General features: G+C 37.8%; 1 protein-coding gene and 1 non-coding gene across 2 annotated transcripts; one reads left to right on the forward strand and one right to left on the reverse strand.

Annotated features, from left to right (window-relative positions):
• The first annotated feature begins 610 nt into the window (after nt 1–610).
• trnai-aau (transfer RNA isoleucine (anticodon AAU)) lies at nt 611–684 on the forward strand. The gene has a single exon. It is a non-coding gene; the product is annotated as a tRNA-Ile (tRNA).
• A 2345-nt stretch (nt 685–3029) lies between these two features.
• LOC134326327 (uncharacterized) lies at nt 3030–28690 on the reverse strand. Its single transcript, XM_063008471.1, has 19 exons — nt 27653–28690; nt 25771–27416; nt 16512–16549; nt 16157–16330; nt 15460–15712; nt 15178–15339; nt 14660–14794; nt 14407–14564; nt 14180–14288; nt 13716–13959; nt 13469–13616; nt 12765–12793; nt 9812–10403; nt 9599–9694; nt 8541–8774; nt 7428–7578; nt 6106–6165; nt 4168–4227; nt 3030–3664 (listed from the first exon to the last, which is right to left on the reverse strand). Exons 1-19 carry the CDS (start codon nt 28267–28269, stop codon nt 3138–3140), a joined length of 5433 nt encoding a protein of 1810 aa, XP_062864541.1. The 5' UTR covers nt 28270–28690; the 3' UTR covers nt 3030–3137.
• Between the last annotated feature and the right edge of the window lie 43399 nt (nt 28691–72089).

Raw genomic sequence — 72089 nt, forward strand, 5'->3', positions numbered from 1 at the left:
ACACTTTTACATTTAGTTCTTATTGTTATATTCTGAATTGTGTTTGTTTGTAAACTGTGAATTAGTTCTTAATCTGGTCGTGATGTTAGTGAATTAAACCTACATCTCTCTGATGCTCTGATCGATGAGCTGTCTGTTCTGACCTGCTGCTTAAACCCGGCTAGCTCAGTCGGTAGAGCATGAGACTCTTAATCTCAGGAGTTCTTCCACCTTGGACAGCCGGTCTCCGGTGATTTATCAGGTGGATATCTGTGCTTGTAGGACTGTTGTTTAATGGATGTTTTCAGTTACTTATTTCCACTATTCTGTGGAGCTACACATCGTTGTTGTGTCTCATATCCGTTTCATCAACAGGCAGGTTGTGCAATAAAAGACACTCGTCCCTGGGTGGACTCGAACCACCAACCTTTTGGTTAACAGCCCACACGGACACGGGGAGAACATGCAAACTCCATAATGATACCACGTCCAAAAATGCATGTCAACAAGTAGCGAGCGATCAAAGTTTGTGAGCTGATGTGCAGAGTAAAATCAAAGAGGAAAAATAAATGAATCTGAGTGGATTTGACTTGGATTGTTCTATAGCGAGTTGGAAGTTAATAGATGAACTGGCCGGTTAGCTCAGTTGGTTAAAGCATGGTGCTAATAACGCCAAAGTTGCGGGTTCGATCCCCGTACTGGCCACACCCACTTTAATGATTAAATGGCTGAGAGTGTCAGGTGAGCATGTGCTGTGTATCAGGTATCAGGCTTTTCTAACCTGAGTAATTTAATCACTGAAAGTAAGAATATCACCCTGTTCTTCTGCCATCTTTAATTCTGGCTTCATTTCACCTAATAAACGTGGCATGACCTTTATAAATGCTTACAATCAATTTTGTTAATGGAAAAAACTAAGTAAATAAATAAATAAAAAGAGAACTGCTGTGTAATTTAGTGAATTCTTGCACTGCACATGGCAGAAGACTGAAAGATATTTAGACCGTGTAGAACAAAAGTATTAGGAAAGTATGAGGTTAAAAGCATCAGCTTTTATTTATTCTTAAAAGAAAAATACATGAACCTCAGTCATCTCACACGAAGATCTGTTCTGCTCAACAACAGTAAAGCTCTCCATCGTTTCTGTGTGGCAGGTCCATAACTGAAGGGCTGTCAGTGTAGGATCGGGTATGTGGGTATATGCCCTGTCCTTTGTGCACAGCACGGTTAGTTGGATTGTTCTATAGTGAGTTGGAAGTTAATAGCTGAACTGGCCGGTTAGTTCAGTTGGTTAGAGCGTGGTGCTAATAATGCCAAAGTCGCGGGTTCGATCCTCGTACGGGCCACACCCACTTTTGGACTTAAACAAACAAACAAGTGATCCTTCTCTAACTAGCAGGTCCTATTGACCTGGGCTTCAAACGTCTCTGACAAGTGTGAGATCTGTGTACTTTGGTCAGTGGAAGTAGTTTTATAGCTTTATAAAAACATTGTACTTACTTACTATTTCCATTCTTGCAGGAGTGTGGGTTTACCTTCCACTTCAATAGTGAGGCGTGTCCAGCCCTGCTACACAAACTGTCATTTTTGTCCCTGTTAAAAACTTTAGCTTAGATAAAGCAAATACAGACACATTTAAAATGTTCATCTTTTATTACAAGTGTAAAGTTGCATACAACAAATGTTTGCACAAATAATATAAAACCAAAGTACAAAATAAACATTTCACTTATTTTAATTATCTCACAAATCACTTCTCAGTTTTAAAGGTCAAAGGCAGCAGCATCTTTTAGATCAGAACAGCTATTAACATTAAATATCACTAAAGAGGAAATCCTGAAGACAGCAATGTAAACCTTTCATTTAAATACAAGCTTTAGTAAACTTACATAGTTGACCCATGGTAAAAAAAGAACCTCACAGCTGGGTTGTTGTAAGAACTCAGCACAATGATTAAACTGCACAACCCAACAAGTAAAAATAACCCATCATGTGTTCTGTCCAATATTTACACAGTACTGGGTTGCCAAATAACACATTCACATTTGCCATTGCAGGTCGCCATTGCAGGTCTACAACACCTTACAAAAACACTTGGGACAGAAGAGTCATAAACACTCTCTAATCTTTATATATTATAAAAATAAAATAATTGTAATAATAATAAAGTCCCAAATTTGTACCAAAGCAACAAGCTGTAATTTATTTCTAGCACCACTAGATGGGAACGATGTCTGTACAACATTTTGAACTTCACTAAAAGTCAGTTCAGTGTGTTTTACTGTAGTAAGCATGAAAGTATCAGCTGATCTTTAACTAAAACCAAACCATCAGGAATTTGTTGTTAGGAGCTGGAAAAGGGGGAGCAGTCTATGTCATCTAAGGCATTTATTTAATAATTTCTTTTGGATTTATTACAACATCACATCAGCAAGAAAAGGTGTTTTGTAAGGGGTTGCAGGCAGCAATGACGACTTTTCTGGACAAATAAATAAATATTACATAATATTTTAACAAAAATCATTAAATAACTCAAAGCTAAAGTAAAGGTCTCCTTGTACTGCATTTTTTATTAGCTAAACTGAAAAAGTCAAATTAAAATCTTTACTGTTTAGCTGGCTTTTAAGGTGGAGTTTATAATCATGTGGAGTTCATCATCCCATCTAGTGGTGCTAGAATACATTACATCTTGTTGAATAGATACAGATTTATGACTTTATTCTTCTTCTTATTATTATTATTATTAATGTATTTTTTATTCTTTTTAATACTATTTGCATTATTTTATTTGCATTTTTCATACTGTCCCAACTTTTTCTGATTTGGGGTTATAATAGACTTGAGAAGAAAGAGGTTTGAGGTGAAAATGATCACATTTATCATTTTGTAATGTACACAAATTTTCTCTTTTATGTTTTTAAATATTCAGTTTGTCTTTTATTTATTTTAGTTTTAATATCTGAATCCATTTAGATGATGAATATTTAAGAACAGAAGAAATCAGGAAAGGGGGTAAATACTTTTTCACAGCACTGAATAAATGGTGGTTAATAAATTGAAAAAGAAAATCTTCATAAATGTATCACTGCCTCACAGATTCTAAAATCACTCCAACAGTTTAATGTTACACTTTCATGTAAATTTTACATTTAATTTGTTCAATCTGACAGTTTCACTTTTGATCCTAAACAAACATAAAACCCCGGGTAGAGGAGCTGAGTGAACGTGGTCTGAACTCTGTGGAGGAGCTTCATTGTATCAGAGACGCTGTAGAAGGACAGAGTTCCTGCTTCATAATCCACATACACTCCTATTCTAGAGGAACTCGGCATTATGGGAATTTTAGTCTTTCTGTTTTTGTGCCTGAATAGAAATCTGGATTGAGAACAGAACAAACTCCAGGACTGATTATTACATCCAAACAAACACTCATCACCATCTCCCTTCCTGCTGATGCTTTTATATGACACTGCAATACAAACCCCATCATCCCCACTCCACTCAACCTCCCAGTAACAGCGTCCACTCACACTCTCTCTACACACAACCTGGAGGTAATAATCAAATCTATCTGGATGATCAGGATACGACTGTAATGTTCTACTGCAGGTCACTACTTTGTTCTCCTCAGACAGACGGAGGAATTTATTTACTGTGTTTGGATCCAGTGTGAACCGACAAACATCTGGAGAGGAAACACAAAATAAACCAATTAACATAGAAGAGAGAGAGAGTGTCCTTATTGTATTTATTGTGCACTGCTAGCCTCTGTATAACCAAAGTCAAATTCCTTGTACTGTATGTGTGAGCATACTTGGCCAATAAAGTCTGATTCTGATTCTGAAATACACAGAAACACCGCACAACCAAAGATACAGTGCAACACTATCCAGCACCAAACACACACAAAAAGACAAACACTACATACACACACACACACACACACACAAATACACACAAACACTGCACAACCAAAGATACAGAGCAACACTATTCAACACCAAACACACAAACACTACACAAACGCACAAACACTACACAAACACACACAAATGCTACAAAAACACTACACATACACACAAATGCTACAAAAACACTACACATACACACACACACACGTGTGTACTGGGGGGGTGCAAATACTTTTTCACTGCACTGTGTATGTTTGTGTGCTTGTGAGAAACTTACATTGTAGAAAATCTTCTCTGATTTCAGGTTCAGGAGGTGAAGTAATCCAGACTTTCTTCACTGCAGAAAGAGTAACAGTACAATCACTAATCACTGTAAATACATTTATACACAAGTATTATTATTATTCTGTTTAGCCCACTAGTTAAGAGACAGGTGCCACCCCTTGTCTTTTTTTGTGTGTGTTAGTTTAGGCCTGGTTTGGCAGTTTAGCTGTTTTGCTTATTTCTTTTATTTGGCTCCGTGTACAGTTCACTTTGTGAGTGGGAGTTTTGTTGGATTTGAAGTTGTAATTTCTACATTTGTGTTGTGTAATTAAAACACTTTGTTTATAAAAACCTGTAATATTTAAAGACCTGCTGAGTAAAGTTGATTTAGCTGAGTATAAATCTGGTTTTCTGCCTCCTGATTTTCACACTTCACTAAGTTATGTAGCACACTGGCAACTTACTAATGTACCAGCAATTACGCTATTCTTTTATTAAGGCTAACTATGTATGCGTAACAGTGTGTGTGTGTGTGTGTGTGTAATTAAATGTAAGTCTAAGTGTGTGCGTGTAAGAGTGTGACACTACACAGTGATAGGGCCAGTGATAGCTCAGTGGTTAAGGTACTGGACTAGTAAAGGTTGCCGGTTCAAGCCCCGCCACCACCAAGTTGCCACTGTTGGGTCCCTGAGCAAGGCCCTTAACCCTCAATTGCTCATTGTGTTCAGCTCATTGTGTAAGTCGCTTTGGATAAAAGCATCCGCTAAATGCTGAAAATGTAAATGTAAATACACAAACATACACAAACAACACACAAATACTACTCAAACACACACAAATACTATACAAACACACATGAACACCGCAAACACACACATACATTACACAAACATTGCACATATACACACAGACACTACACATACACACAAATACTACACAAACACACATGAACACCACACAAACACATACACTGCACATACACACAGTCACTGAACAGGCATACAGACACACTGCACAATCACACAAACACACGCAAACACTACACACAAATACTACTCAAGCACACAGATGCTAAACAAAGACAAACAAATGCTACACAAACACATACAAACACTACACATACACACAGGAACTGAACAGGCATGCACACAAAAACGCTACACAGACACTACACATACACAAATACTACACAAACATACAAATGTTACACAATCACACAAACACTACACACAAAAATACTCAAGCACACATGAATACTACACAAATGCTACACAAACACATACAAACCCTACACACACAAATACTACTCAAACACACAAATGTTACACAATCACACAAACACTACACAAACAAACACACACAAATACTACTCAAGCACACATAAATACTACACAAACACACATACATTACACAGACACTAAACATACACACAAACACTACACAAATATACACATACACACAAATACAACTCAAACACACACAAATGCTACACAAATGCATGAACACTATACAGACATACATAAACAGTACACAAACACACACTAGCAACACACAATCCAACAACAAACACACAGTCATGCTAATAAAGCTCTTTAAATTGTGTGTGTGTATTTCAGTGTGTGCATTTGTACACATGAATAAGAGAGTATGTATAAGAGAATGTGTGTAGGAGTGTGTAGGAGTGTGTAGGCATGTGTGTCATAGGGTTTGTCTGCGTAAATGTGTGTTGGTGTGTGTGTGTGTATTTCAGTGGTTTCTGTGACTGAATGATTTAGACTTATAAAATCTCCTGGATCAAAAATATACAGACAGCAGTTTAAATGATTGTTTTACTTTTTTTTTTACTTCATGACCTCTGAAGTGTGACAAATATGTAAAAATACAGATAACTGGGGGGTGCAAATACTTTTTCACTGCACTGTGTATGTTTGTGTGCTTGTGAGCAACTTACATTGTAGAAAATCTTCTTTGATTTCAGGTTCAGGAGGTGAAGTAATCCAGACTTTCTTCACTGCAGAAAGAGTAACCGTACAATCACTAATCACAGTAAATACATATTTGACATGTTCTCCCAGTGTTTGTCTAAAGTAGAGATGCATGAGTACCGATACTAGTATCGGGTATTAGCCCGATACCACGTTCATTAACTCGTACTCGCAAACGAGGCTCCGATACTAAACATCCGATACCGTGTGCCTAGTGCACGTTGCTGCGTTAACGCAGGGGTTTTCAACCTGTGTGCCTGACATTGCGAGATTTTTTTACTTTTAAAACTAAAGCAATTCATTTTTCACCCACGGGAGACAGATTGAATTATTCTCACTGACCACGCTCACACGCACGTTTAATGTTATTTAGTTCCGTTTGAAAAAAAAAACATTCAAAATACAGCTAACAGCGAAAAAGCAAAAGCAGCGACCGCCGTTATAGGACGTGTGTGTGTCTTTAATACTCTGTTCACAGTGTCGATACAAGTGATTCAGGAGTCGACTCATTTTAAGCGCAGCGTAAGTTTCTTTTCTCAGTCATCTCTCCGTGTTTACTGTTATAATGAATGATGCGGTTGTAAATAAACACCAAATACTACAGAACATTTTGTGTGACTCGCTTACCTTATAAAGCTCAGGCTTAATTATACTGGTTATTACCACAGAGCGGGAGCCGACTTCGTCGTTTACGATTTACCGAGGTGAACCACGAATGTATGTGCTGATAGAATCGGCTCAGATGGGATCGGACTGTATTATCTTTTTAAAGTAAATATTTCATTCAGCAGAATCGCATCGCATGTATGATGTGCACAACGTTAATGACGTGCGTTTATTAATGAACGTTAACGTTAGCTTGTCAGAAGCTTTCTCAATGATGTCTGTGCGGTGTTTTTTTTTTACAATTAGTGATGGCAACCCAAGCAACTGTTCCACTGCACTATTTTACACTAAAAACTACACTATTCCATAATGCTCCAGATTGCATCATTCTAAATAGGTATCGGTATCGGCGAGTACAAAAATACATGTACTTGTACTCGTACTCGGTTGGGAAAAAATGGTATCGATGCATCCCTCGTCTAAAGTGACCTTAAGTCTGAATAACTGTGTGTGAGTGTATTTCATTCAACCCTGGACTCACTGTGACCATGACCAGTACTGGGTTAATGAGTAAATGAATGATGTTGTTAGATGTAAAATGTTCATGTTGGTGGATTTGATTGTTTTGTTTGATGTTTGAGTACATTTTGGAGACAATGGAACACTAAGGGCTTAAACTCACCTCCATCTGGTATCTTCTCCCACTGCTCTTTCCAGAATTCTTCTACTTTCTCTCTCAGCTGAGATACAGACTTTGTAACATCATCAAATGAGAGGAAAGGACTGATTGTGATGGCGGCAGATCCAGCAGGAGCAGAGAGAGACTGAAAATTCTACATCCAGACAAATAATGTTCACAGAGAAACAACAAGATGATGATGAATCATAAATGATTCAACTAATAAACTAATAAACTTGTGCCTGTAAAACTGTTGAAAATAGTTGGTACAAGGACAATTTAACACTACTGTGTTGATTGTAAAATGTCCCACAATCATCTTAAACAGATAATCCAGCTGTGTTTGGGTATAAAAGAAGCATTCAGGTACAGACCAGTTTTTATGAGCAACGACTCTAAAATGCATTATTAAATAATCCTACAGTTTAAACAGAACATTCTTCATCAAGCAACAGCAGCCCTGTTATTTCACTACCTGTCCACTAGAGGCACCATTACCTAAATATTGGACTTTAATTGTATGCATCACATGTTTTGTGTTTGTCCTCATTTTTAAAACCAGACTCCTGTTAGCCTGAATATTGTGGACTATGTATGTATTGTGTTAAACAAGGTCAAGCTTGTTCCTTTAAATAAGACTTTTAAAAAATTGCTGCTATTTCGACTTATTTTCGATTGAGAAAAGTAATCATTAGAACAAATGCACAGCAGCACCTACAATTTGTTTCCTCATCGACGGCCAAGTCAAAGCACTTCACCAGATTATTAGGACTCGACTGTACACAGATTTAATAGAACTGCATTCACTTCCTTCTCAGGGCTGAACAGGTTCATTTATTCAACCACTGGATTGATACAATCCCAAATACAAGCTGCCCCTTTTCCCTTTCGCTGGCAACCAATCAGATTTCCCCCCAAAAAAAACTCAGCCCTGTTATTTCCCTATCTGTCCACTAGAGACCGCCATCAATGTTTAATTTAATCTCTTATTATCTGATTTCAGGTGAGTTCATACTAATTTTTATCTCTTTAACACTACGGTCATGAAGTTTGTTCACATTCTGAACATATTTTATTACTGGTGCAGCAATAATTTATTCTTTTTAGTTCTGTTACCTGGAGGAAATGGACGGGATCCTCTGTGTGTGAAAGCTGTTCCAGTTCAGCATCTTTCCTCTTCAGCTCTACAATCTGCTGCTCCAACTGTTTCAGGATTTTTTCAGCTTGACTTACTTCAGCTGTCTCTCGATCTCTGATCAGATCTTTTAGCTCAGAGCAGCTTCTGTTAATTGAGTTGATTAGTTCAGTACAGATAATCTCAATGTTCTTCACTGCTGTCTGTGCAGAACACTGTGAGAAGAGGAAACATTTCTCACTTAGATATTTGTCCATCCTTCACATTCATATGTAGCTACTGGCCAGAGTAAGACTTTCATCACTCATAGCTTGGTGATGGTGTTAAATGGCTTGATTTTTCATACCCTAGTAAATGTTACCATCATCATCATGTCCACATGATGCAGTATTTGATACTCTACTTACCAAATATAAGAAAGAGTTCCAGTCTTCTACCTTCCACCTTAAACTCCAGCACTTCTTCAATGTTCATCATCATTTTACTGCATTTATCAGCATGTTATATTTCCTCACAGCTCTTTGATACAACACACCTGCTCCTGTATGTCCTTAATTTAAAATTATATGTGTGGATTAAATCTAATAAAACCTAAAAACACCATATATACCGTAAAATGTGCTGGTGGTAGCATACTGTTACATAAATTCTTTTGAGTATCAGGAAACAGCAGGCTGGCCAGGACTGGGAAATTCAATGTAGTGATCTTCTCAAATCTTTACCAGAAATCTTATACAGTCATTTATGTTTAAGCATCTTGATGCAAAGCAACAATTAATATTTTTTTTTGGGTGGCCCAGTCAAAGCCCTAATCTGATCTTATCACCCTTATAATTATTAGCACAACCTAAGAATTGCTGTACAGCATCAATCACAAACTAACCAGGCAGAATTTGAAGAATTTTTTAAAATTCATAAACAAAAATGCTCCATCACTTGCAAAGTTACCTGAGATATAAAATATCAAATTTTTAATGGAGATTGGTTTAATGGAGGAGAGTCGGACTGATCCTAAGAGCTTTTTGTTTATAAAACTTACCTTGTGAGACTCCACAGCATTTATCAGCTCACAAAGTTCCTTCTCTCTGTTCTGGATTTTCTCCTGGAATTTTCTCTGGATCTCCAGCAGCTGCTTCTACACAGAATAACAATTCAGAATTTACTTGTATTGTGTACGAGCACCACATAAACAATGTCAGTGTAAATGATAATGAGTTGTTACTTGTTAAAGAGAGCTGTATAATATTTTTACCTGTTTCTCAGTTCTTTCTGCTGCAGCCGATATTATATCATGTCCTTCATGATTCTCTAGCATACACAATGTGCAGATACACTGCTGATCAGTACGACAGTAAACCTCCAGCAGTTTATCATGCTGAGAGCAGATCTGATCCTGGAGTCGTCTGGAGGCTTTAACCAGCTTGTGAGTCTTATAAACAGGAATTTGATAATGAGGCTGAAGGTGAGTTTCACAGAAAGAGACCAAACACACCAGACAGGATTTTACTGCTTTGGATTTTCTCTCTGTACAGTAATCACACTCCACATCTTCAGGTCCAGCAGAACAGTGACCAGAATGTGGAGCTTGAAGTTCTGTTTTCTTCAGTTTCTCCACAACTCCAGCCAGAATTGTGTTTCTCTTCACAACAGGTCTTGGAGTAAAGGTTTGTCTACACTGTGGACAATTGTGTGTTCCCTTATCATCCTCCTGATCCCAACAGTTATTAATACACACCATACAGAAATTGTGTCCACATGATGTAGTTACAGGATCCTTCAGCGTTTCCAGACAGACTGAACAGCTGAACTCGTCCTGAGTTACTGAAATTTTGGACTCCATTTTTCTACACGTAAACAGAAACGTTCATTTTTAAAATTTTTGATTATCTACTGTACTCATGCTGTGGGAATTTGTATTGTGGTTGTAGTAAGTAGTACAAGTCAGTAGTTAACTACTACAACCTTCGTCTTATCAAAATTTGCGTTTCTTAATTTTTGTTAATTTTCTATATTTTATTATTACTATACCTTTACTGTACCTTTACATTTTATGATTTGTTACTGTACCCATGCACTTTTATAATGTGGTTGTAGTAACTAGTACAAGTTGTTGGTTACTATGAAATATGGTTATATTAAATTATGTTTTTTTTTTTTTACTTTTTTACAATTCTTTATTACTGTACCCATACTGTAGGGTTTGTTTCTGTAATTTAAGTGTAGTGGGTGGTACATGTCACTAGGTAACTATTGCATCGTTTATTATATTAAAATGGTTGTTTTTAGAATTGTTGACACTATATATTTTTACTGTACCCATACTGTAGGACTTTATACAGTTGTATTGAATGGTACATGCCACTGGGTAATAAATACACCTCGGCTTCATGCACTTTGTAGACGCTCCCTTAACACTTCCTTAGCATTTCAACGCGGATGAAGCTCACATTTACAAAATAACAGAAAATAAACATTTACAGAAAAAACTTTAAAACATATTTGATTGTAGTTTGTTCCTTGTTTACTGCAGAATCAGTTAATGCAGTTTCACTCATTTTTGGATGTTTATTAGCCGAGAACGAGCCGAAAGAAACTCAAATGTCAGGCGAATGTCCAAGACTTCCTGGTTTAGTTCGTGAGTGTTCTGTTCAAAACAAGTGCGTTTAAATCAAATCAACAATCTGAACTACATAAAGTAACAATACACAGTAATGTACAGAAGTGTGGAAATGTATAAACTCACCTGCGTTCATCAACTTCAATTATCAACAAAACTACAAACACAGACACGGAACAGATCAGTTTCACTTCTGCTGAACTAAAGGGGAGAGAGAGAGAGAGAGAGAGAGAGAGAGAGAGAGAGAGACGGAACCACAACGTACAGTTTTTTCTTTTCATCACCTGGTCAGGGTCACGGTGGGTCCGTCTTTAATTGGTAACACTAAATATAATTCAGAAATGTATCATTCAGTTTGTTTTTAAATAAAATACAAACACATATTATTGTCATGCCTTATCCTGCAATTGTTTTCAATGCTTTTTAATTCAAATCAATATTTTTTCATAGTGGAGATGAAATTTCAAGACTTTTAAGCCAAATTCTGGACTTTTATATAGTTTTGAAAGTTGATTAGCCTAGTACATTATATCTTTTTTCTTAAGTTATGAATGTAAATGTTACAGTAAAAGTCTAATATAGCCACATTTAGTAGTTTGCTAATGGTTTATAGTAGACGTACATAAAATTCACTTCATACACAGAATATTAAAAACAAAATGATGAAAAATACAGATTACTGCAATAATTATTATTAAAGAAATTGTAAGTTGTAGCAAACAGCTATTGTGAAAATAAACATCCATGCACCTTCATATATTCAGTGAGTTTATTTATGTTTTATTTAATGTTATGAGATTTTGAGGCTTGTTGATCCTGATTATCAGGGCGGCAACCACAATTAATGCCAACTTCAGTGGTTGTACAGTTTGAAAAAGTTTTATGGGATGGTCTGTACTAAAATAACACATTACACATCTCTAAATGTTTTAAATGTTATATCAACATGTTTTTTCTGTTTTAATTAAAAACAACTATTGTGAGATTTATATCCACTTGTCCTGTTTGTATTACACAGGAGAGACCCCCCCCCCCCCCCCGTTAAAAAAGTAACTAAGTAACGTTTACTCATTTTAAATGAGTTACTTTTTACTTGAGTAGATTTTTAGACTAGTAATTTTATTCGTACTTAAGTAAAAATTAATTAAAGTAATAGTACTTTTACTTGAGTACAATATTTTAGTACTCTTTCCACCTCTGATTAATGCAAAGGAACCGACTAAAAACTAAAACAAAAGGGGATGTAACAATATGTGTTAATGTATCGAATGTGTGATGGTTTTATATTTCAGTACGGAATGGTTAGAGCGACGCACACACAGATGTCTGCGGGATTTTGATAGTTAATGTTCGTTACTGTTGTGGATTTAATAAATACAAAGTAAGCAAGTACAATGCTGTAATCGTCAAGTTTGCTTGGAGTGAGATATTTTTTTGGGGGGAGCAGGGGGTTGGAGTTTTCACAGGTTGTTTCGGGGGGGTTGGTGCATTGACAAAATATGACATAGAACGACAAAGACTTGTAATTCTACCAAACACAATGGTATAAATCTTTAACAAAACCAACACAGGAACTCTAATCAATTACTTGAAATATACATGACTGATAATACACATCTACAAATGAACACAGAAAGGACAGAAGACAAAGAACATGAATAAATAACCTGAACAAAAGTAGGTACCTATCTTGCCATGAGAGTGACCAATGGGTAAACATGGCGTTAAACAACAAACAAACAAACAAACAAATGAACAGCAGCTGTGTGTGTTTGTGTTTATGAGTGATGTGTGTTGTAAGTGTTTGTGGCAGATTTTGATGCCTTGATGATTAGTTCTGCCTCACTCAAATGCAGATGCAGAGAGGGTTTTTTCCATGGTGGGGCTTAATAAAACAAAAACCAGGAACGCGTTGGCTCTGGATGGAACTCTGTCATCCATCATGACTGTGAAAATGGCTGACATTGAACCACATTGCTTTAAATGGGAGCCCCCAATATCGGTATCATTTAAAGCAATGTGGTTCAATGTCAGCCATTTTCACAGTCATGATGGATGACAGTGTTCCATCCAGAGCCAACGCGTTCCTGGTTTTTGTTTTATTAAGCCCCACCATGGAAAAAACCCTCTCTGCATCTGCATTTGAGTGAGGCAGAACTAATACCAATTTGGCTATTGTAGACAGCCTTGGAAATATGCTCATACCAGTCACCTTATTACACTAGCCTAATTACACTCCTACATATTTTTGCAGTTATTATGTTGCTCATGTCAGCGCTGCATATTTCTTACCCTATTCTTCAGTGCGGTTATATTCCCCCAGATGTCAAACATGGCTGGGTCTTGGGGCATAGGGATGTCCATTAACTGGTAGTCCAGGAACTCCTCACTCAGCTGATCATGCTCTTGGGGTCCATGGTATGGAAGCAGTTCAGGAAACCTAAAGAACCCAATGTGTACTGAACTAGGAGAAACAAAGGGGTTTGTTTTTTCAAATGTGATCAAACTTCACAATCTATTCAAAATGTTAAACCCTTACCTTTCCACAAAGTATGCAGCATCATTCACTTCACACTCAGTCCTCTGCTGGACATCAACAAACCTGGCATGTTTCAGCAGGGTCTCTTTCAGGGGTAGTTTCGCAATAGCATACTCAACTGCTCCTATTAGAAATGCCAGCGCTGCCTGATGGAACCTCTCCACTTGCTGTGGCGTGATATCTCCTGCATCAAGGAGCCTGTTGAGCGTTGCTCGGGTTGTAAACCCAATATTCTGCTTTTGTCCTACCAGAGACATAAATCAAAGACTTAAACCTCAGGAAGGTACGTTCACAATAATAGTCATGGACAACTCCCACATTTTCCATTTTTCATACTCCTCTTAAAGTATATACAATATCCCTTCACATCAGTGACATCCTCAATGTCATAACTGAATGAGCCATTTGTGGTCAGTGGGTGGAGAGTTTATGTATTTGCTTATGGAAAACTTGGGGAACATTACCTGGCAGTTGGTTGGATGGATCCTTGTAGTGGATCTCATTCACCGCTCGGCTCTGCAGTGCTTCAACTTTCAAAAACCTTCCGCACAACTTGCGAATGAACTTGGTCATCTACAAAGTTGCATTTCAGTAAAGATTTTGAATTAAATTTGCACAAAATAGTTTCAGCAAATGAAAAATGACCAGTGGCTATTACTGGCAGAAACACAGCTTAACCCTCCTGTTTTACCTCTTCATAGAGAAGGCAGCTTGAGGATTTCTCTCTCTGAAGGAGGAGATTTAGTGAGGAGAAGGCTGGCAATGTTGCATGATAGAAAATCAGGTAGACCTCTGTCAGTGGGTTACAGAATGCATCCACCAGCCTTCTGAACCTTGGTTGTTTCTCACCTAAAAATTAAAAAGCACACATTGTACATAGTATACATTTACATAGCAATCTCCTGAAGAACCTTGCATTCATGTCAGTGAAATATGCAACCTACTTGACGACTTGAAATAGCTGGTGAGTGGCTCGTATTGCTGTAGAATGCGTGTCAAACACCGCTCCAGGCTCAGCCAACGAATGGAAATATGCTGAAGTATCTCCATATAGTCGTATTCGTGCAACTCACAGAATTCTGTGATGAGAATGTAACATTAAGTTTCAGTCTACTGAAAATCTTCTGCATGCCATTCACACTATACTGCTGCTGATTAAATCACAAACCTGTTAAGTAACCTTTACGGTTCGTACTGCCTCTAAACCAGTGCCCAACAGTCAAATCCAGTCACCTACAATACATTATGTTTCATAATCACAGCATTTTGATCACAGATTCATTACATTCACAACTTATTTCCAAAAATCTCTGCCCAGCATGTTTCGCAGTATTATGAAGAATATGGCATGGACACCCATGGATGTACACATGGGGATTCTCTGTGAGTATCCCTGAGGAAATGGAGTTTCTTGCCCCTGTATTGACAGGGGCATTGTCGATAGAGAGAGAAACACAATTACCCCACGGTATCGAGTGTTTCTGGAGGATGTCGTTAATTTCCTGGAAAATGACTTCGGCCGTGCCGCAGCGTTGCCCACTTGTTGTGCACATGTCCAGAAATCTGTGAACAACAGCCTTGCCGTCAAACACTCTGACCGAGAAGGGGTTCATTTTCTCTCGTCCTGTGATGACAAGGTGCAAGCATTACATTACAAGCATTACATACACCCCACACTGAAATGTTGTGTAAAGAAATAAATACTGGAAAATGAGAAAGTGTCAACTGGCTGTCAAAATAACACCTGTATCATTTGATCCATCTATTATTAGAGTGAAGGGATTGGTCTTCATCTTGGTGACCAGCTCCTCCCTAAAATGTTGTGCCACAGCTTTATCTATTATGCACATTGTTTTTGTGCTGGCACATTTGTAATGCTGTGCTGTGACAAAGTCCTTGAAGCAATCCCTGAACAATGGACTGAAATGTTCCACGATGGCAAATGGCACATTGTGCTGCACCATAGCCACAGCCACTTTAACTTCAGCTCTTCTTGTCTGTAACAGAAAACGATGATAACCATGTTATCAGCAGAGGGGACATTTAAGTCAAATTTATTTGTATAGCTAATTTCATATGGTAAACACAGACTCAATGTACTTTAAAAGTGTGATATCAGCTACCCTGTCATTGTTCATAATCATTGTGACTGAATTACAAAAACTAATTTTTATAAATGGAGGGCAGAAATAATGAAAAACAAGATTTCATGTGTTAGCTGCATGTGCTCCTATACCTTGTGTGCTCCTAATATGTCGCTGCACATCTGCTACACCTTGATGGGCTCATGAGTTTTCCTGTCTGCAGATTGAGCACCAATAGTAGGAGCTGGTGGTGCCTACACTAATGAATGGCCATTTTGCTGTCCACTCACTTCTAAAAGTGCTCCTATAGGTGGCAGCTCCAGTTAAGGCTGTTTTATTCACTGTTATTTCTCTGACCTCCACACTCACTTCTTCGGTCATCTCCACTGTCACTATCTCCCCTAATGTCTCCCTTGCTGTCTCAATCACTGCCTCTTCCACTGGTAGGCCTACCTCATCTGACCTGGAAACCTTTTTTGATGGCTGAGCCACCCAAAATGAAATAATACTCTTTTGTTTCTTCCCTGACATCTTGAAATCTGAATAAACGACACAAACGGTAAAAAACAGGCAAACGTTCCTCTCTTCATCCTCTTTAAGCCTACCATTCAAACGAACACTTTAACTGGCAGGTATAGGCCTTATACAAAGAGTTGAAAAACTATAGTAACTATAGTAACTAATGAAAGATTAAAATAAATGAAGATATTACCTGATGATCCTGACGGTTCTCTTCCACCTCCAGCTCGTCTACAATTATGTGCACGCATTTAGAGCATAGGTTACGTCACTATTTCAGACCTCCCGCAGCAACAAGAAATTCTATTTTCTGATTGGCTGAGAAATTCTATTTTCTGATTGGCCGATAGGTCGCTAATTCAAGACAGCGGTATGAGTGCAGAGTAGTCTGCCTTTGACTCGTGTGTCGGATAGGTTATAGTCATTTCTGTGCGGCGAAGTTCATCATTTCTCAGCGTGAGAAATACCATGTGTGGTGTGTGAGCTCGTTGAAATGCGTGTGTCTCATGCTCAATGCGTGAGACTTGAGAGCTCTGGTGTTATGTAGATAATATTTAGGTAATTTGATGTATTTTTATGTTGTTGAGCTTTGAATGTTATTTTTGCTTCACTGTGTGTATGGTCCCAGCTAACAATTTTTGGTTCCCAGAACGTTCTGGGAACGTTAGTTTTTGGTTCATTTTGGTTGCCCTTTGGTTCCCCAGGAAAGTTTTCTTTATGGAAATAGAACGTTCCAGTTTGGTTGTGCATTATAGTTCTGGAAACGTTCCCCTAACGTTCCAGTAACCTTAAAATTATTGAAACCTTTAAGGGAACCTTGTACTAACCTTTCAATTATTGAAAACTTTAGACAACAAAACCTCACTTTCTAGTTGTGCTAATGGAGAGTTCTGCTTGCTCTATACGTGCACTGCAAAAATGTGGAGTAAGATTTACTTAAAAAAACTTTTTGAATGTTTTTCCACGTACAAACTGCTAGTAAATTTAACAGACCATATATTCAGGTAAAAGTTACTTACAATTCTATCTGGATTTTACTAGAAATTCTTCAGTCAAAGTTACTTTGCTACACACTTCAAGTATATTTTAATAGCTGTATGTTAGTAGATTTTACTTAAACATTGCAGCACTAAAAGCATTAAAATATGGCTTATAAAATGCTATATTATATATTATGAAAAATGCTATATATTATTAAAATGCTATATTATAAAATGCAAAATAATTTTACATTATTCAATTCAACATCAATGATTACCATATATAAAAACCACTATAACAGACAGACAACATTTTTTGTCAAACTTTTTTATTTGTTTTGCTCAATTAATGGAAATGTATTTTTTACTTCCAGTTCAGTGGACAAAATGTCTTTCAAACAGCGTGTTTTCTAAAGTCTCACTCGCTACACAAAAGTAAAAACTGTAAATGGAAAACAAACTATAAAAGTGTCACAGTGTAAGGACAAAATAAATGATATTAATCTTTCAAACATTTTTCTGAAAACTTGCAGTAAAAAATAAAAATAGATGCAAGTAAAAGTGCAAGAGAAACTCTCGCTCCAGGTGGACTGACTGTAGTTCTCCTCCTGAACTCATCTTTCACCTAAGACAAAGATAAAAAAAATAACATAAATAAGTAATTATAAAGTTTATGTAGACCTCAGAATGTTATGTTACATATTATAATTCAATTTTACTTTCTCAAGGTTTGCTCACAGGTTGGCTAATAATGCACATTTGTATTTGAAAGACCCGGGACTATACAGCCTCAGACAGATTTATTTTTAAGTAGCAAAACAGGCTTTCATAATCATGAGACAAAAGAACTATTTTAGAACCAACGTTCATTAAACGAAACAAGTTATCCCGATTAATATAACTACATAACATTCATTCTGCCATGCTAACAGATGCTAATTTGGAGTCAATAGTGTAGAAAGTTAAACACATTTTAAAAATGTATAATATTAACTGGCACGGTAATATAATTTCTTAAAAAATGACAACTTACCATAAAACAGTCCTCTTTGGCCAAAGTATGTCCTCAACAACCGAAAAACTTGGTGGTGAGAAGACTTGAGAAGATTCAAAAGTCTCAGCAGCTCGTTTTGCACTACTAGAAGTTTTTAGTTTTGCTTTGCTTCAATCCAAGAAATAAAAAACATAGTTAATTTTACTTGGTATTTAGAAAAAAATTTACTAATGTATTTGATAACAAATAGTTACAAAGAAACACCAAGTAACACACTGAATTATATGTGACATTCTTAAGTAGCAAGACTGTACTAGAATAATCTTGTATAAAGTACTTTAAAAAACTTCACTCTATTTACTAAGCCAAAAAATCATTTTTTGCAGTGTAGAGCTAATTTCTCTCACTGGATCATGAGAAAACCTTCCGGGAACGTTACTGGAACGTTACTTTAAACACATAAGAAATAAAACCTTATACAAGCTTTAACTAACGTTCTCTGTTAGTTCTCATAAAACCATGAGAGAACGTTAGGTTTCATAGTTTTATAATTGGTACTTGTAAGTAAAGGTTGATCTACATGGACCGTCTCAAGCAAAAGGCTGTTTTTTTGGAAAGTTCCTACCAAAAAACTTTAAAGATCATAAGAAAACCTTCCGGGAACGTTACTGGAACGTTACTTTAAACACATAAGAAAGAAAACCTTAAGGGAACTTTTAGATAATGTTCTCTGTTAGTTTTGATAAAAACATGAGAGAACGTTCGGTTTCATAGTTCCCGGAACGTTCCGGGAACAGCGCTGATTTTTTTTACGAAAGTAGAACGTTATCATAACGTTATGGGATGGTTCCATAAAAAAAACCATAGGGAAACCAAAATCTAACGTTACGGGAACGTTCTGTGTTAGCTGGGCACTTACCCGTCCAGCTTATACTACAGGAAAATATAATGTAAATATCACGAAAATACATAATAATAATAACTTTGTTTAACTGCCTTGGACACCAGCTTTGATGAAGAAAAAGGGTCAGTGTGTAACAGGAGGTTTGGAGTGAAGGTGGGTGTGTGTGGATAAAAGCTTCCAGCACCTGGTATTCCCAGGCGGAATCCCATCCAATTACTAGCCAGGCCCGACTCTGCTTAGCTTCCCAGATCAGGTGTTCTCAGGGTGGTATGGCCGTAAGCAAGAGATGCCATAAACAAGCTGCTTCTTATAGACGTCCGTCGTTCAGCCTTTCACTCCGTTGTGTGTCGTCTTTTACTTTCTCTGTTCTACATGCAACTTTTCAAATAAAAGATCCTGAAACAGTGACAAAACACACAGAGAACCAAACACACCGCTCAGCTGCTGCTGATCCTCTTTCACCTGCATTTAGTACAAAAACACCACAACAAATCATCTGGATTCAACCTTTTCTTAACCAAGTACCAGAAAAGTCACTCACTGCTGCCTACAAAACCACACAAAACACTTTATACAGAAGAAGCTTTAACTCTTGTCATTTTAGACTGTTTTCTGAGGTGTTTATAATGATTGCAGTCCCACACTACATACTGCATTCTTAAATATTTGCTACTGTTCAGTTGTATTCAGTTGTGCATTGAAGTTTCAGCACCTGAAATTGTACTTCAGCTGTTATTTCTGTACTTTGTTATTTTTTACTATGCAAAATTATTTCTGTTCAAGAATAAAAGGCAAAACTGATTGGACAGTTGATTAATTAGGGTTACAAAGCTTTAGTTCTTAATTCCTGAATATTTTTTTTAAATACAAAAAATACTAAATTGTTAAATAAAAATAATACAATATAGATAGATAGATAAAACTTTATTAATCCCGATGGAAATTGTTTTGTTACAGCAGTAAAACACAGAACTCTACTCTACACATGTTGCACAACCATAGAATATAGAACAGAATCAGTAAGGGAGGAATATACAGGGGCACCGCTATATACAAATATGGAGTAAAAAATAGTATACTGTATCAATAAAGTATCAATATACACATTTATTATTACCATTATAATTACCACTACCATTATCACCACTGTTATCAACATTATTACCATTACTATCACTAGATTATTAATAACAATTATAATAATGACAATAACAAAATGTAAAAGCAAATTTGGGGTCTAGAAAATAAAGTGACTTCAGTAAAAAAAGTGGTTTACATTAAAGGAAAAACAGCCCTAATTAGTCCAGCAACATTAGATCTGGCTCGTTGTAGAGTCTGATGGCAGAAGGTAAAAAAGATCATCAAAGATTTGATGGATTTTACTGTTTTTACTTCAAAAGAAAGGAACCAGATCCTGAACCAACCCCTATTTCTGAACCCAGTCATAAGATTAAAATATAAAGGAGCAAAAATCAACAGCTAAAAGACATTTTTTATGAATTTACACAGAGATTTTTACCCACACAGGCATGCACTGACTTAATGAAAAAAAAGAAGTAAAAAAAATAAAATAAAATGGAAATTAAAAAACAATATCAAACAATAAAACAACAATACATTTAAAAATAAATTAAGGAGAATAAAACAGAGGAAGAAAATGATGAACCTGAAATAAAAGTACAAATAAAAATGAAAACAATAGAATTATTACTCAAATATTATTGTAACTCAATTCATAATGTAATAATACAGACCCTGTAGCGGTGGTCTTGCTAAAAGAATCAAGAAACAGTCATTGGATGAAAGTCTGGGTTGTTGTCAAACATACCACATTTGTAAGGTATAAAGTAAAAAATATCTTCTGGAGACAATAAACATTACATTGTAATAAAATGTAATTTTAAAAATTAAATCTCTCTCTCTATACAGGCTCATCGTGGAGGCAAAATGGTGGATAAGTGGGCAGGTCTAAACTGCTGTAGGCTGAATGAACAGAGATAAACTGATATAGGCTGAATGAACGTACCACAATACAAATAACTATTTCTGTGAAAGAATCAAATCCCCTCTGAAACCATCCACACGTATCTAAGTTCTGCTGTATTATTCCTCATCATGTGCTGGTTTCACTTTTAAACTTGTGTTTTACAGCTCAGGAGAAATCAGGTGAGAATCAGCTTCTCCAGGAGAGTCTAAAACACCTCATGTGGCTTAATGTACTAAACAACCTAGAAACACCAAACGTCTCTCAGTTATTACTGCTCATAAGCGCTCGCTACTGCTGAAATGACCAACCTGTGGTTCAAAAGGAAAATGATTATTTTTATAATAAGATTTTGCTTATAATAGACAAAATAGAAGTCTTCATAAATGTATCACTGCCTCACGGATTCTAAAACAGTTTAATGTTACACTTTCATGTAAATTTTACATTTAATTTGTTAAATCTGACAGTTTCACTTTTGATCCTGAACGAAGATAAAACCCCGGGTAGAGGAGCTGAGTGAATGTGGTTTGAACTCTGTGGAGGAGCTTCATTGTATCAGAGACGCTGTAGAAGGATAGAGTTCCTGCTTCATAATCCACATACACTCCTATTCTAGAGGAACTCGGCATTATGGGAATTTTAATCTCTTTCTTATTGTGCCAGAATGAAAATCTGGATGGAGAACATAACAAACTCCAGGACTGATCATTACAGCCAAACCAACACTCATCACCGAATCCCTTCCTGCTGATGCTTTTATATGACACTGCTATATCAACCTCATCATCCCCACTCCACTCAATCTCCCAGTAACAGCGTCCACTCACACTCTCTCTACACACAACCTGGAGGTAAATATCAAATCTATCTGGATGATCAGGATACGACTGTAATGTTCTACTGCAGGTCACCACTTTGTTCTCCTCAGACAGACGGAGGTTTTTATTTACTGTGTTTGGATCCAGTGTGAACCACCAAAAATCTGGAGAGGAAACACAAAATAAACCAATTAACATAGAAGAGAGAGAGAGAGAGTGTGTACAGTGTGTGTGTACAGAGTGTGTGTGTGTGTGTACAGTGTGTATGTACAGTGTGTGTGTGTACAGTGTGTGTGTGTATAGTGTAAGTAAGTAAATTTGATTTATAAAGCACTCTTAAAACAACTTACATTGACCAAAGTGTTGTACATCGAACAAGCATACATAACACAACATTATGTTAAAAAAGTAAGAACCAAATAAAAATACAGAGTAAGAGAGAAAATAAAAAACAGATAAAAATAGACTAAACAATTATAATTACCACGGCTCCTCACTGTTCAAATGCCAGCTTATAAAGGTATGTTTTTAGGAGTGATTTAAAAACAGCGGCCGAAGGTGCTTGTCAAATATTAGGAGGTAGAGTGTTCCATAGCCGCTGAGCATAAACTGCAAATGCATGATCAAATGTGTGTGTGTGTGTGTGTGTGTGTGTGCAGTGTGTGTGTGCAGTGTGTGTGTATAGTGTGTGTGTGTACAGTGTGTGTGTGTGTAAGTGTGACAAAAGACAAACGCACACAAAAACACAAACACTGCACATACACACAGACCTTGCAGAGACAAACAAAGACACTACACAAACACACAAGAACACTATACATGTGGACAACTACTGCACAAACACTACACAAACACACAAGAACACATACATTACACAAACACTACACAAATACACATAGACACTACACACACACAGACGTGTGTACTGGGGCAAATACATTTTCACTGCACTGTGTATGTTTGTGTGCTTGTGAGAAACTTACATTGTAGAAAATCTTCTCTGATTTCAGGTTCAGGAGGTATCTGGACATTCTTCATTGAAGAAAGAGTAACAGTACAATCAACAGTTAAAATTAAAAGTAAATAAATATTTGACATGTTCTCCCAGTGTTTGTGTAAAAATACCTTAATTCTGAGTAATGGATTAAGTGTGAGTGTATTTCATTCAATCGTGGACTCACTGTGACCATGACCAGTACTGGGTTAATGAGTAAATGAATGATGTTTGTTAGATGTTGGTGGATTTGATTGTTTTGTTTGATGTTTGAGTACCGAAGCATTTTGGAGACAATGGAACACTGAGGGCTTGAACTCACCTTCATCTGGTATCTTCTCACACTTCTCAGGACTGATTGTGATGGCGACTGATTCTGCAGATCCAGCAGGAGCTGAGAGAGACTGAAAATTCTACATCCAGACAGATAATGTTCACAGAGAAACAACAAGATGATGAAGCACAGTGATGTTTCACCAAATAACATTACCAGTATTTCATGATCTCTAATACGAATCAAACATCCAGAAAAGTTGGGACAGTAAGTAAAATGTAAGAGAAAAACAGAGCAGTGATTTGTAAAATTCTCTTTGACCTGAATTCAACAAAAATAACTAAATATTTATCAGGTTAACTTATTAACTTTATTAATTTATGTAAATATTCACTCATTCTGAAACTCATGACTACAAGGGATTTGAAAACAGTTGGTACAAGAGCAAATTTACACTGTAAACATTGTAAAATGTTCCAGAAACATGTTAAATGGATAAATGTTGAGTTTTAAGGTATTTTTTCTCATGTTTAGGAAACTTGTTAATTGATCCCGTGGAACTGCATATACTGTATTTTAGTGTAATGTAAATTAATGGGGTTGTTTTTGTCACTTATACACTAAAAATACCACAAATATAATATAGAAACAGTGAAATACAATTAAAAACAGTTAAAAGTCAATAAAAAATACAATAAAAGCTGCATCTTACCTTTTCTTCTTTATTGTTTTCTTATAGCTTTTAATCATGGAGATGCTTGATCGTGGAATACCGTATTCTGTTCAGTACTGGCGCATTCACATGAGAAGTGACGAAACTGCTTTTGTGCTGCTGTGTCATTATTTCCTATGGATTGGGGTGCCGGTGCACAAAACTTAACATGACTTATTGTACTAAAACAGACTCTCGAAAAAGCTGATTCTGATTCTTACAATTTCTCAGAACCCCGAGTGTTACGACTTTATGGGTCATAATGTGTTTTATGTAGGGGGGGTTTTCTCTATGTTACAGATTTGTGGAAGATGCACAAAGATGCACAAAGCTACCACCAGGGGAAAACATCTATAAAAAGGAGACCTCTGGGAAGACAGGAGAGGATGATTTGCTTGTGATGTGGTTTGTGTTGCGTATCTGGCTCTCCCCAACATGTTTGAATAAAAGCTAACAATAATCAAGTTTAAGAGAACAAATTTCTCAACAAAAGGTGTCAGAATTCAAAGATTTTGAATTTAGGGGATGTCAAGTTACAAGGTTACAAACTGCTGTAATTTATTACTTGGACTGGTGCAACAATAATATAATTATAAAAGGTAAATATACCTAATAAATTGTACAATTAGAGAATAGAAAAGCATTTTAATAATCTAATTCTGCTCCAGTTAAATGTTTGTCATTTATACACAGCATAACTATAAATTATCTGTTACTTGTTGAAGAGAGCTGTATAACATAAAATATATGTATAAAATATAAAGATATGTATAAAATATAAACACAACTAATGAGTTGTTACTTGTTAAAGAGAGCTGTATAATATTTTTACCTGTTTCTCAGTTCTTTCTGCTGCAGCTGATATTGTCCCTAGTGAAAAAAATACTAAGATTCATCTAAGTATAAAAGTATCAAAAAGTATAATTTTAATAAATACATTAACCTGAAGTATACGTTTAGTTACAATCAAGTTTCATTTAATTGAATATAGTTATATACTTGTCTTCAAATACATGTTTAATATATTTTTGCAAAGTATGTTAAACAACTGCTGTAGTAACTCACTTAAAGCACATTATACAGGTTTACTTAAGTGTATTTTTTTCATGAAGTTACTTCCATAGTAAAAAGAAGTATACTTAAGCATACTAATCTTCAGTAGGCTACAGTGCACTAAAGTGTATTATTGTCACCCTAATGATCAATACACTTAAAATGTGCTAATTATACTGTAATTGTACAAAAATAATACAAAAGCTCGACTTTAATTGGATTAAATGCACTAAACTATACTAAATTGAAACTCTTTTAGGTAGTTAATTTACCTTAATTATACTACTGCATGTGTATTTAACTCCATGTTTTACATACACGTAAATTACCCCTTGGCTGACCAGCCTATTTTTGTGTGTTTTCCGTCTGAAGGGCATACACACATTTTAATGCTGTTTATTCACATAGTACACATGATATTAGGAAATGAACAATTGAATTATTAGCAAAACAAATTTTATGAAAAAATATCAAAATTATCATAGAAAAAATACAATCAACTCAAAACTACTGTATTTACAATGTCTATTTACATTTTTTGGTACAAATATTTACAGGTTTTTGTGGTGCCCCATATTGTGCCATTTGTAAAAACAGTTTCTTTTGGCCACATCGCACTTTGTGCAGTACACTGGCGTCTTCACAATTTCACCAGACCTTTTGCACATGGCACATTTTCACCTGCCAGCTGTACTGTCATCGCTGTAATATGCTGGCAGGCATTGTTTTGTTTCACCTGAGGGTCCTGCAGCAGACTCATCCTGGGTGGTGTCCCCTGAAAAGGCCACAAGCTCCGACATCAGTTTCTCTCTAAAGAGTTTCTGAGTTAGAGCCTCTTGTGCATTTGTTTTTGATATTTGCTGATGTAAAATAAAACTATTTACAATCCCAATGTCAATGAAATGGTAAAATAATGTCTCGTACCACTTGACTGTCTTGTGTAAGGCATTGTGATATGAAATCAAGGTGTCCGACAAATCGACTCCACCCATGTGCCTGTTGTAATCCTTGACCGCTGCAGGAACTGGAACATTCACTTTATTCCAAACCCCCTCCTGATTTTTTACTCTCCTCATCACTGTGTCACCATCATATGCCTTGTGCATTGTGGAGCACACCACCACCTCCCTTGTGTCCATCCACTTTACAAAAAGAAGTTGTCCACGTCTGTGCCAGCGGATGGTTCCTCTCTTTGCCTGCCTGGTGAGATCATTGATTTTTGTTCTTGGATACCCCTTCCGGTTGGTACGGATGGTACCACAAGCAAGAGTCTCCTTCTTCAGGAGATCCAAATAGAGCATGGGGCTTGTGTAAAAACTGTCAGTGTAGAGGTGGTACCCCTTGCCAAGAAGGGCAAAATCCATGAGGGACATAACTGAGTCATAGCTCAGTCCCTGGCCTGAGCAAACGGATTGCTTGCCTTCATAAATAAAAAAATTCCAAGTGTAACCTGTGGTTGAATCAGCCAGAACAAACATTTTGTAGCTCCATTTTGTTGGCTTTGCCTTCATGTATTGTTTCAGGCCAATTTTTGCTTTAGAGGCTACCATCCGCTCATCAATCGAAATGTCCTTGTCCGGCTGAAAATATGTCCGGCATGCTGTCAGCAACTCTGTATACAGTGGCTTCAATTTGAAAAGTTTGTCATATGTTGAGGTTCCCTTTCTCCTTGTGTTATCTTCGTCCTCTTTTGGGTCACACAGATGCAGGTTACTAGAGATTGCCAGAAATCTTTTGCCTGTCATCACTTTTGCGGTGTAATGAAGGCGGTAATATTCCTTTCCAGACCAGTAGTCTGCAACAGATTTTAGTTTCACAATCCCCATGTATATTACCAATGCAATAAATTTGTAGAATTCTCTAACACTGAGAGGAATCCATTTGTAAGATGGATTTGCAGCTGCTCTGATCTCAGCATACTTATTGGTGTTATCTACAATAGTCTTCACCACAGACATACTGAAAAACAGCTGAAACAACTGCAGTGGGGAATATACAGTGTTCGATAGAAGCTGTAGCCCTGGAGGTCGCTTTGGCAAAAATTTTTGAATGCTGGGTGCCTCATCAACATCAGTGATGTCATGCCAAACATCATCTTCATCTTCGGTTGTAGAAACACTGCCTGGCCTTTTTGTTTGTGCAGGAACTCGGTGAGAACGTCCTCTTGATTGCCTCTTCGCACGTGTTGCTGATGACCTGGTCTTCTGTATTGTTGGGAGGGAAGTGCATGAAGTACTTGGCACCACTTCGACAGACGTCACAGTACTTTCTGGATCTGCGTGAATGGTCCTTGATGTGGATTCAGGGTGGGGTGGGGATGAATGCCTCTTTCTCTTAGTCTGAGCAGCTGGCACCCAGTCATCACCTGAATCCTCAGAATTGCTATTATAAAACACAAAAAGAAAAATACAACATAAGTTTTTGTAATAAATGCACAGCTGTAACAACATTCTTAGAGTCCTTATTATATTATATAATAAACTATAAGAATTATATAATAAACTATAAGAAACAACAGTATAGTCTTTTGAAAGTTATAAAAGTTAAAAAACAATAATTTCATCTTAATGCAACAACACAAATGTGAATTTGGTATAAAAAAATAAAAATGTACTTACTAGTCAAGAATAGCATCTTCTCCATGAAAAAAAGCGTCTTCTTCAAACGAATCGTAGTCACTTTCTTCGGATACCTGCAATTCTTCTTCTTCTTCCAGTCGTTCCAATTCAGCTAAAACTTCTTCTGCACTTTTAAAACTCTTCTCACACTGTGAGCACTGATCCGGTTTCTCTCCAGTGTGAATGCGCTGGTGTTTTTTGAGATTACTCTGTGTATTAAAACTCTTTCCACACTGTGAGCACTGATATGGTTTTTCTCCAGTGTGAATGCGCTGATGTCTTTTGAGATCACTCTGTCCATTAAAACTCTTTCCACACTGTGAGCACTGATACGGTTTCTCTCCAGTGTGAATGCGCTGGTGTTTTTTAAGAGATTCCTGTCTGTTAAAACTCTTCTCACACTGTGAGCACTGATACGGTTTCACTCCAGTGTGAATGCGCTGGTGTATTTTGAGTTTACTCTGTTCAGTAAAACTCCTCCCACACTGTGAGCACTGATACGGTTTCTCTCCAGTGTGAATGAGCTGGTGTCTTTTGAGATGACTTTGTTGATTAAAACTCTTTCCACACTGTGAGCACCGATACAGTTTCTCTCCAGTGTGAATGTACTGATGCATTTTGAGCACACTCTGTCTATTAAAACTCTTTCCACACTGTGAGCACTGATACGGTTTCTCTCCAGTGTGAATGCGCTGGTGTATTTTGAGCTCACTCTGTGTAATAAAACTCTTCCCACACTGTGAGCACTGGTACGGTTTTTCTCTAGTGTGAATATGCTGGTGTATTTTGAGATTACTCTTTGTATTAAAACTCTTTCCACACTGTGAGCACTGATATGGTTTGACTTCAGTGTGAATGCGCTGGTGTCTTTTCAGATCACTCTTTGTATTAAAACCCTTCCCGCACTGTGAACTCTGATACGGTTTCTCTCCAGTGTGAATGCGCTGGTGTATTTTGAGCTTACTTTGTGTATTAAAACTCTTCCCACACTGTGAGCACTGACACCGTTTTTCTCCAGTGTGAATGTGCTGGTGTATTTTAAGAGCACCCCGGGAACTGAAGCTCTTCCCACACTGTGAGCACAGATATGGTTTCTCTCCTGTGTGAATGCGCTGGTGTATTTTGAGATGACTCAGGAACCTGAAGCTCTTCCCACACTGTGAGCAGACGTTTCCTTCTTCCTGTGTGGGAGTGAGAGAGGTGTTAATGCTGACAGTACCAGAGGACGTTTGCTGATTACTGGAGCTTCTGGTGGGCGTCAGATCCTCATGTTCAGTCTTAATCTTCACCAGAGTCTCATATTTATCATGGTTGCAGCTCTTGATGTGATTGTGGAGCTGATTTTGGGTTGTAGAGGAACGTGGACACGAGGAGCAGCAGAAATCCTTGTTCAGTTCTGAAGCAGAAAATAATCAATACATTTATAACATTATAAATAATCAAATACATTTATAACATTATAAATAATCAAATACATTTATAACATTATAAATAATCAAATACGTTTATAACATTATAAATAATCAAATACATTTATAACATTATAAATAATCAAATACGTTTATAACATTATAAATAATCAAATACGTTTATAACATTATAAATAATCAAATACATTTATAACATTATAAATAATCAAATACATTTAAAACATTATAAATAATCAAATACATTTATAACATTATAAATAATAATATACATTTATAACATTATAAATAATTAAATACATTTATAACATTATAAATAATCAAATACGTTTATAACATTATAAATAATCAAATACATTTATAACATTATAAATAATCAAATACGTTTATAACATTATAAATAATCAAATACGTTTATAACATTATAAATAATCAAATACATTTATAACATTATAAATAATCAAATACATTTAAAACATTATAAATAATCAAATACATTTATAACATTATAAATAATAATATACATTTATAACATTATAAATAATTAAATACATTTATAACATTATAAATAATCAAATACATTTATAATATTATAAATAATCAAATACATTTATAATATTATAAATAATCAAATACATTTATAACATTGTAAATAATCAAGTACATTTATAACATTATAAATAATAAATACATTTATAACATTATAAATAATCAATTACATTTATAACATTATAAATAATCAAATACATTTATAACATTATAAATAATCAAATACATTTATAACATTATAAATAATAAATACTGTTAGTAATTGTTAAACTGAGATCTGATGCTAAAGTCCTGTAACGTGATTCATCCTGCATTCATCATTTCCTGCTCACACTGATCTGCATGAGCACAATACAAGCTTTCACTGTATGATGCTTCATCCCAGGTTCCTCTGATTCTATTCAATCCAAATCTTATTTTACTCAAGATAAAAAATATCTTACTGAGTTCATCTTTATCTTCAGGTTCTTCCTTCTTCACAGGCTTCATCTGGAAACCTCCACACTGTTGGTCCTCTGGGGTGAGGTGTTCCTCAGAGGTGACGTGTTCCACAGGGATTAAAGATCCTTCACCTGAAATTCATCAATATGTGAAGAAGAAACTCAACAACTGGAGGAAACTGAAGGTTGTGGGTTTAGTTACGTCAAATAAATACTACTTAGATTTAATCCAGACTGGAAGTATCAGCACTTCTACACAGGACAGTACGGTACAGTACAGGTTCTAATCCCACTATCCACATTCTCTTATTATTTCTACTATACTAACCACACTGTACTGTACTAACATGGCAAATTGCTCCACATTTACTTACAGAAGTAACTTCCATCTTCTTCCTCCTCCTTCTTTATTAGTTTCTCTTGTAATCCTTCATTTTGTAGATCTATGGGGGTGACGTGTCCCTCTTCTGCTGACTGCATTATTAAAAGATCTGACAGGCAGACGGACAGATAGACTGTAAACAGAGTAAAAATGTTGAAACTATTGTGGGACTGAGCAGCATCAGACAGAAAAGACTTCTAATAGAACTTTTTGGGTTGGTTTCACAGACAGGGATTAAGCCTAGTCCTAGACTACACAGCATTTTGAATGGAGATTCTCTATTTAAAGCTAAATGTAGTCCTGGACTATAAGCCTTAATCCCTGTCTGGGAAACAACCCTTTGAGTTTGGTGGAAGTGGTTTTGTGGCCCAAAGTGAAATGATGAAGTCTGATGTTCTTTACATCTAGTTTCTCATCCACTCCCAATAACAGTGCTGTACTAATACTTTTAACTTTTACTATAAACCTGTAAAACAACCTGTAAACAAAGCTACAAGAACTCGCTGTTTCTATCAAACATTACAAACTGTAAACAAAGCTGAAAATGTGACGCGTTTATATCAAAATGTTAGATTTAATAATGAATAAACTCTGAATCCGTTACAATCCACTGATTCATCGAATCAACGAATCGGTTCATCAGTACTGAATCATGTGTGATGCTAACAGTTAGCGGAGCAGCTAATAGTTTGTGTGTTTAAATAAAACTGGAGTTAAAACTCCTCAAATCCTCACAGTGATGTTTTATTATGAACTCTAGTTTTATTATTAATTAGAATATGGTTATAATTAAATATAAGGGTTATAATTAAATACATATTTTACTTACAGATGAGGCTCTACAGTACAAACACAGCAGCTTCTTGTTCTTCTTATGATGTTTAATGGCGGTTGGCAGAACAACTTAAGACGCACCAGCGTCACCAACTGGACTGGAGTTGAACAGCAGCTTAGCAGTAAAACATCTCCATTAGCCCTGTATCTCTCAGCTACAGTGTTGGGGGGAACGCGGTACAGTCACGTGATTACTTTTTATCTGTAACAAAGTAATGTAACGCGTTACAGTTACATATTTGTAATAACATTACAGTTACTGTGATGAGTTGTTCCCGAACGAACCGATTCTATTGAACGACTCTTTGAAAGGAACTAAAGGAACCGAGTCGCTCCTCTAGTATAAGGACAAATAATTAAGAAATAAACTTGTTTAATGATGTTAAATCTGATTGGTTCATGGCGTGTATGTTTTAAAGCAGAAACAAACACAGGCACATCTCTGTACAAGAGAGGATTTTTCTGAAACTAAATAAATAAAGTAAATAAATGGAATTTGTTTGTAGATTTGATTTCTTGGGGGTATTGCAGAAAGCGGGTTAAGTGATTAAACTGGGTAAGTTAACTGAGAATTAAGGAAATCTCGGGGTTTTCCGTTCCAGAAACCGAGATTAAAGAGAGCCTGTGTCAGTTACTATAGCAACTTACGCTCTGAAGCTAACCTGCTCACTGTTTACACACACAGTTTAGTAAGCTAAAATAATTTGTGGTTCAAATTAATTGTAGTAATTAACCCCAAACATGATTGTTACTTAAAACAGGGCCTATATATGTATATATACAGTCACATTAATGAGTGAAAACCCTATCTGTACACAAGAAAGTCTTTGCAAAATGATGTCAAAGAATGATTTTACTACATATCGATGAATGTTGCAACTGCCCTGTTATGGGTCTATTCAAGTATTATTTTTTTACACATTTGCAATATTACACTTTGTGGATCAGCCCTCACTTCTTTGCAGACTTTATGCATTGCTCTCTGTTTTTTGTATGTTGGTCCATCCAAAAAGTATGCCTAGCATTGAAACTCTTGTTTGTCTGTAATAAACATCAAAGATGAATGCCACAGAATAGCAGGTTTGTCTTTAATAATAAAGATAAAAACTGAAAATTAATAAAAAATTGCTCTGCACCATCTTAAGGATTCCCAAGGGTTAGTGGCTGCATGGATGGAGCCCACATTCCCATTAAAGCACCAGCAGAAAATGAAAAGGATTAGGTGAACAGCAGACAGAATATCCCTCCACGTACAGGTAGTGACCATTATCTTAAAAAATAAACAAATGTTTTAAATAAAACAGTGTAACATTTAATACACATTCTGCAACTTAATGTTCTCCATCAAGATCTTTTGTGATGATGTGTCAATGATCTCAAGGGAGCTGGGAGCAGAGAAATGCTGGATATGACCCCAAGAACACCATCTCCACCGGGCATTTCTTTGCCTCCAAACACGGCGAGTGGAGTTGATGCCAAAGAGCTCAATTTTGGTCTCATCTGACCATATCACATTCTCCCAAGCTTTCTCTGAATCATTCAGGTGTTCATTGGCAAACTTCAGACGGGCCTGTACATGAGCCTTCTTGAGCAGAGGGACTTTGCGGGCACTGCAGGATCTCATTACGGCGAAGTGTGTTACTAATGGTTTTCTTGGTGACTGTGCTCCCAGCTCCCTTGAGATCATTGACAAGCTCCTCCCGTGTAATTCTGGACTGACCTCACCTTTCTCAGAATCATTCTTACCCCACCAGGTGAGATCTTGCATGGAGCTCCAGAGCGAGGGCGAGGGCGATCTTGTATTTCTTCCATTTTCGAATGATCGCACCAACAGTGGTCTCTTTCTCACCAAGCTTCTTGCTGATGGTCTTGTAGCCCATTCCAGCCTTGTGCAGGTCTACAATCTTGTCCCTGATGTCCTTTGATAGCTCTTTGGTCTTGCCCATGGTGGTCGAGAGATTTGAATGGAAGAAACTGATTCTGTGACGGGAGTCTTTTATACAGGGACAGGACTAATTTGTGTGCCTCATGGGCACATAACCGGTCTGTGGGGGTCAGAATTCTTGCTGGTTGGTAGGGGATCAAATACTTATTTCCCTTAATTAAATACAAATTAATTTATAACTTTTATTTAATGTTTTTTTTCTGTATTTTTTGTTGATATTCTGCCTCTCTCTGTTAAAATAAACCTTCCATAAAAATTATAGACTGTTCAAGTCTTTGTAAGGGGGTAAACTTACAAAATCAGCAGGGGATCAAATACTTATTTCCCCCACTGTATATACAGTATGCCCCACAACTACAGGGTGAGTCAGAAGTCACGTGTGTCAAAAGTCTCAGGACACTCTTTTATTTCATATATAATTTTCCCTTTCATTCTGAAATAAAAGAGTGTCCTGAGACTTTTGACTCACCCTTTATATTGTTGTAAACTGGGAATGGGCATGTATCCATTATTGTACAAAATGTACATCATATCAATGTGAATCATATTAGTATCCATGTTATTTAGCTGCAAAAGATAACACTTTCCAATCAGTTTTCTGCTTGTAATAGTCTAGAAATAGAAATATATACAAAGAAATTTATGGTAAATTTACAAAAACACAATTCTCAACAGTACCGCCTGAGATTTAAAGTGCTTCAGTGATTACAAAGTTAAAAGTCAACTTGAAATTTTTATTACAGGATGTTTATGTTTAAATCCACCTCTGGATTTAATTCATTCTTATTTTTATTTTCTGGAATGGCTTTGCTTATCTTGTAATACAGTTGTGATGTAAGGATTTACATTTTACTCAAGTTAATAAAATGTTGATGTATTAATTGTTCGGTGTGTAGACATTAGGTTAAATGATCAAAACTCGGCTCTCAATCGCTATGTGTGAACTACTCAACAACTCGATCAGACCGAATCGAGATTTCTAGCATGTGAGATATCTGATCTGAGTTGCACAACTGGCAGTGAGTGCTGTGTCGAACAGCCAATGAGAACACAAGATACGGTGTGAGGGGAAACGCAGGGGAGGAGTGTAAACAGGTGGGACAGGGGGATAATATAGTTTATATCAGAATACATCAGCACACACACGTTTTACAGTATTTCTGACCTGATCGTTCTCTACAAAACATAACATCAACACTGCATTGCAAAAATATTAATTAACCTATAGAACAATCCATGCTGTTCGTGTTGCCAAATCCACTCAGATTCATTTATTTTTCCTCTTTGATTTTACGCTGCACATCAGCGCACAAACACTTTGATCACTTGCTACTTGTTGACGTGCATTTTTGGACGTGGTATCATTAAACCCCTCGTCACTTCTCACATGTGTTTTTGTACAAAAAAAAACGTAGTTTGGGAGACCAGAGAAGCGCGCCTGCGATTCCAGTTGGTGATAGATGGTGTAGTGTGAAACCCCCTATCGCCGATCATTCGTGTAGTGTGAAATACACACCGACTGAAAGACTCTCGAGTGCAAAAGATTCAGTTGTGTAGTGTGAACTGTACAGCGACCCGGCAAATCAGAAAGTCGTGTTGTGTACTTGGCATTAACCATCCAATCAGAGGACTTAAAACACCAACGTAATTGCATGCCTGCTAGATGGCCTTAGCAACGCTGACTCAAAATCTGATTGGTTAATGTATCAATTTCATTGCCGTTTATTTTAGGCTCGAGGCGCCCGCGCTACTGATTTTGAAGACCTAGAGGCAGATTTCTTTGACCCTGGCAACACATGATCACTGAAATATGATTAGATAATAGCTCTCGTATAAATATACACGCAACCAATAGACAATCTATGAAAGAAAGAAAACAGACTATTTGGAATTAATTTATAAATATTCATGGAAACATATATTAAAACCTTCACTCCAAACCTCCTGTTACACACTGACCCAGCGGCTTTTTCCTCATCAAAGCAACACAATGAGACAAAGATCAGCTCATACTTTCATTCTTACTACAGTAAAACACTCATTTTGTTTAACAGAAATCATGATTGCTGATGTAATGACAAAACCTGCAACAGACCCAGCTAACAATTTTTGGTTCCCAGAACGTTCCGGGAACGTTAGTTTTTGGTTCCCAGAACGCTCTGGGAACGGATCATTTTGGTTGCCCTTTGGTTCCCCAGGAAAGTTTTCTTTACGGAAATAGAACGTTCCCGTTTGGTTGTGCATTATAGTTGTGGGAACGTTCCCCTAACGTTCCCGTAACCTTAAAATTATTGAAACCTTAAGGGAACCTTGTACTAACCTTTAAATTATTGAAACCTTAAGGGAACCTTGTACTAACCTTTAAATTATTGAAAACTTTAGACAACCTTGCAATAACACTCCGGTAACACCGGCAGCCCGTGTCGGCTCTGACTCTTTTTGAATGACTGCCCAGAATCGGGCCAAATACACTGGCCCAAATCCGGATGCCAGATCTCCGCCGACTCTCCCATAACTGGGCCGGAATAGCCCCCGAAACACTGCGATACTATTTATTTACCGTTTTCTTCTCCTTTCACATCCTCATAGATAAAATAGTAGATTTATACTACAGATTAACTACAGATGCTACAGATTAACTACAGATTGTGCAGCAGAAAGTATTTTATTAAGATAGTTGCAGCAAGTAGTGTAATAATAATCATCAGAATATTATAAATAAGACCAATTACAAAAGCAAACCAAAATGACAGCTATATAAATACTATATGTAGAAAATAACATATTGCACACACACACACACACACACACACACATACAGTATATATATTGTAGCGTCGGCACAGGCTTTACCCAGAAAGCCTTGCGGCAGTGGTGTCTAAGCTCACCGTGGCCGTGTATCCCGTTGTTGGGAGTGGGGTGGCTGCGGTGAGGGTTGGGTAAGTAGCTTATATGTTTGTCTGTTGTATGAATGTATGTGTGCATGAATGGGTGTCTGTCCCTAAACCACTGAATGAACTGCCAAAGGCAGCTCACTCGCGGCCCTGACGCTATCCTTCCTGCTCGCCGGCGCCACATTGGTGTCAGAAGTGGGATTGTGGCATTTGGGTGGTTCGGTGGGCCAATATGCCCGGTCTGTCTGAGTGCGCTAGCCCAGGTGTTGCTGCGGGGGCATGTGTTACTGGTGGCTGGGAGGACGGTGTTCGTCTCCTTGTGCCCTGCCCACTGATCGGGTCAGTGCGGTGTTCCAGTAGGCCAGGTGCAGCTGTGGGTAGACCGGCGGCTCGGCAGTGTAATGGGGTGTGGTCCGGACATGGAGCCACCCAGTGGACGCTGGTGAGTAGGTAACCGGGACGGTTGACCATTAGGGAGGGGGCAGTGTAGCGTCGGCACAGGCTTTACCCAGAAAGCCTTGCGGCAGTGGTGTCTAAGCTCACAGTGGCCGTGTATCCCGTTGTTGGGAGTGGGGTGGCTGCAGTGAGGGTTGGGTAAGTAGCTTATATGTTTGTCTGTTGTATGAATGTATGTGTGTATGAATGGGTGTCTGTTCCTAAACCACTGAATGAACTGCCAAAGGCAGCTCACTCGCGGCCCTGACGCTATCCTTCCTGCTCGCCGGCGCCACAATATATATATATATACAGTGTATAAACAATATAAAGAAGTACTGTTTGTTTGTTCGTTTATCAGGATTTTAACCTCATAACACAAGATTCATCAGATCAGTTCACAAGGTTAAATCGAACACAGTCATGAACAAGTTAGTGTCTCCAATTCACCTCACTTGCATATCTTTGGACTGTGGGAGGAAACCGGAGCACCCAGATGAAACCTACGCGGACATGGGGAGAACATGCAAACAACACAGAAAGGACCCAGACCGCCCCACCTGGGGATCGAACTCAGAACCTTCTTGCTGGATCTTGTGACCTTGGCTGATGATCTACACCGGCTGTTAGATGCTGCAGAGTAGTGTTCATAGTTTTTACTCATGTATGAGAGGTGAAGAAGCAAATGTGGCTCAGTGATGGTAGTGGACACTTGAATATCTACAAAAAATACAAGGGACAACCTTTGGGTTATAAAATTATATACGATCAGCCATAACATTAAAACCACCTCCTTGTATGTATACTCTTTTTCTATCAGCTCCACTAACCATATAGTTTACTAACCATTTACTGACTTTCCCTATGGGATCAATAAAGTTATATATCTATAGGTGCACTTTGTAGCTCTACAGTTCCACTGTCGCTTTTTATGCTTATCTATGCTGAAAACACATTGAGCCGTGTCAATTCGAAATGTAAAAATTCAATTAATCACCACATAGATACGTTAAAAGCGCTTCATTAAACTTCCCTGACGCATTGTGCAATGTCAGTTTTAACAAAGTATTATGAATGTAGAAAATCAATTAAACACTACATACATGAGTTTAAAGCGTTTCTTTGACCTTTTCTGTAAATCTTTTCTGTTAATGTTATCCACAGTATTCAATGAACTTTATTATATTCGATGATTTAGCAGCTGTTGTCTAATGCTAGAAACTGTTAGCCTTTTAGCTAACGTTACCTGAAGTGTTTCAGTTCAGACCACCAGTTAACCTAAAACTCACTAGATAACATTACCTAACAGTTTCCATTTCCAAATTGCTCTCTATCTTAATCCAGAACTCATTAATAGACTTTCTGCTTACATTTTACTAAGTAAAAAGTTGTTAAGATTAAACGTTTATTTACCTCACACGAACGAACGAGTCCTCATTTTCAACGGCTCGCGTCGCACTGTTGCCATGGTGACGCTGTTCAACATGGGCCAGATGATTGTGCTAGCTGGGTTAACTTAGAAACCTTCCGGGAACGTTACTGGAACGATACTTTATACACATAAGAAATAAAACCTTATACAAGCTTTAACTAATGTTCTCTGTTAGTTCTCATAAAACCATGAGAGAACGTTAGGTTTCATAGTTTTATAGTTGGTACTTGTAAGTAAAGGTTGATCTACATGGACCGTCTCAAGCAAAAGGCTGCTTTTTTTTTTGTTCCTACTAAAAAACTTTAAAGATCGTAAGAAAACCTTCCGGGAACGTTACTGGAACGTTACTTTAAACACATAAGAAAGAAAACCTTAAGGGAACTTTTAGATAATGTTCTCTGTTAGTTTTCATAAAACCATGAGAGAACGTTATAGGTTTCATAGTTCCCGGAACGTTCCGGGAACAGCGCTGATTTTTTAACGAAAATAGAACGTTACCATAACGTTATGGGATGGTTCCCTAAAAATAACCATAGGGGAACCAAAATCTAACGTTACGGGAACGTTCTGTGTTAGCTGGGGAGGTGAAGTTACAAAAGTTTAAAGAGTTTATTTTTGGAATGTAACGTTGAAATATGTGATGCATGTAACATGAGAGCAAGTTGGGTGTGTTAACGTAAGTGCTAGTTTAAATGAGTGCACTTAAGGTATGTTCTCAAGTTATATTGGGACGGTACCCGTCATGTGACTTATGCAACGCACATAAGTAGAAGTACGCATGCGCGTGTTCTGTTAGCGTCAAGTGACAGTATGTGGATATGTTCTCCGTATATAACATGTGTACGAGACTGCTGGAATATGTTTCATACAGATGTTCTACGCTGTTCTACGCTGTTCTACAATAAAGAAGAAGCTTCAACTCATTTGTTCTAGCCAGTTCTACAAACTCTCTCTCTCTCTCTCCTTTAGTTCAGCAGAAGTGAAACTGATCTGATTCTGTTCTGTTCCAGAGTTTTTTCTGTACATTTTTATTTTCTGTTATTTTGTAAATTTGAGCTTCATCTGTTGAAATGCTAAGGACGTTTAAGGGAGCGTCTAAAAAGTGCATGAAGCCGAGGTGTAGTTATTACCCAGTGGCATGTTCCATTCAATACAACTGTATAAAGTACAGTATGGGTACAGTCAAAATATATAGTGTCAACAATTCTAAAATCAATCATTTTAATATAATAAACGATGCAATAGTTACCTAGTGACATGTACCACCCACTACACTTCACTTAAATTACAGAAACAAACCCTACAGCAGGGTTGGGGAACCTCCGGCCCGTGGGCCGTATACAGCCCCCCGCTCAATCAAATGTGGCCCGCCATATGTTTCCTAGATTTTATTGTCTGGGCTTTATGCAATTAATTACACTTTAGACAAGACAACAGACATAACAAATACGAGTTATGTTGCCACATACCAGTTGCGTGTTGCCACGACACCATTGCCCCCAGATATTCCACAGCTGGTCAAGACCAAACATTCACAACCGTCACATTAAAATTATGATAAGGTAAGTCTGAGATTAAATATAAACACTACATACCATCAGCATAATGTATTTATAAAGCCTATATTATTTGGCTGTATATTGCGTCATTGTAGTCTGTGGCCCGTGACCAGATATGTAATTATTAATCTGGCCCTCAGTGGGTAAAAGGTTCCCCACCCCTGCCCTACAGTATGGGTACAGTAATAAAGAATTAAAAGTAAAAACAAATGTAACATAATTTTTTCATATAACCAAGGATGTAGTAGTTAACAAGTCACCTGTACTAGTTACTACAACCACATTATACAAGTCATACAGCATGGGTACAGTAAAGAATCATGAAATGTACTACGGTAAAGGTACAGTAATAATAAAATATAGATTAATGTTAACGACTGATTTGTACTACTTACTACAACCAAATTTCAAATTAAAAGTCCTACAGCATGGGTACAGTAGGTCATAGAAAAATAAAAAAGTAACAAAAATTGAGAAACGTAAACAGGAAGTCTGAGCTGCTGTAAATAACTTGCTGTGTTTACTGGTGTTTCTGTTCACGTGCAGAAAAATGGCTGAATCCAAAATATCAGTAACTCGGGACGAGTTCAGCTGTTCAGTCTGTCTGGAAACACTGAAGGATCCAGTAACTACACACTGTGGACACAGTTTCTGTATGGTGTGTATTAATAACTGCTGGGATCAGGAGGATGATAAGGGAACGTACAGCTGTCCACAGTGTAGACAAACCTTCACTCCAAGACCTGTTGTGAGGAGAAACATTATTTTGACTGGAGTTGTGGAGAACCTGAAGAAGAGAAAATTCCAAGATCCACTTCCTACTGGATTTGAAGATGTGGAGTGTGATTTCTGCACTAGGAAAAAATACAAAGCTGTTAAATCCTGTCTGGTGTGTTTGGCCTCTTTCTGTGAAACTCACCTTCAGCCTCATTATGAATCTCCTGCTTTTAAGAATCACAAGCTGGTTGAAGCCTCCAGACATCTCCAGGATCAGATCTGCTCTCAGCATAATAAACTGCTGGAGGTTTACTGTCGTACTGATCAGCAGTGTATCTGTGTGTTGTGTACCATGGATGATCATAAAGGACATGATACAATATCAGCTGCAGCAGAAAGAACTGAGAAACAGGTACAAATATTATACAGCTCTCTTTAACAAGTAACAACTCATTAGCATTTAAACTGACATTGTTTGTGGTGCTTGTACACAATGCAAGTAAATCCTGAATTGTTATTCTATGTAGAAGCAGCTGCTGGAGATCCAGAGAAAATTCCAGGAGAAAATCCAGAACAGAGAGAAGGAACTTTGTGAGCTGATAAACGCTGTGGAGTCTCACAAGGTAAGTTTTATCAACAAAAAGCTCTCAGGATCAGTCTGACTTTCTGACCAATTTCCATTAAAAATAAGACCTCAGGTAACTTTGTAAGTGATGGAGCATTTTTGTTCATGAATTTAAAAAAAATCTTTAAATTCTGCCTGGTTAGTTGGTGATTGATGCTGTACAACAATTCTGAGGTTGTGTTAATAATTTTAAGGGTGATTAGATCAGATTAGGACTTTGACTGAGCCACCCAAGAAGATTATTGATTGTTGCTTTGGATCAAGATGCTTAAACATTGTAGGTGCCAAAATGCCCCTAGATAAGTTAATAATGTAACTTTTTTATGTTTAGGTTATATTTATATTTGGATATTGTTTGTATTGGAATAATTTTGTTATTGCTGAATTTGGAAGTCCATATTTGTTTATATTAATCTCTGTTATTTTCTCATGTTTAAGTGATAGCTGTCACTTTAAGAGCTACTGTCATATTTGCTATGCTGAGTGCTAGTGCGCAGGTTAGATTTATGATGATTGAGGATGGAGTCAAACGGTTTTCTGACCATGTCTGGTAATTTAGATTAATTCGTTATAATAATTAGACGCTGTAGCTAAAGTACATGCATTTTTAAGTTATTTTATATGTTTATAGTTAAATAAAGTTCAACATATAAAGAAAAGTGCAGTCTTTTTGTTTTTTTGGGGATCGAGTGGACTAGATATTAGTGGAACACACGTCAGCCATAGGTCTCCGCATCATCTTAAAACTTTTATGAACTTTGGATCTACAAACATGAATGACTGTATAAGATTTCTGCTAAAGAAGATCACTACATTGAATTTCCCAGCCCTGGCCAGGCTGCTGTTTCCTGATACTTAAAAGAATTTCTGTAACAGTATGCTACCATCAGCACATTTTACAGTTTATATGGTCTTTTTTAGGTTTTATTAGATTTAATCCACACATATAACTTCAAACTAACGACATACAGGAGGAGGTGTGTTGTATCGAAAATCTGTGAGGAAATATAACATGCAGTTAAAACTAAAGTGATGATGAACACTGAAGAAGTGCTGGAGTTTAAGATGGAAGGTAGAAGACTGGAACCTTTTCTTATATTTGGAAGGTAGAGTATAAATACTGCATCATGTGGACACGATGATGATGGTACAATTTAAGGGTATCAAGCCGTTTAGCACCATCACCAGGCTATAAGTGATGAATTCTTAGTTTGGCCAGTAGCTACATATGAATGTGCAGGATGAACAAATATCTGAGTGAGAAACGTTTCCTCTTTCTGAATCTTCTAACAGTGTTCTGCACAGACAGCAGTGGAGAACATTGAGAGGATCTGTACTGAACTAATCAACTCAATTAACAGAAGATGCTCTGAGCTAAAAGATCTGATCAGAGATCGAGAGACAGCAGAAGTAAGTCAAGCTAAAAATATCCTGAAGCAGGTGGAGCAGCAGATTGAAGAGCTGAAGAGGAAAGATGCTGAACTGGAGCAGCTTTCACACACAGAGGATCCCGTCCAATTCCTCCAGGTAACAGAAATAAAATTATATTATATTATTGCTGCACCAGTCCAAGTAATAAGTTACAGCGGTACCATGTAACTTAACGTCTCCTAAACTTAAAATCTTTGAAAGTTGATGCCTTTCGTTGAGAAATTTGTTCCCTTAAACTCGATTATTGTTAGCATTCATTCAAGCATGTTGGGGAGAGCCGGAAATGCAACAGAAACCATGTCACAAGCAAAGCATCCTCTCCTGTCTTCCCAGAAGTCTTCTTTTTATAGGCATTTTACCCTGGTGGTAGCTTTGCACATTTTCATGCATGTTCCACAAATCTGTAACATAGGGAAAACCCCCCTACACAAAACACATTATGACCCATAAAGTCGTAACACTTGGGGTTCTGAGATATTGTGAGAATCAGAATCAGCTTTTACGAGTGATCATTAAATACTGTTAATGCTATTAGGAGAAACATCACTCTGTGCTTTGTCTGTCATCCATCATTTGTGATCCATCATTTGTGATCCATCATCATCTTGTTGTTTCTCTGTGAACATTATCTGTCTGGATGTAGAATTTTCAGTCTCTCTCGGCTCCTGCTGGATCTGCAGAATCAGCCGCCATCACAATCAGTCATTTCCTCTCATTTAATCATGTTACAACGTCTGTATCTCAGCTGAGAGAGAAAGTAGAAGAATTCTGGAAAGAGCAGTGTGAGAAGATACCAGATGAAGGTGAGTTCAAGCCCTCAGTGTTCCATTGTCTCCAAAATGCTTCGGTACTCAAACATCAAACAAAACAATGAAATCCACCAACATGAACATTTTACATCTAACATCATCATTCATTTACTCATTAACCCAGTACTGGTCATGGTCACAGTAAGTCCAGGGTTGAATGAAATACACTCACATTTAAGGTCACTTTAGACAAACACTGGGAGTCAAACTTCTTACTAGCTGTACCTGCAACAGTTGCAATGTCAATGTTTGTGTAATGTATGTGTGTGTTTGTGGTGTTCATGTGTGATTGTGTAGTGTTTGTGTGTGTTTAAGTAGTATTTATGTGTGTGTAGTGTCTGTGTATGTGCAGTGTTTGTGTAATGTATGTGTGTGTGATTGTGTAGTGTGTATGTGTAGTGTTTGTGTATTGTATGTGTTTGTGTGATTGTGCAGTGTCTCTGGTGTAAATATGTATTTACTATGATTAGTGATTGTACTGTTACTCTTTCTGCAGTGAAGAAAGTCCGGATTACTTCACCTCCTGAACCTGAAATCAGAGACGATTTTCTACAATGTAAGTTTCTCACAAGCACACAAACATACACAGTGCAGTGAAAAAGTATTTGCACCCCCCAGTTATCTGTATTTTTACATATTTGTCACACTTCAGAGGTCATGAAGTTAAAACAAGTAAAACAATCATTTAAACTGCTGTCTGTATATTTTTGATCCAGGAGAATTTATGAATCTCAATCATTTAGTCACAGAAACTGCTGAAACACACACACACACACAGTTACAGAGACACACCCATTTACACACATGCTTACACACTCTTACACACATTCACACACATGCGCACACACACACACACTGAAACACACACACAATTCAAAGAGCTTCATTAGCATGAATGTGTGTTTGTTGTTGGATTGTGTGTTGCTGGTGTGTGTCTGTGTACTGTTTGTGAATGTGTCGTGTTTGTGGGGTGTCTCTATGTAGTGTTTGTGTGTTTGTGTAGCATTTGTGTGTGCTTGAGTATTATCTGTGTATTTGTGCCATGTCTGTGTGTCTGTGCAGTAGTGTTCTTGTGTGTTTGTGGCATCTCTGTGTGTTTGTGTAGTGTTTGTGATTTTGTGTGTTTGATGTTGAATAGTGTTGCACAGTATCTTTGGTTGTGTGGTGTTTGTGTATTTGTGTGTGTCTGTGCAGTGTTTGTGTGTTTGGTGTTGAATAGTGTTGCACAGTATCTTTGGCTGTGCGGTGTTTGTGTATTTGTGTGTGTGCAGTGTTTCTGTGTTTTTGTGTGTTTGGTGTTGAATAGTATGTATGTATTTGTAGCATTTGGGTGTGTTTTTGGGGTGTTTATGTATGTTTGTGTTGTGTTCATGTGTTTGTGTAGCATTCATGTGTGTTTGAGTAGTATTTGTGTGTGTATGTGTGTGTGTGTAGTGTTTGTGTAATGTATGTGTGTTTGTATAGTGTCTATGTATGTGTAGGGTTTGTATGTGTTTGTGTGTGTTTAAGTAGTACTTACAGTGAGGAAAATAAGTATTTGATACACTGCCGATTTTGCAAGTTTTCCCACTTACAAACAATGGAGAGACCTGTAATTTTTATCGTAGGGACACTTCAACTGTGAGAGACAGAATCTTAAAAAAAATCCAGAAAATCACATTGTACGATTTTTAAATAATTAATTTGCATTTTATTGCATAAAATAAGTATTTGATACAATGGAAAAACAGAACTTAATATTTGGTACAGAAACCTTTACAGAGGTCAGACGTTTTCTGTAGTTCCTGACCAAGTTTGCACACACTGTAGCAGGGATTTTGGCCCACTCCTCCATACGGATCTTCTCCAGATCTTTCAGGTTTCGGGGCTGTCGCTGGGCAACATTGAGTTTCAGCTCCCTCCAAAGATTTTCTATTGGGTTCAGGTCTGGAGACTGGCTAGGCCACTCCAGGACCTTGAAATGCTTCTTACGGAGCCACTCCTTAGTTGCCTTGGCTGTGTGTTTTGGGTCATTGTCATGCTGGAAGACCCAGCCACGACCCATCTTCAATGCTCTTACTGAGGGAAGGAGGTTGTTGGCCAAAATCTTGCTATACATGACCCCATCCATCCTCCCTTCAATGCGGTGCAGTCGTCCTGTCCGTTTTGCAGAAAAGCACCCCCAAAGTATGATGTTCCCACCCCCATGCTTCACGGTTTGGACGGTTGTACTCATCCTCCTTCTTCCTCCAAACACGGCGAGTGGAGTTGATACCAAAAAGCTCTATTTTGGTCTCATCTGACCACATGATCTTCTCCCATGCCTCCTCTGGATCATCCAGATGGTCATTGGTGATCTTCAAACTGGCCTGGACATGTGCTGGCGTGAGCAGGGGGGCCTTGCGGGTCCTGCAGGATTTTAATCCATGGTGGTGTAGTGTGTTACTAACGGTAATCTTTGAGACTGTGGTCCCAGCTCTCTTCAGGTCATTGACCAGGTCCTCCCGTGTGGTTCTGGGATTCCTGACCTTTCTCAGGATCCTTACCCCACGAGGTGAGATCTTGCATGGAGCAGCAGACCGAGGAAGATTGACGGTCATCTTGTGTTTCTTCCATTTTCTAATAATTGCACCAATAGTTGTTGCCTTCTCACCAAGCTGCTTGCTATTGTCCTGTCCTGTAGCCCATCCCAGCCGTGTGCAGGTCTACAATTTTGTCACTGGTGTCTTTAGACAGCTCTTTGGTCTTGGCCATGGTGGAGAGGTTGGAGTGTAATTGATTGAGTGTGTGGACAGGTGTCTTTTATACAGGTAACGAGTTCAAACAGGTGCAATGAATACAGGTAATGAGTGCAGAATAGGAGGGCTTCTTAAAGAAAAACTAACAGGTCTGTGAGAGCCAGAATTCTTGCTGGTCGATAGGTGATCAAATACTTATTTCATGCAATAAAATGCAAATTAATTATTTAAAAATCATACAATGTGATTTTCTGGATTTTTTTTTTTAGATTCTGTCTCTCACAGTTGAAGTGTCCCTACGATAAAAATTACAGGCCTCTCCATTCCTTGTAGGTGGGAAAACCTCGAAATCAGCAGTGTATCAAATACTTATTTTCCTCACTGTATGTGTATGTGTAGTGTCTATGTATGTGTAGTGTTTGTGTAATGTATGCGTTTGTGTGATTGTGCAGTGTCTCTGTGTATGTGTAGGGTTTGTGTAGCGTTTGTGTGTGTTTAAGTAGTATTTGTGTGTATGTGTAGTGTCTGTGTGTATTTGTGCAGTGCTCATGTGTGTTTGTCTAGTGTCACACTCACACGCACACACTTAGACATACACACAATTACACACACACACTGTACACACACACACACACACACTCTCTCTCTTCTATGTTAATTGGTTTATTTTGTGTTTCCTCTCCAGATGTTTGTCGGTTCACACTGGATCCAAACACAGTAAATAAAAACCTCAGTCTGTCTGAGGAGAACAAAGTGGTGACCTGCAGTAGAACATTACAGTCGTATCCTGATCATCCAGATAGATTTGATATTTGGTCTCAGGTTGTGTGTAGAGAGAGTGTGAGTGGACGCTGTTACTGGGAGGTTGAGTGGAGTGGGGATTATTGGGTTTATATAGCAGTGTCATATAAAAGCATCAGCAGGAAGGGACGTGGTGATGAGTGTGGGTTTGGACGTAATGATCAGTCCTGGAGTTTGTTCTGTTCTCCATCCAGTTTTTCATTCTGGCACAATTACAAAAAGACTGAAATTCCCATAATGCCGAGTTCCTCTAGAATGGGAGTGTATGTGGATTATGAAGCAGGAACTCTGTCCTTCTACAGCGTCTCTGATACAATGAAGCTCCTCCACAGAGTTCAGACCACGTTCACTCAGCCCCTCTACCCGGGGTTTAGTCTTAATTATGGATCAGTGAAACTGTCAGATTTAACAAATTAAATGTAAAATTTACATGAAAGTGTAACATTAAACTGTTTGGGTGATTTTAGAATCTGTGAGGCAGTGATACATTTATGAAGACTTCTCAAGTCTATTATAAGAAACATCTTATTATAAAAATGATGATTTTCCTTTTGAACCACAGGTTGGTCATTTCAGCAGTAGCGAGCGCTTATGAGCAGTAATAACTGAGAGACGTTTGGTGTTCCTAAGCTGTTTAGTACATTAAGCTACATGAGGTGTTTTAGTTCTCGTCTGATTCCTCCTGAGCTGTAAAACACAAGTTTAAAAGTGAAACCAGCACATGGTGAGGAATAATACAGCAGAACTTAGATACATGTGGATGGTTTCAAAGGGGATTTGATTCTTTCACAGAAATAGTTATTTGTATTGTGGTACGTTCATTCAGCCTTTATCAGTTTATCTCTGCTCACTCAGCCTACAGCAGTTTAGACCTGCCCACTTATCCACCAGCTTGCCACTACACTGAGCCTGTATAGAGAGAAATTTGGCTTTTAAAATGACATTTTATTACAACGTGCAAATATACAAATTAGTTTTTAAAAAACTGTTTTTGTACAGGAAACAAATATAACACTAACATTAAAAATTAAAGTGCAAATCATTCCTGATTAAAGTGCATAATGCTATTCTACAACACTATGTTTTTACATTATTTAATGTCATGCATCAGATTATAACTCTATTATTATTTATTTATTTATCTATTTATTACCAGTTATAACTTTTAGATCATTTAATTCTGTGTTTGTATGCTTTGTGTAAATCGTGTATTTATTTAAAGTATCCTCCAGACCACCCAAGAAGGATGGGCCCTGCTGAGTCTGGTTCCTCTCAAGGTTTCTTCCAGTAATTTTCAGGGAGTTTTTCCTTGCCACAGTCGCCCTCGGCTTGCAGGGGTTTTTGTATCTGTTGGTCCTGGATTTTGTAAAGTTGCTTTGAGACAATGTCTATTGTAAAAAGCGCTATATAAATAAAGTTGACTTGACTTGACTTCATAAAAACGATAATGTATCAATATTTTACACTTAACCAGAACATAAAATAAAACTACTGCATCATGTCCAGGTTGTTTTTCTATCTTGTTTATCCTGCTGCTATAAATGTTCATGTTGGCATGATCTAGAATAAAATTTAATAGAATCAGTAAAATCTGTATGATGTGGTAATATGAGGTCTTGTGACTATGTTGGGAAAAAAGTATTACCATATCATATACATTTTTTACAATTCTCCAAAAGTACCACAAGAGGGCGACATCACAAAGTTCAAATCAATTTATCAAATGCCACCTCTACATTCATAAAGAACACTTACGCTAGTACTTATCTTGTTGTTTTAAGACAATTTTACTGTAAGAATTAGTAATAATGGGATGGCAGACCTACGTAGAGTGAAATGTACAGTATAAATGCCTGAGCCAGTAGAAAAGTCAGTATTCTTCAAGTGTCTGGTGGGGTGATTTGATAATAAATTGAGTTGCTTATTTTATTAGCGCTCTAAAATTGGTCTTAATGGTTTTAATGGAATGTGCATAATTTTACCATATTATGTCCTTATGTTGTCAAAATATAAACAAAATTATGTATACCAAGTAGGTAGGAAAGTGATTTTTGAAAATACATTTTATTGATATTTGTTTTTTAATAACAGAGAAGGTCTAAATTTCCAACTTTTTAGATCTACATATATGTTGTAACACACTTTTCTTTCTGGTACATTTTTGTGCATCAGAACTTTTGTATATTAAACTGTAAAGAGATGATTTACCCTATTCAACTGTATTACCGTAAAACAGGGTTTAGATGCGCAGTAAAAGTGACAATAACGTGACCGTGGTCGGATCTGGGTAAGACTTTCTCACTACAGCTTTTCATCTTTGGACCTAAATATACTACAAAAAAACAAAAAATTCATATCCAGGACAGCAAAACTGGCAAAATGGAAAACCAGAAGGAACAAAATGCTAGAACAAGGGTCTTAGCACCCTGTTTTAAAAAACTGTGGGTGGATAGAACGTGTTCATTTTTAAACATTACAATTGCCCATGACCCAAAACTAACTCCAGAACATTTACATGACCATGTACATGTGGACAAAAACAACATCTGGATGTTAGCATACAATCTGGGAGGAGCCGTACAAAGCCCCGGGTTAATGCCGCCTTATCCTTATGACATAAACCATAAGCCTAAGAGTACAGTGCAACCCAAGAGAGGCAGACCAAACAGAGCCACTCCCAGTAATGCAGGACACAGTAGAGTCACATCCAGCAACACAGCGCCCACCAAACCCCAGCGTCCCACTGCAGCATCGACCAGATCCCAGCATCTCACTGCAGAATCCAGGAGATCCCGGCACATCACTGCAGCAGAGGCTCTACCACCAACCTGCCAACAACCCTCCTACGCACAGGTTGTATCTGGTATTAAACAACCAGACCATCCAGCCCTTGAGGAAGTGAGGCAGCTGCTCCAGCTCGTCTGCAGACTTGTTGGATAATTATACAAAACAATATATCCTTTTTATATTTATATATTTTATATACTTAATATACTTAATTATTACTGTTGCTTTCTGTTGTATATGGCTAATAATCGATATTTAATAGTTTACTTAGAATTAAATCTCTTACAATCTCTTCTTTGAACATTCAAGGACTATATTCCTCAACATTTGGTTTTAAAACCACAAATTTGGATTTTTTTTAACATGCATTTCTGGCCAAGACGTTATCATACTAATTGAAACATGATGTAAAGATAACACCAACACTCACTGTCCCCCAAATTACAGGGAAATTCTGCTGCCCTCTATAAAACACAGCAATATAAAACATGGTAGAGACTCAGGGGGGTTATAATATGGTATAAGGACAATTTATCACCATATTTATCAGAAACCAAAAGACATTCAACACATATTTGGCTAAAATTAAATAAAAACATAATTGAATGTGAAAATGACTTATACATATGTGCAGCTTACACCCCCCAGAACAGGCAATGAGAACGATATCATCGATTCTACTGGTAACACATATATATTTAAACAAACATCCATCAACTTCAGCACTATCTGCTCTCAAAGAAACAGTCCTGACCACGTCCTGAACAGGAATGGTAAAGAGCTAGTGCACCTCTGTCGATCCTCAGGTCTGTATATTCTTAACGGTAGGATCCGAGGGGACTCTTTAGGGAGGTTTACATACTGTTCAGCTCTTGGAGCTAGTGTAGTCGACTATGCAATCACTGACATGGACCCCTCCACTATTAGTGCGTTCACTGTCAGACCACAACTCCTTCTTTCTGATCACTGTCAAATCAATGTTTATCTTAAACGACTCAGTCAGCATCAAACCATGAAATATGAGCCCTGCAAAACATTCCAGTTAAACCACACGTTCAGATGGAATCATGACAGCGAAGCTAAATTTAAATCAGCAGTTGGTTCCTCAAAAATCACTAATAATTTTTTAATCAGAATCATTTGAATTAAACCAATCAGGGGTTAATAAAGCTGTTTCACAAATTAATGGAATATATTCCATTGATTACCAAATTTCACAGGAAGAATTGAATACCCAAATTAAAAAACTAAAATCCAGAAAAGCCTGTGAACCTGACAGCATCAGGACCCAGATGCTAAAGTGCAGCAGTCCTCAGCTGCAGCAGGCTCTGCTTGGGTTGTTCAATATCGTTCTCCAGTCCGGCTGCTTTCCTGAGATCTGAAACAGATGGTGTCAGGCAGGGTTGCAGCTTGTCTCCTACTCAGGGGCGATTTAATGCACAGGCTTACCTGGGCTTCAGCCCAGGGGCCCCGAATAATTGAGGGCCCCGGATTGGCTGTTTTATTTTTTATTTATTTTGTTAGTTATTTTGGTTAATAAGAATGGGGAAGCTTACAAAATCATTTATGGATGCTGAGCTTCTGCAAGATGATTGGAGGATCAGTTCGAAAGGCTGAATCCCGTTTTGATTGACAGCTGTCACTGGGAGCTTCAGTACCATCGTGGATTTTGCGAGTGAAGTCGGAAGACAAACTGCAACCCATTTCATGCTATTTTCTTGAAAACTAACAAAGGGGAGAATTTATACATTTATATATAAATAAATTGACAAATTTTATGATGTAAGCCGACAATGAGCTTCCCCTCTTTGAAAGACCAGCAGCCGCCACTGATATATATATATGTATTTGCCACTGAACTCTGTTGTCTTGCGTTGTGTACTGATTTTATGAAAACTATACGTGGGGGCCCACAAACAGCTGTAGCCCCTGGGCCCACAGGCAGATTAAATCGCCTCTGCTCCTACTCTATTTAATATCTATATCAATGATTTAGTGGTGTTATTGGAGCAAAGGATCTGCAAATCCCGGCCTGACACTAAATGAAACGGAAGTTAAATTTCTCCTTTATGCAGATGACCTGGTGCTGCTGTCGCCCACAGAAAAGGGGCTTCAGCAGCATCTGGATCTGCTGGAGAAGTACTGCCAGACCTGGGGTTCACTCAGTCATCATGACTACACTAGATGGGACGAGCATCCCACTGAAGTCCTGCATGCAGAATTCTGCAGAATGATTTTACATGTACAAAGAAAAACCCCAACCAATGCATGCAGGGCTGAATTAGGTCGATACCCATTAATCATTAATATTGAAAAAAGAGCCCTTAAATTCTGGATGCACCTAAAATCCAGTCCCACAACAAGCCTGCAGTTTCAGGCACTCCAGTCCTGTGTCAGCTGGTCCAGAGACTGACCAACACACTGACCCCTAACAACCCCAACTCTCTGACCAGCACTGCTTCCCAAACACCAATCAGGATCACCCAAATTATCAAACACCTCAAAAACACTTATCTGGAACATTGGACAACCCAAACTCAATCCCAAAACAGACTAAACTGCTATCTGACCCTAAAACATGAATACAACCTGGCCACGTATCTCCTTACTGTCCGAGATACGAAGCAGAGACAGATCCTCACCAAATACAGACTGAGTGACCACAGCTTGGCCATCGAGAGAGGCAGGTTAAAAAAGTCCTGGATCCCCAGAGAGGAGAGACTGTGTGGTCACTGCAGGACAGGTGAGGTAGAGACAGAGGTGCACTTTCTTCTAAACTGCCCAAAATACACAAGAATTAGACACAAGTATTTTGATCAGTTTGGAAGAGAGGTGAGCGGCTTCAGAACACTGACAGAGAGCCAGAAACTGGCCATTATATTAGGAGAGGGACCATCAGCCTCCACTGCAGCCAGATATGTACAGGAGTGTCACACACTCCGGGACAGTGAGTGAACCCCCCCCCACCACCCGCACACCGACCACACACACACACACATCGCACACCCACCACACACACACACAGTAATATGTTCTCTTTTTTTGTGTGAACAATTGTTTTATTACATAATGAATATCTTCTTACCATTTTCTTCTATGTATATACTTGTTCTTTTTTCAAATATTTATATATACTAATGTAAGCTTTGACAATACAAATATGTAAATTTGCCATGTCAATAAAGCAAACTGAATTGAATTGAATTGAATTGAATTGAGAGAGAGAGAGAGAGAGAGAGAGAGAGAGAGAGAGATGGAACCTGGTCACGGTGGGTCCTTCTTTACTTGTTAACACTGAATGTAAATCAGGAACAGGTCACCAATTATAATTCATTTAGTTTTAAATAATACACACACATACTTTATATGTCTCATCCTGAAACTGTTTCGCATGTCTTTTCATTTAAAAAAATTATATATTATAGGAGAGATGCTACACTTACCGGTCCCGCTCGTACTACAGGAAATTATAATGTAAATATTACACTAAATAAATAATAATAACTTTGTTTAACTGCCTCGGACATTAGCTTTGATGAAGAAAAAGCCTCTGGGTCAGTGTGTAACAGGAGGTTTGGAGTGAAGGTGGGTGTGTGTGGATAAAAGCTTCCAGCACCTGGTATTCACTGCGGTCAAGCCAGCCTCCACTTCTAAATGCTCAGTCAAATCAGCCTCCACTTTGTTTCTAAGGATGTGCATATACTAAACATTACGGTAATAGCGTCTGGTAAAACTGAAAAAAAAAGTCACTTACAACGTGAACGTGTCTACATCAGTTAAAATATATAAATATATCAGTTAAAATATATATAAATGTATGAGTTAATATAATTTTATCAGTTAAAATATATAAATGTATCAGTTAAAATTATATAAATATATCAGTTAAAATTATAAAAAAAATATATATATAAATGTATCAGTTAAAAAATATATAAATATATCAGTTAAAAATATATAAATATATCAGTTAAAATATATAAATATATCAGTTAAAATATATATAAATGTATGAGTTAATATAATTTTATCAGTTAAAATATATAAATGTATCAGTTAAAATTATATAAATATATCAGTTAAAATTATAAAAAAAATATATATATAAATGTATCAGTTAAAAAATATATAAATATATCAGTTAAAAATATATAAATATATCAGTTAGACTGGTAGGTCCCAAGTTGCACATACTGGGGTCTTCCACACAGGTAATCCAGGACCCAGTCCATCATGGCTTTGTCCACCTGCATGTTCTCCATATTCTCCCCCAGCATGTAAGGTTGGATTGTATTGAATGCACTTGAGAAGTCAAAGAATTGAAAGTGATTCTGACTGTGGTGTTGCTCTGGTCTAGATGGGAGCGAGTCCTCTAGCGAGGGTCTAGGAAGGTGCTGACCTGAGGTCTCAGATGTGCCAGCACTAGTCTCTCCAGGACCTTCATGACATGGGACGCGAGGGCCGCTGGTCTGAAGCCATTGAGTGAAGAAGTAGGTGACTTCTTAGGAACAGGAACCAGGCAAGATGTTTTCCACAATAAGCAGATTTTGTTCTCGTCTAGATAAAATGCTTGTTAACTTTATTTGGAAAAAATAAATCACATTTAGTAAAGAAAGATGTGCTGAAAAAGGATCTTTCTAATGGGGGACTTACTGTACTGGACTTTAAAACACTCAACCAAATTATCAGAATAAAGTGGATTGAAAATTATTTAAAAAATCCTTCAGGTATATTTTTAGAAGATTTTTTTTCATTTGCTTATTAATGTTTTTTGACTGCTATTTCATATGATATACTATTGCTTTGCTTTTTTTAGATTACTGTAATTCTTCTGGCTTTGTTGTTTTTCTCTTTTATGATTATATTTTTTATTTTTCTGCTGTTGCTCAACATACTTTGTGTATTCTTAAATTTAGTGCGAAACCATGTTTGATACGTTTATATATATATTATATGTATGCTTTTGTAATATTGTTGTTTAAAAATAAAAGTTATTTAAAAGATTATTAATAAAAAAAACTTGTACGTGAATGTCAGTTTGTTTCCACACGGTGGCGACACTCTTTTGAAAACAGCCCTGTTCGTCTGACAAGTCGAAGAAGAACGTGTGCGTCCCAAAACGCACTTGGTTTCCTATGTAGTGCACTAGTTAGGGACTTTATTGTACTTTATTTGTTTAATTGAGCGGAACGGCTTATTAAAAGTGAAATTATGTGCGAATTTGTGAAGCAAATAAAGGTAAAACAAAGTGCCAGTGACTACGCAGCCTACGTGTAGTGGACTTTGTAGTGTAAAGGGAGTAGGAAGGTAAGTAGTATTTAGAACAAGTTCGCGCTTTCAGCTCACTGTGCTGTGATTGGTTAAGTTGTATGACGCGGATTAAGTCCCTCCAATCAGCGTAGTGTGGTGTTAAAAGAGGTGTGAAATGCCCGAATGCGGCTGGGAAAACAAGTGGAAGGAGAGAAACATGGCGCTGAACTCATGTTCTCACGTTAATGAACCCTCCCAACCCTCGGTGTTTGTTACTCACTCCCAGGGGTCATCAACTGAAAATCTATGTAGTTATTAATTGCCTCTTGGTCCAGTGTGTGTCCGTGCTTTGCGTTCACTGTTTTCTGTGACCAGCCGCGACCGTGACCAGGGTAAAATAAACTAAAACACTCTGCCAGCAGTTGTACATGATGGATAAGAGATCAGTATTAATCTCGCAATATGATTTCAGTGACAGATAGGCAGGCAGATAAGTACTTGTATGTGTCCACCAGTTCAACATTCTGACCCATGATGGTAACGGGTGGTCACAGTCCTCTTCCTCCTGAAGTCCACAGACATCTCCTTAGTTTTGGAGACATTCAGGAGCAGATGGTTCCTAACGCACCACTTGCCAAAGCCGTCCACAAGGTCCCTGTATTCACCTTCCTGTCCATGCCTGATACACCCGACCAGCACACAATCATCAGAAGATTTCTGAAGGTGGCAGAGGTCTGACCTGTACTGGAAGTCGGTGGTGTACAGGGTGAAGAGGAAGGGGGAGAGCACACTTCCCTGTGGTGCTCTGATGATACTGACCAGGCCATCAGACTGGTAGGTCCCAAGTTGCACATACTGGGGTCTTCCAGACAGCTAATCCAGGACCCAGTCCATCAAGGCTTTGTCCACCCGCATGTTCTCCATCTTCTCCCCCAGCATGTAGGGTTGGATTGTATTGAATGCACTTGAGAAGTCAAAGAATTGAAAGTGATTCTGACTGTGGTGTTGCTCTGGTCCAGATGAGAACGAGTCCTCTGCAGTGAGTAGATTACAGCATCATCCACACCTACCTGCTGTTGATAAGCAACCTGCAGAGGGTCTAGGAAGGTGCTGACCTGAGGTCTCAGATGTGCCAGCACTAGTCTCTCCAGGACCTTCATGACATGGGACGTGAGGGCCGCTGGTCTGAAGCCATTGAGTGAAGAAGTAGGTGACTTCTTAGGAACAGGAACCAGGCGAGATGTTTTCCACACTGAGCAGATTTTGTTCTCGTCTAGATAAAATGCTTTTTAACTGTATTTGGAAAAAATAAATCATATTTAGTAAAGAAAGATGTGCTGAAAAAGGATCTTTCTAATGGGGGACTTACTGGACTTTACAACACTCAACCAAATTATCAGAATAAAGTGGATTGAAAATTATTTTAAAAATCCTTCAGGTATATGGTATCTAATACCTAATTTGATCTCTAATCAGATTGGCGGATTGAATCTTTTACTCAAGTGGCTCTATAAAGTATCCAAGCTTTTCCATTTAATCTGTCTGCATTCCACAAGCAATCCCTTTCATATTGTGGAACTTCTTTCTTTTTCTGACCTCTGTGATTTAAATGGGAACATTTCTTCAAAATTACAATGCAAAAACTTTTTCAGATGGGTTTTTTTTCTATTTTCAAAGGTCATTTTTACAATTTTAACAATTCACTGTCCCTAGATCTTAATATTTATATTGACAGAATTAATATAATGAAAAAAAAAATGAATAACAAATATATTATGAATCTTCTGACCCAAAATTTTTGTATAAGAACCATCTCTCACATACCTAGAGATATTACAAAAAAGGCAATTAATTTGGACTTTATCGCGTAAATTCGTAATTGATTATAAAATAAGAGATGCACTTTTCAATGTACTTTTCAAAATACTTCATAAACGCTATCCAGTCAATGCTAGATTGAGCAGATTTTTTTCTGATGGACGTACCTTCTGCAATTGCTTTAATGAATCCATTAGTCGTTTATTTTTTTGAATGTGTCTACGCATACTTTTGGGTCGATGTGTTCTGGGATTTGGGGGGAAAAATGGGCACAGCTATTCCGATTAAAAGTCAATATATATATTTTTTTTAGATTTGATAACTCTAATTTATGGGCTATTGAGTCTTATACAATTAACTTAATAATAATATTAGCTAAATATTATATTCATGAAGTTAAAATGCTGAAAAATTACCATCTTTTTTTTTATGAAATCAGATATGAAAATATATTTAAAAACAATTCATTCTTTGAGCCCCTCACTAAACAAGAAATTGTGTAAATTGGTAACTGTTTTAAAACACTTTCAATGTATATAAGGATATTATTTTCTAAGGAGATTTTCATTTATTTGCTTTTTTATGTTTTATTGACTTCTATTTTATATGATATACTATTGCTTCAAGATTTTTTTTTTTAGATGACTGTAATTCCTCTGGCTTTGTTGTTTTTCTCTTTTATGTTTATATATTTTTTTTATTTTTCTGCTGTTGTTCAAAATACTTTGTGTATTGTTAAATTTAGTGCGAAACCATGTTTGACACGTTTATATATTTATTATATGTATGCTTTTGTAATATTGTTGTTTAAAAATAAAAGTTATTAAAAAGATTATTAATAAAAAAAACTTTAAAAAAAAGTTGTACGTGAATGTCAGTTTGTTTCCACACGGTGGCGACACTCTGTTTAAAAAACCCTTTTCGTCTGACATGTCGAAGAAGAACGTGTATGTCCCAAAACGCACTTTGTTTCTTATAAAGTTCACTAGTTAGGGACTTTATTATACTTTATTTGTTTAATTGAGCAGAACGGCTTATCAAAAGTGAAATTATGTGCGAATTTGTGAAGCAAATAAAGGCAAAACAAAGCGTCAGTGAATACGCAGCCTACGTGTAGTAGACTCTGTAGTGTAAAGGGAGTAGGAAGGTAAGTAGTATTTAGAACACGTCCGCGCTTTCAGCTCACTGTGCTGTGATTGGCTAAGTAATATGACGCGCATTGAGTCCATCCAATCAGCGCAATGTGGTGTGAAAAGAGGTGTGAAATGCCCGAATGCGGCTGAGAAAACAAGTGAAATGAAAGAAACATGGAGCTGAAAAGTCACTGACGATGTAAAAGTGACTATATCAGTTAAAAAATATATAAATATATCAGTTAAAATATATCAGTGTATCAGTTAAAAAATATATAAATATATCAGTTAAAATATATAAGTGTATCAGTTAAAAAATATGAATGTATCAGTTAAAAAAACATAAATATATCAGTAAATATATCAGTTTAAAAATGTATATATAAATATATCAGTTAAAAATGAATGAATAAAAAAAAAAAAAAAAAAACATTTCTCCCTGCAAACTGTATTTGGGATACAATTTCAATCATTGAAAAAAAAGGCTTGGTAATAACCTGACATGATGATTTTACTTTAAATTTAAGGTCAACTAAAATGTAATCTAAGCTCTTTTCCGTTTTAATTTGGATTGTTATTAAATACTGTAGAATAATCTTGATTACATACATTGTTAATGTTATTGTGATTAAAAGGATTCTACTTGTTTCCAATTCCACTTCATAATGATAGTACAGCATCTGTAGATGTCACTCAGTTAATTTCAAGCAATTCTGATGTATCATTTCTAAATAAAGGCCTTTATATTGTAACATTTTCTATTATTTTAAATCAAGACTGTAATTAAAAGGAATTCTCTAGTTTACACAGAACAATTCCACTTCATAATGATAGTACTAGAGGATTTCTTTTAATAACAATTTTGCTTCAAGATTTTTATTTTAGATGACTGTAATTGCTCTATCTTTGTTGTTTTTCTCATTTATGTTTATATATTTTTTATCTTTCTGCTGTTGTTCAACATACTTTGTGTATTGTTAAATTCAGTACGAAACCATTTCTGACACGTTGATATATATTATATGTATGCTTTTGTGATATTAATGTTAAAAAATTAGTCATTAAAAGGATTATTAATAAAAAAAAACTTTACAAAAAAAGTTGTACGTGAATGTCAGTTTGTTTCCACACGGTGGCGACACTCTTTTGAAAAAACCCTGTTTATCAGACAAGTCGAAGAAGAACGACTGCGTCCCAAAACGCACTTTGTTTCCTGTGTAGTGCACTAGTTAATGACTTTATTATACTTTATTTGTTTAATTGAGCAGAACGGTTTATTAAAAGTGAAATTATGTGCGAGTTTGTGAAGCAAATAAAGGCTAAACAAAGCGTCAGTGAATACGCAGCCTACGTGTAGTGGACTCTGTAGTGTAAAGGGAGTAGGAAGGTAGGTAGTATTTAGAACACGTCCGCGCTTTTAGTTCACTGCGCTGTGATTGGCTAAGTTGTATGACGAGCTTAGAGTCCATCCAATCAGCGCAATGTGGTGTGAAAAGTGGTGTGAAATGCCCGAATGCGGCTGGGAAAACAAGTGAAAGGAGAGAAACATGGCGCTGAACTCATGTTCTCATGTTAATGAAGCCTCCCCCCAACCCTCGGTGTTTGTTACTCACTCCCAGGGGTCATCAAGTGAAAATCTATGTAGTTTAGTGATGGGAATTTCGGCTCCTTTAAGAAAGCCGGTTCTTTTGGCTCGGCTCACTAAAAAGAGCCGGCTCTTTCGGCTCCCAAGTGGCTCCTTAGATTTTTTTTTTGCTTAAATTAATTTATTACCAAATTACATGTAAAATGAATTACTAATGTAAAAAAACATTGTATCAAATGTTTATTATTTAAATTGCTTTATTTATATACTCAACATGGAACAGAGTGCTCCAGCAATAAATTATAAAATACAAAAACAAAGACCCATCTCAATTAGACAAAAAGATCTGATTGTGTATATTACTTGTACGTTTGCATCTAGAGTGGGACGGCATGGTGGCTAAGTGGTTGGCACTGTCGCCTCACGGCAAGAAGGTCCTGGGTTCGATCCCCAGGTGAAGTGCCCGGGTCCTTTCTGTGTGGAGTTTGCATGTCTTTCCCGTGTCCGCGTGGGTTTCCTCCGGGTGCTCCGGTTTCCTCCCACAGTCCAAAGACATGCAAGTGAGGTGAATGTTCCTGTCATAAATGTAACCAAAGTGTAAAACGTGACGTTAAAATCCTAATAAACAAAACATAATAAACAAGCATTGTTATGTTTTGTACTTAATTAAGAAATACAAATGACACTCTTTATATATAGAACGTGTTGTCTTTATTGTCTAATCCGCAACTTGGAGCGTTTCACTTAAACATAACACACCGTTATCCGCTGGTCACCTGATACACACATCAGCTCAGTGACGTACAACACACAGTGGTAACGTGATACGCAGATCACGTAAATGATATATATCACAAGCATCTAGAGTGAAACAACACAACATCAACGAAGCATCACTCACACTCAACAAAATATAAATGAAAATGTGCAAAACAAAAAGAAAATCCAGGCGAAAGCATCCAGGTGACAGTATTTGTAAGTATTTAGTGAAGATTGGCATTCAGAAAAACCAAGGAGCTCATCTTTGATGGCTTGATCCTGTTTCTCCTTTCTGTTATGATCTGCCATGTTAAAACAGATTCTCTCTGAGGGGACAGATACACAGTCTATGTGCCATCACATGTATAAGATGTGGGTAGACTGAACACTTGGTCTCCCAGTGAACACTTGGTTCAGTGGGTCTGAACTCTGAACTTCTCTGTAAAAGGGGCTTCTCGTGTCCAAACTTTACTATGTTTCCTCTCACTCATTTTCCTCACCTTTCCAGCGTGTAATGTCTGGCTGTGTAAAGCGCTGAGTTCTCTCTCTCTCTCTCTCACACTCTCTCTCTCTCTCTCTCTCACTCTCCTGTTCGTGTGCACGCTGTCTGTGTGTGTGTGTAACCCCTCCCCTCCTGCTCAGTGTAATTACACAAACGCCACCACGTATCTTGACCAAATACGTGCGGTTTTGACAGAAAAAAAAACGAATCGGCTCCCAGTCAGGAGCCGGATCCCGTCGTTCACTTTAAACAGCCGGATCGTTCGCGACCGACCCATCACTAATGTAGTTATTAATTGCCTTTTGGTCCAGTGTGTGTCCGTTCTTTGCGTTCACTGTTTTCTGTGACCAGCCGCGACCGTGACCAGTGTAAAACAAACTAAAACACTCTGCAGTTGTACATGATGGATAAGAGATCAGTATTAATCTCGCAATATGATTTCAGTGACAGATAGACAGACAGACAGACAGACAGGCAGGCAGATAAGTACTTGTACGTGTCCACCAGTTCAACATTCTGACCCATGATGGTAACAGGGCTGGTCACAGTCCTCTTCCTCCTGAAGTCCACAGACATCTCCTTAGTTTTGGAAACATTCAGGAGCAGATGGTTCCTAATGCACCACTTGCCAAAGCCGTCCACAAGGTCCCTGTATTCACCTTCCTGTCCATGCCTGATACCCCCGACCACCACACAATCATCAGAACATTTCTGAAGGTGGCAGAGGTCTGACCTTTACTGGAAGTCGGTGGTGTACAGGGTGAAGAGGAAGGGGGAGAGCACACTTCCCTGTGGTGCTCTGATGATACTGACCAGGCCATCAGACTGGTAGGTCCCAAGTTGCACATACTGGGGTCTTCCAGACAGGTAATCCAAGACCCAGTCCATCATGGCTTTGTCCACCCGCATGTTCTCCATCTTCTCCCCCAGCATGTAAGGTTGGATTGTGTTACGACGAATCTTTTGGTCGAGAGGCCCTGAAGAAGCAGTCGGATAATCCAGAAAGTACTCTTCAAAACACTTTATTAAGTGTACAAAATGATCTGTGAATATATGTCAGAGCTAAGCCGATCGGCGCTCTTTTTCTCCTGTAATCGGGATGATCACCAGCCAAAAGAGACCGTGCGTCTGAGCGCGCCGGTTTTTTAAACTAAGCTAGGCTCCTCCTCCTTTACTGCTGGTGGAGCCAATGAAATGTGCTAAAAAGCCCAGGGCTCCGCCTCCCCCCCCCTCGGTAGGAGTCAGGAAGGGAGCATGGCCGGCGCCATTTTGAACAAAGGACCACGTGGGTGAATGCCGGAAAACTTCCCATATTAAATTTACGTTTTTTATGTTCCGAAAATCCTAACAATTGTATTGAATGTACTTGAGAAGTCAAAAGAATTTAAAGTGATTCTGACTGTGGTGTTGCTCTGGTCTAGATGGGAGTGAGTCCTCTGCAGTGAGTAGATTACAGCATCATCCACACCTACCTGCTGTTGATAAGCAACCTGCAGAGGGTCTAGGAAGGTGCTGACCTGAGGTCTCAGATGTGCCAGCACTAGTCTCTCCAGGACCTTCATGACATGGGACGCGAGGGCCGTTGGTCTGAAGCCATTGAGTGAAGAAGTTGGTGACTTCTTTTCAAAATACTTCATAAACGCTATCCAGTCAATGCTAGATTGAGCAGATTTTTTCTGATGGAGGTACCTTCTGCAATTGCTTTAATGAATCCATTAGTCATTTATTTTTTGAATGTCTTTACACGTTCTTTTGGGTCGATGTGTTCTGTGATTTGGGGGAAAAAATTGGCAGAGATATTCCTATTAAAAGTCAATATATATATATTTTTTGATTTAATAACCCTAATTTCTGGGCGATTGAGTCTTATATAATTAACTTAATGATAATATTAGCTAAATGTTATATTCATGAAGTTAAAAATGCTAAAAAAAAAATTACCATCTTTTATTTCTTTTATGAATTCAGATTTGAAAATATATTTAAAAACTATTCATTCTTTGAGCCCCTCACTAAATGAGAAATTGTGTAAATTGGTAACTGTTTTAAAACACTTTAAATGTATATAAGGATATTATTTATCTAAATAGATTTTCATTTATTTTCTTATTTATGTTTTATTTACTTCTATTTTATATGATATACTATTGCTTTAAGATTTTTTTTTTTAGATGACTGTAATTCCTCTGGCTTTGTTGTTTTTCTCTTTTATGTTTATATATATATATATATATATTTTATTTTATTTTATTTTTATTTTTTATTTTTTTTTGCTGTTGTTCAACATTCTTTGTGTATTGTTAAATTGAGTACGAAGCCATGTTTGACACGTTTATATGTTTTATATGTATGCTTTTGTATTATTGTTGTTTAAAAATAAAAGTTATTAAAAAGATTATTAATAAAAAAAAACTTTTTAAAAAAAGTTGTGCATGAATGTCAGTTTGTTTCCACACGGTGGCGAAATTCTTTTGAAAAAACCCTTTTCATCTGACATGTCGAAGAAGAACGTGTGCGTCGGATGGGCGGATTTTGTTGGAAAGTGGCAAGGCAAAATGTAAATAAAAAAACTATTTCTTTCTAAAGCAGGTGGAATATAAATAGGTCTACCGTCTTCCACCACATCCAACCCTTTGTCAAAAGTTTGATTGACAGGTTATTCTTTCCAGTCCAAGACACTGTTGATTCATATGTTAGACAAGTGATTTGAGTTGAATATGAAGGAAAGCAAGTCTCGTACATATAACCTCTCATATGTATGAGAGATTAAACTTTCATTGCTTGCAAGTTTATTTTTATTTACTTGCAAAGGTTTGTGTGTCCTATCATAAATAATGTATTTTACAAACTTGGTAGGCTACTTTAAAGACATGCAAGCAAAAATAATTTGTCCTTTATAATGTATAATTACTGATCTGTACATTTTAAGATATTAATTTGTAGGTCATGATGGTTTAACTGGTTTATTTTTTGTGAAATGCTAAACATCATCTGCTTTTCCTGTGTTTTGGGCGTTTTTCATGCATTTTGGCTGAAAATTACTGTCGCAATCTGGCAACCCTGATCAGAGCAGCTCAGTGTTGTCTTAAAAAAGAAAAACAAACCACGAATTAACAGAAGAATGTTCATTTGTAGTTCTAAACATATTTAGGGTGTTTTTATCCACTTTTTGACTCTCCCACGACGTTATTCCTCTTCTACAGCGTCAATTACACGCAAATGGATACTATGCAAATTAGGCGATGACGTCATTTAGCGACTTCCAGCGACTTTAAGGACAGCCAATAGCTACTTTCCTTACTGAGGAGTTGGCAACACTGCCCAAAACGCACTTTATTTCCTTTGTAGTGCACTAGTTAGGGACTTTATTATACTTTAATTGTTTAATTAAGCAGAACGGCTTATTAAAAATGAAATTATGTGCGAGTTTGTGAAGCAAATAAAGGCAAAACAAAGCGTCATTGACTACGCAGCCTACGTGTAGTGGACTCTGTAGTGTAAAGGGAGTAGGAAGTTAAGTAGTATTTAGAACACGCCCGCGCTTTTAGTTCACTGCGCTGTGATTGGCTAAGTAGTATGACGTAATGGAGTCCATCCAATCAGCGCAATGTGGTGTGAAAAGAGGTGTTAAATGCCCGAATGCGTTTGGGAACACAAGTGAAAGGAGAGAAAGATGGCGCTGAACTCATGTTCTCATGTTAATGAACCCTCCCAAGCCTCGGTGTTTATTACTCACTCCCAGGGGTCATCCACTGAAAATCTAAGTAGTTATTCCTGTCAAACTAGGTATCATTGTCATTTACCGCCCACCTGGGCAAATGGGCGAATTCACACATGAACTAGACATGCTGCTGTCTTCTGTCCCTGAACATGAGTGTCCCATACTCATTCTTGGTGATATGAACATCCACCTTGACAGTCCCTGTTCTGCAGACTTTAAAACTCTCATGCAGTCATTCGACCTGGAGTGGGTGCCCAGCCCTCCAACCCATAAAGCCGGTAAAAATCTGGACTTAATCTTTGCTAGGAATTGTGACACCGACTCTTTAACTGTCACTCCTTTGCACCTCTCAGATCACTACTTTGTACAACTCAATGTCCGCATCCCAGAAATACCAACTGCTACTCCAACTACGGTCTCTTTCCGCCGCAATCTAAAAGACCTCTCAGCAGACCAGTACTCCTCACTGGTAACTGATACTATACCTCCATTAAGCGCCTTCTCTACTCTTAATGTGAATGAGGCTACAGACACACTTTGCTCTACCTTGACCTCATGCCTGGACAGTCTCTGCCCTCTGTCCTCACGAACCATCCGCTCAAATAAACCACAGCCATGGCTAAATAACGATACACTCCGGAAACAACGCTCGAAACTCAGGGCTGCCGAAAGGAAATGGCAAAAAAGCAAGAACCTGGCTGACCTAGCCAGTTACCAACTACTCTTGTCTAACTTCTCGGCCAGCATCACTACTGCTAAAGCTGACTATTATCAAAACAAAATCAGCTCCCTCACTGATTCACGAAAACTGTTTGCGGCATTCAAATCGCTACTAAACCCTCCGCCTCCTCCTCCTACCAGCTGCCTCACAGCCGATGTGCTGGCATCGTTCTTCACTGGAAAAGTGTCGGCCATCAGCAGCCAGTTCACTGATCCACCCAAAGATATTCATTCAACCTCGGTCAAGGGCGCAACCTTTTCCTCGTTTACCCCTCTTACTGAGGACGAGGCACTGACTCTCCTTACATGTAGCCGTCCTACTACATGTCCGCTTGATCCAATTCCCACAAAACTGTTACAAGCAGTTGCTCCTGTGATAATTCCAGCTATCACACATGTGATCAACACCTCCTTAGCCGATGGAGAGTTCCCAACTGCCTTCAAACAGGCTCAAGTAACTCCATTACTCAAAAAACCTACTCTCAACCCTGACCAAGTTGATAACTATCGACCGGTCTCACTACTACCTTTTCTTTCCAAAGCGATAGAAAAAGTAGTCTACAAACAGGTCTCTGGTTTCCTCTCCCAGAATGACCTCCTGGACCAGAACCAGTCCGGCTTCAAAAAAGGGCACTCCACTGAAACGACTCTGCTGTCTGTGACAGAAGCCTTAAAATCTGCCAAAGCAGCAGGGCAGTCCTCAGTCCTCATTCTACTGGACCTCTCAGCTGCTTTCGATACGGTCAATCATGACCTTCTGCTCACTATACTCTCAAACATGGGCATCTCAAACAAACCACTCTCATGGCTTAATTCATATCTCACCGGGCGTTCCTTCAAGGTGTCATGGTTAGGACAACTGTCCTCAGCCCACTCACTATCCACTGGAGTCCCCCAGGGCTCAGTACTGGGACCCCTTCTCTTCTCCATTTACACCACCTCTCTGGGTCAGATTATCAGCTCACATGGTTTCTCTTACCATTGCTATGCTGATGACACACAGCTCTATCTATCATTCCCGCCTGACGACTCCTCAATCTCGGCGCGGATATCACACTGCCTCTCAGACATATCCTCCTGGATGAAGGAACACCACCTTCAACTGAATCGATCTAAGACTGAACTGCTGATTCTTCCGGCAAAACAAACCGTACAGCACAGCCTCAGCATAACCATCGACTCGCTTTCACTCTCTCCAATAAAGGTTGCTAGGAACCTAGGAGTCATGATTGACGATCAGCTGTCCTTTACAAACCATGTTGCCTCAGTGACTCGGTCCTGCCGCTTTGCACTATACAATATCAGAAAGATCCGTCCGTTCCTAACGCAGTATGCCACCCAGCTCTTGGTCCAAGCTGTGGTCATCTCCCGCCTTGACTACTGCAATGCGCTGCTAACGGGCCTCCCGGCCTGTACCATAAAGCCACTACAGATGGTACAAAATGCAGCAGCTCGCTTGGTATTCAACCAACCAAAACGAGCACATGTTACTCCACTACTCATTGAGCTCCACTGGCTTCCGGTTGTTGCTCGCATCCAGTTCAAAGCTCTTACAATCGCCTACAAGGTGATAACGGGACAGGCACCCACTTACATGAACTCACTGCTAAAGGCTTACGTTACCCTCCGTCCGCTGCGCTCCTCCACAGAACGCCGTCTAGCTTTGCCGAAAGTACACACAAAGCAATCCAGGCTGTTCTCATACATAGTCCCCCGATGGTGGAACAAGCTTCCAGCCACTACCAGAGCAGGGGCGTCCCTCGCTACGGTAAAGAAACTCCTGAAGACCGAGCTCTTCAAGGAACACCTTCTCTCCTAACACCTCTAACATACTAACACCTCTAACCTCATTTTCATTCCCTCTCCTCCACTCTTCCTCCTCTAGTTCTTCTTCCTCTTTGTCTATGCCACCTTTCTGGCCTGGTAATCTAGCAAATCATTTCGTTTATTTATTTTTTCTTTTCTTATTTTTATATTATTTATGCTGTTTTTAGAGATGTACTCCATTTATTGTAAGTCGCTTTGGACAAAAGCGTCAGCTAAATGTAAATGTAATGTAATGTAATGTAAAGTTATTAATTGCCTCTTGGTCCAGTGTGTGTCCGTGCTTTGCGTTCACTGTTTTCTGTGACCAGCCGCGACCGTGACCAGTGTAAAACAAACTAAAACACTCTGCCAGCAGTTGTACATGATGGATAAGAGATCAGTATAAATCTCGCAATATGATTTCAGCGGACATTGGATTATTTTATTGATTGCTTATAATGACCATTTTGTTTTGCTCTGTAATGTTTATGGCTATAACTTGAGGAATGATAATGTTGTTTTATATAGGGACATTGAAAAACGTATTGACAGACAGACAGACAGATGGATTAGATAAATAGACAGACAGATTAGATAAATAGCTAGATAGATAGACAGACGAACAGATAGATTAGATAGATAGACGGACAGACAGATTAGATAGATAGCTATATAGACTGATGGATTAGATCGACAGACAGACAGACAGACAGACAGATAAGTACTTGTACGTGTCCACCAGTTCAACATTCTGACCCATGATGGTAACGGGTGGTCACAGTCCTCTTCCTCCTGAAGTCCACAGACATCTCCTTAGTTTTGGAGACATTCAGAAGCAGATGGTTCCTAACGCACCACTTGCCAAAGCCGTCCACAAGGTCCCTGTATTCACCTTCCTGTCCATCCCTGATACAGCCGACCACCACACAATCATCAGAAAATTTCTGAAGGTGGCAGAGGTCTGACCTGTACTGGAAGTCGGTGGTGTACAGGGTGAAGAGGAAGGGGGGAGAGCACACTTCCCTGTGGTGCTCTGATGTTACTGACCAGGCCATCAGACTGGTAGGTCCCAAGTTGCACATACTGGGGTCTTCCAGACAGGTAATCCAAGACCCAGTCCATCATGGCTTTGTCCACCCGCATGTTCTCCATCTTTTCCCCCAGCATGTAAGGTTGGATTGTATTGAATGCACTTGAGAAGTCAAAAGAATTTAAAGTGATTCTGACTGTGGTGTTGCTCTGGTCTAGATGGGAGTGAGTCCTCTGCAGTGAGTAGATTACAGCATCATCCACACCTACCTGCTTTTGATAAGCAACCTGCAGAGGGTCTAGGAAGGTGCTGACCTGAGGTCTCAGATGTGCCAGCACTAGTCTCTCCAGGACCTTCATGACATGGGACGTTAGGGCCGCTGGTCTGAAGCCATTGAGTGAAGAAGTAGGTGACTTCTTAGGAACAGGAACCAGGCGAGATGTTTTCCACACTGAGCAGATTTTGTTCTCGTCTAGATAAAATGCTTTTTTAATTTTATTTGCAAAAATTATTCATATTTAGTAAAGAAAGATGTGCTGAAAAAGGATCTTTCTAATGGGTGACTTCATGTACTGGACTTTACAACACTCAACCAAATTATCAAAATAAAGTGGATTGAAAATTATTTTAAAAATCCTTCAGGTATATGGTATCTAATACCTAATTTGATCTCTAATCAGATTGGCGGATTGAATCTTTTACTCAAGTGGCTCTATAAAGTATCCAAGCTTTTCCATTTAATCTGTCTGCATTCCACAAGCAATCCCTTTTATATTGTGGAACTTCTTTCTTTTTCTGACCTCTGTGATTTAAATGGGAACATTTCTTCAAAATTACAATGCAAAAACTTTTTCAGATGGGGACCTTTCTATTTTCAAAGGTCATTTTTACAATTTTAACAATTCACTGTCCCTAGATCTTAATATTTATATTGACAGAATTAATATAATGAATAAAAAAATGAATAACAAATATATTATGAATCTTCTGACCCAAAATTTTTGTATAAGAACCATCTCTCACATACCTAGAGATATTACAAAAAAGGCAATTAATTTGGACTTTATCGCGTAAATTCGTAATTGATTATAAAATAAGAGATGTACTTTTCAAAATACTTCATAAACGCTATCCAGTCAATGCTAGATTGAGCAGATTTTTTTTCTGATGGACGTACCTTCTGCAATTGCTTTAATGAATCCATTAGTCGTTTATTTTTTGACTGTGTCTACACATTCTTTTGGGTCGATTTGTTCTGGGATTTGGGGGGAAAAATGGGCACAGCTATTCCGATTAAAAGTCAATATATATATATTTTTTAGATTTATTAACTCTAATTTCTGGGCGATTGAGTCTTATATAATTAACTTAATGATAATATTAGCTAAATGTTATATTCATGAAGTTAAAAATTACCATCTTTTATTTTTTTTATGAAATCAGATTTGAAAATATATTTAAAAACAATTCATTCTTTGAGCCCCTCACTAAACAAGAAATTGTGTAAATTGGTAACTGTTTTAAAACACTTTCAATTTATATAAGGATATTATTTTCTAAGGAGATTTTCATTTATTTGCTTTTTTATGTTTTATTGACTTCTATTTTATATGATATACTATTGCTTCAAGATTTTTTTTTTTAGATGACTGTAATTCCTCTGGCTTTGTTGTTTTTCTCTTTTATGTTTATATATATATTTTTTTCTGCTGTTGTTCATTATACTTAGTGTATTGTTAAATTTAGTGCGAAACCATGTTTGACACGTTTATATATATATTATATGTATGCTTTTGTAATATTGTTGTCTAAAAATAAAAGTTATTAAAAAGATTATTAATAAAAAAAACTTTAAAAAAAAGTTGTGCATGAATGTCAGTTTGTTTCCACACGGTGGCGACACTCTTTTTAAAAAACCCTTTTCGTCGACAGAACGTGTGCGTCCCAAAACGCACTTTGTTTCCTTTGTAGTGCACTAGTTAGGGACTTTATTATACTTTATTTGTTTAATTGAGCGGAACTGCTTAGTAAAAGTGAAATTATGTGCGAATTTGTAAAGCAAATTAAGGCAAAACAAAGCGTCAGTGAATACGCAGCCTACGTGTAGTAGACTCTGTAGTGTAAAGGGAGTAGGAAGGTAAGTAGTATTTAGAACACGTCCACGCTTTCAGCTCACTGCGCTGTGATTGGTTAAGTAGTATGACGCGCATTGAGTCCATCCAATCAGCGCAATGTGGTGTGAAAAGAGGTGTGAAATGCCCGAATGCGGCTGAGAAAACAAGTGAAATGAAAGAAACATGGAGCTGAAAAGTCACTGACGATGTAAAAGTGACTATATCAGTTAAAAAATATATAAATATATCAGTTAAAATATATCAGTGTATCAGTTAAAAAATATATAAATATTTCAGTTAAAATATATAAGTGTATCAGTTAAAAAATATGACTGTATCAGTTAAAAAATATAAATATATCAGTAAATATATCAGTTTAAAAATGTATATATACAGTGTATCACAAAAGTAAGTACACCCCTCACATTTCTGCAAATATTTTATTATATCTTTTCATGGGACAACACTATAGACATGAAACTTGGATATAACTTAGAGTAGTCAGTGTACAGCTTGTATAGCAGTGTAGATTTACTGTCTTCTGAAAATAACTCAACACACAGCCATTAATGTCTAAATGGCTGGCAACATAAGTGAGTACACCCCACAGTGAACATGTCCAAATTGTGCCCAAAGTGTCAATATTTTGTGTGACCACCATTATTATCCAGCACTGCCTTAACCCTCCTGGGCATGGAATTCACCAGAGCTGCACAGGTTGCTACTGGAATCCTCTTCCACTCCTCCATGATGACATCACGGAGCTGGTGGATGTTAGACACCTTGAACTCCTCCATCTTCCACTTAAGGATGCGCCACAGGTGCTCAATTGGGTTGTCCATCACCTTTACCTTCAGCTTCTTCAGCAAGGCAGTTGTCATCTTGGAGGTTGTGTTTGGGGTCGTTATCCTGTTGGAAAACTGCCATGAGGCCAGTTTTCGAAGGGAGGGGATCATGCTCTGTTTCAGAATGTCACAGTACATGTTGGAATTCATGTTTCCCTCAATGAACCGCAGCTCCTCAGTGCCGGCAACACTCATGCAGCCCAAGACCATGATGCTACCACCACCATGCTTGACTGTAGGCAAGATACAGTTGTCTTGGTACTTCTCACCAGGGCGCCGCCACACATGCTGGACACCATCTGAGCCAAACAAGTTTATCTTGGTCTCGTCAGACCACAGGGCATTCCAGTAATCCATGTTCTTGGACTGCTTGTCTTCAGCAAACTGTTTGCTGGCTTTCTTGTGCATCAGCTTCCTTCTGGGATGACGACCATGCAGACCGAGTTGATGCAGTGTGCGGCGTATGGTCTGAGCACTGACAGGCTGACCTCTCACGTCTTCAACCTCTGCAGCAATGCTGGCAGCACTCATGTGTCTATTTTTTAAAGCCAATCTCTGGATATGACGCCGAACACGTGGACTCGACTTCTTTGGTCGACCCTGGCGAAGCCTGTTCCGAGTGGAACCTGTCCTGGAAAACCGCTGTATGACCTTGGCCACCATGCTGTAGCTCAGTTTCAGGGTGTTAGCAATCTTCTTATAGCCCAGGCCATCTTTGTGGAGAGCAACAATTCTATTTCTCACATCCTCAGAGAGTTCTTTGCCATGAGGTGCCATGTTGAATATCCAGTGGCCAGTATGAGAGAATTGTACCCAAAACACCAAATTTAACAGCCCTGCTCCCCATTTACACCTGGGACCTTGACACATGACACCAGGGAGGGACAACGACAAATTTGGGCACAATTTGGACATGTTCACTGTGGGGTGTACTCACTTATGTTGCAGCTATTTAGACATTAATGGCTGTGTGTTGAGTTATTTTCAGAAGACAGTAAATCTACACTGCTATACAAGCTGTACACTGACTACTCTAACTTATATCCAAGTTTCATGTCTATAGTGTTTTCCCATGAAAAGATATAATGAAATATTTGCAGAAATGTGAGGGGTGTACTCACTTTTGTGATACACTGTAAATATATCAGTTAAAAATGAATAAATAAAAATAAAACATTTCTCCCTGCAAACTGTATTTGGGATACAATTTCAATCATTGAAAAAAAAGGCTTGGTAATAACCTGACATGATGATTTTACTTTAAATTTAAGGTCAACTAAAATGTAATCTAAGCTCTTTTCCGTTTTAATTTGGATTGTTATTAAATACTGTAGAATAATCTTGATTACATACATTGTTAATGTTATTGT

Source organism: Trichomycterus rosablanca, chromosome 14, assembly GCF_030014385.1.
Source record: "Trichomycterus rosablanca isolate fTriRos1 chromosome 14, fTriRos1.hap1, whole genome shotgun sequence".
Classification (NCBI taxonomy): Eukaryota; Metazoa; Chordata; class Actinopteri; order Siluriformes; family Trichomycteridae; genus Trichomycterus; species Trichomycterus rosablanca.

What these genes read in the sequence shown, in the direction of transcription:
- LOC134326327 (XM_063008471.1), bottom strand. Translation starts at nt 28,269, where the DNA reads ATGCATCAGTACATTCACACTGGAGAGAAACTGTATCGGTGCTCACAG. An exon ending in ATCCCGTCCATTTCCTCCAG is followed by an intron (nt 7,579 to 8,540) that starts GTAACAGAACTA and finishes GTCTGGATGTAG; the next exon opens with AATTTTCAGTCTCTCTCTGC. An exon ending in CAAAGAAGATTTTCTACAAT is followed by an intron (nt 4,228 to 6,105) that starts GTAAGTTGCTCA and finishes CTCTTTCTGCAG; the next exon opens with TGAAGAAAGTCTGGATTACT.